The 68,720-nt window shown below is 48.2% G+C and overlaps 1 protein-coding gene across 7 annotated transcripts; it reads right to left on the minus strand.

Moving 5' to 3' along the window:
- Positions 1-19,300: 19,300 nt before the first annotated feature.
- Positions 19,301-59,558, minus strand: ANKRD46 (ankyrin repeat domain 46). 7 transcript variants are annotated; one of them, XM_029062999.2, is made up of 6 exons: positions 59,478-59,541; positions 54,040-54,135; positions 38,128-38,225; positions 34,462-34,804; positions 31,001-31,159; positions 19,301-21,286 (listed from the first exon to the last, which is right to left on the minus strand). In XM_029062999.2, exons 4-6 carry the CDS (start codon positions 34,770-34,772, stop codon positions 21,070-21,072), a joined length of 687 nt encoding a protein of 228 aa, XP_028918832.1. In that variant the 5' UTR covers positions 34,773-34,804; positions 38,128-38,225; positions 54,040-54,135; positions 59,478-59,541; the 3' UTR covers positions 19,301-21,069. The 7 variants fall into 7 exon arrangements, with proteins under 7 accessions (XP_028918832.1, XP_028918831.1, XP_028918835.1 ...); XM_029062998.1 differs by lacking the exon at positions 54,040-54,135 and having other exon boundaries at positions 59,478-59,558; XM_029063002.2 differs by lacking the exons at positions 54,040-54,135; positions 59,478-59,541 and adding an exon at positions 53,626-53,648.
- Between the last annotated feature and the right edge of the window lie 9,162 nt (positions 59,559-68,720).

Raw genomic sequence — 68,720 nt, forward strand, 5'->3', positions numbered from 1 at the left:
GCTTAGAACGGTGCTCTGCACACAGTAAGCGCTTAACAAATACCAACATTATTATTAATCCTACTCTCTCTTCTATTTAGATTGTCAGCCTCGTGTGGTCAGGGAACATGTGTCCAACCGAATTATCTTGTATCCCCCTCAGGTGCTTAGTACAGTGCTTGGCACATAGTAAGTACTTAATAAATACCCTAATAGTAATGCTATTATTATCATTAATATGCTCTTGGTGGGCAGAGGTCCTGTCTACCAACTCTACTGTACTCTTCCAAGCACTTAGTAGCGTTCTGCACACAGTAAGTGCTCAGTAAATACCCCTGAGAAACAGCATGGTGTAGTGGATAGAATACGGACCTGCGAGTCAGAGGCCGTGGGTTCTATTCGCAGCTCTGCAACCTGACTGCTGTGTGACCCAGGACAAGTCACTTCACTTCTCTGTGCCTTAGTTACCTCATCTGCAAAATAGGGATTGAGACTGTGAGCCCTACAGAGGACAAGGGACCGTGTCCAACCCGATTTGCTTGTATCCACCCCGGTGCTTAATACAGTGCCTGGCACGTAGTAAGCACTTAACAAATACTATTATTATTATTATTTTACTGATTGATCGATTGATATAGAGGGTAAAATCCTCCAACATCCCTTGGCATTAGGGGCTCAGGAGCAGAGGAAGAGTATAATAATCTTGATCTATGGCTGAAGGCTGGCAGATTGGATAATAATAATAATAATAATGTATTTGTTAAGCGCTTACTATGTGCAAAGCACCGTTCTAAGCGTTAGGGGCGATACAAGGTGATCAGCTTGTCCCGCGCGGGGCTCACGGTCTTCATCCCCATTTTACAGATGAGGTAACTGAGGCCCAGAGAAGTGAAGTGACTTGCCCAAAGTCAAACAGCTGACAAGCGGCGGAGCGGGGACTAGAACCCATGACCTCTGACTCCCAAGCCCGGGCTCTTTCCGCTGAGCCACGAGATTGGATAAGAGAGAGCGTTTGAAAGAAGCAAGAAGGCTCAGAACTCGCAAGAAGGCAGAGACCTGCAAGGAGTAATGGCTTTTAATTGCAGCCCTAGGTGGAACGGACGGTTCCAAGCTCTTGGGAAAGTACAACCCGAGCAGGTGATATGTCTTGAGAAGCAGTGCAGCTTAGCGGAAAGAGCATGGGCTTGGAGTCAGAGGTCACAGGTTCTAATCCTGGCTCGCCACTTGTCAGCTATGTGACTCTGGGCAAGTCATTTAACTTCTCTGTGCTTCAGTTCCCTCATCTGTTAAATGGGGATTAAGACGGTGAGCCCCACGTGGGACCACCTGATGACCTTGTATCTTCCCCACCATTTAGAACAATCCTTGGCACAGAGTAAGCGCTTAACAAATACCATCATTATTATATGTCCTGCCCACAAGGAATTTACATTCTAATAAGTAGGGATGAGAGAAAGAGAGAGAGAGAGAGAGAGAGAGAGAGAACCTGCTGCCTGGAAGTTTCCATTTAGGGAAAATCCGATTAAATACATCTGGGAGATTTTCCTCTTGCCATTTTTTCTTTTTTTTGGTATATTGTAAAGAGCTTAGTATGTGTCAGGCACTGTACTAAGCGCTGGGGTAGATAGAAGCTAATCAGGTTGAATACACTCCACATCCCACATGGGGTTCACAGTCTTAATTCCCATTTCACAGTTGAGGTAACTGAGGCCCAGAAAAGTCAAGTGACTTGCCCAAGGTCACAGAGCAGAGCCGGGATTAGAACTCAGATCCTGCTGACTCCCAGGCCTGTGCTTTTTCTACTAGGCCACGCTGCTTCTCATTTCCCTGATTCTCACTTTGTCATCATCATCATCAATGGTATTTACTGAGCCTACACTTTGTGCAGAGCACTGTACGAAGTGCCTGAGAGAGTAGAATGAGATGAATCCTATGTAATGGTAATGTAAGAGAAGCCAACGTGGCTCAGTGGAAAGAGCCCGGGCTTGGGAGTCAGAGGTCATGGGTTCGAATCCCCGCTCTGCCACTTGCAGTTGTGTGACTGTGGGCAAGTCACTTCACTTCTCTGGGCCTCAGTTACCTCATCTGTAAAATGGGGATTAACTGTGAGCCTCACGTGGGACAACCTGATTACCCTGTATCTCCCCCGGCGCTTAGAACAGTTCTCTGCACATAGTAAGCGCTTAACAAATACCAACGTTATTATTATTATTATTATTATTATTAAGGGGCTAACGTGGGTTGAAATCCTCAACCAGGATAGGGTAGGTCAACTTGGAAAGGCAGCTCTGCCTCTCAGCTCGGCCCCACCAGTGAATGTAGATGCCAGACTAAAGTCACAGTGGAATTGAGCTCCTTCCCCTAGCTTCGGGACCTAAAACATAATGAACTTTAACAAAGAAACGATTTTTAAAAAGGATTGCAACTAAGGCCCACATCTCTCAAACTGGGTTTCTCCAGGCTTCTGGGACTCACTGCTCTCAGATTCTCAATGCTGACAAATTTGGGAAAGACTAATCAAGGAGTGAGGGCAAGCAGGCTTTTTGGCTGTCTTCATCAATCAATCGATCAATCAGTGGTATTTATTGAGTGTTTACTATGTGCAGAGCACTGTACTAAACGCTTGGGAGAGAACAATACGATAGTGTTAGCAGACATGTTCCCTGACTATGATGAGTTTATCAATCAATCCATCAATGATATTTATTGAGCTCGTACTGCATGGAGAACACTGGACTAAGAACGGGAGAGAAGACAATACAGTAGAATTGGAAGACCTGAGCCCTGCCCAAAAGGAGCTTATAATAATCATAATAATATTGGCATTTGTTAAGCGCTTACTATGTGGCAAGCACCGTTTTAAGCAATGGGGTCGATACAAGGTAATCAGGTTGTCCCCGTGGGGCTCACGGTCTTAATCCCCATTTTACAGATGAGGTAACTGAGGCACAGAGAAGTGAAGTGACTTGCCCACAGTCACACAGGTGATAAGTGGCAGAGCCTGGACTTGAACCCATGACCACTGACCCCGGGCTCTTGCCCTTAAGCCACACTGCTTATCATCTACAGAGGGTGACAGATGTCATAATAAATTGATAATGGAAATGGTACAGTATAGTCTTATACTGTGACATTTCACGTTCTAGATTTTAAGCTCATTGTAGGCAGAAAATGGGTCTACCGATTCTGTTGTATTGTACTTTGCCAAGTATTTAGCCCAGTGCTCTGCACTCAGTAAGCGCTCAGTAAATACCATTGATTGGCTGGTTGATTGAAGCTGCCCTGCAGAGAGTCTCCAAACCTGCCCTCACCCTTGACCAACCTTTTCCAAACTTCTCAGCAGTGAGAATCCGGGAGCAGTGATCCCCAGAAGCCTGAAGAAACCAAAAGTTAAGGGTCGTATTTTCAATCCTTTAAAAAGATCCTATTTTAGTGCAAATTCAATAACTTTAAGGTCCTGAAGCTAGAGGAGGAGCTAAATCAAAGACTAAATGAATACAGATCCTCAAAACATTCCGCAGGTGAGAAAGAAGGTTTTCTTGGCGGGAAGAAAGTCATTTTTAATACTTGCCAAAGAGATGTGTCCAGGTGTTAGGCAGAGCTCGCCTCTCCCCTGAATCCAGATATCCGGCCGTCCCGGGGAAGTGTGCAAAGAAGCTCGGTCTGTCTGCCGAGACTTCCCGCGATATCCTCTCGGTGTCTGACCTCCAAAATCCGATGACAGCCACGAGAAAATGGCTATTAGATTACAGCTCGCCTGCTACAGGAAGGGACAAAGAAGATAAAGAAGAAATTTGCAAACTTCTCTGGATGACACTGTGTCTCCAAGGGACACCCGGTATCTGTCTGAGAGGCCAAATGGTCAATCAAGAAAAAGGTTCAGGCAGGGTCCCAGAGGCCCCTTCCCAAATGATCCCCAAAGGATACACATTCTTGTTTGTTTATGCTATTTGTTAAGCGCTTACTAGGTGCCAGGCACTGTACTAAGTCCTGGGGTAGATACAAACAAGTCGGGTTGGTCACAGTCCATGTCCCACATGGGGCTCACAATTTTAACCCCCATTTTACAGATGAGGTAACTGAGGCGTTCCTAGGCTCCTCCTTTAGTAGAATATAACAGGGTCGGTAGACATGTTCCCAATATAGTGAATTAGGTCTGAAATAGGGAGGAATGTTAAAATGGAAGGTGGAAGTTCGATGAGAATTGATTTCATTTTGAAATAATAATAATAAATGTGGTATTTGTTAAGTCAACCACAGTACTAAGGCCTGGGGTAGATACAAGATAATCAGGTCCCACATGGGGCTCTCAATCTAAGTAGGAGGGAGAAGAGGTATTAAATTTCCATTTTTTGGACGAGGGAACTGAGGCACAGAGAGGTTAATTGGCATAATGATAATAATGGTATTTGTTAAGTTCTTACTATGTGGCAGGCACTGTACTAAGCACAGGGATGGATACAAGCAAATCAGGCTGGACGCAACCCGTGTCCTATGTGGGGGCTCACAGTGTCGATCCCCATTTTACGAATGAGGGAACTGAGGCCCAGAGAAGTGAAGTGACTTGGCCAAGGTCACACAGCAGACACGTGGCGGAATCGAAATTAGAACCCATGACCTTCTGACTCCCAGGCCCCTGCTCTATCCACCACGCCACGCTGCTTCTCGTCTAGAAGGCGAGACGTATTAAATTATGGATAGAGGAAATAGAAGAGTGAAAGAATTCACACATAAACGCCGTGAGGCTGGAGTGATGATCGTCGTGCTTTGCACCCCTTGCAGATTCTGATGCAGAGAGAACTGTGGGTAGAGGAAATGAGTGCTTGGCCTGGGAAGGCCTCTTGGAGGAGACGTGATTTTAGGAGGGTTTTGATGGCGAGGGGAGCGGTGGGCTGTCCAATATGTGGGCTGTTTCTCAAGAACCTCCAGCGGTTGCCCATCCATCTCCACATCAGACAAAAACTCCTCACCGTTGGCTTTAAAGCACTCTATCACCTTGCCCCCTATTATCTCATCTCGCTCCCTCCTACCTCTCCTCGCTACTTTAATAATAATATTGGCATTTGTTAAGCGCTTACTATGTGCAAAGCACTGTTCTAAGCGCTGGGGAGGATACAAGGTGGTCAGGTTGTCCCATGTGGGGCCCGCACACTTCGCTCTTCTAATGCTGAACTTCTCACCGTCCCTCTATCTCGTCTATCACGTCACCAACCTCTCGGGCACGTCCTGCCTCCGGCCTGGAACGCCCTCCCTCTTCAAATCCGACACATTTGCTCTCCACTCCTTCAAAGCCTTATGGAAGGCACAATTCCTTCCCGAGGCCTTCCTTGACTAAGTTCTCCTTTCCTCTTCTCCCACTCCCTTCTGCATAGCCCTGATTTGGTCCCTTTATTCATTCCCCCTTCCGGCCCCATGACATTTATTTCTAGATCTGTAATTTATATTAATGTCTCTCTCCCCGTCTAGATCGTAAGCTCGCTGGGGGCAGGGAACGTGTCTATCGCCGTATTGTATCCTCCCAAGCACTTAGTACTGTGCTCCGCACACAGTAAGCTCTCAATAAATACGATTGAATGAATGATTAGATATAAAGGGGGAGTTCCAGATGAGAAGAAGGACACGGGCAAGGCCTCTAAGCCGGGAGAGAGATGAGACGGAGGAACAGAGTAGGTTGGTGTTAGATCAGATAAGGATTCTCAGAGAGAAGGACAAGCTTGACAAGAAGCTGACGAGGAACGTGACAAAATTCGAAGACAGACAGGGTTGCGACCGAGACTTGGCTGGGGCCGTGAAGGGGAAGGAACGGAAGTGGTGGAAGGGACTGGGAAACGTTCGTGCGAAGGGAAAATATTTTTCTAAAGCTCTCTGCAAGGCTGAATACGTGTAAGAGAAACAGAGAGAGGGAGGTAAGACAGGGAGCGTCTGCCACAGAACCCCGTCGGAGCGGGGAGGAAAAGAGAACGGCCAGTTACTAACCAGATGGAACTGGAGGGTGGAAAGTTGAATCACTCAGAGGGCTTCTGGGTGACACTTGTGGCTAAACACGGACCCTCGCGGGGATCTGAAACCATCCAGGCCGGAGACTTTAAACAAAAGACCTTCGCTTTTTAGAGCGGCAAACAAACGTGCTTCTCGGCTCCGGGGAAGCATCCGCCGGGAGATTTTTCAAAGTCTGTCTCCCTTCCAGCAGGACGCCGAGGTCAGAAAAGGACAGGCGGGAGAGGCTGGCGAGGGACTGTACAACACAAGAGTTGGGCGAGTTGCTTCAAATCTTTTGGAGGTAATGGGGCTTCCTCGAGCCCGGGGCAGGAGAGGAGAGCAGAAGAAAGCATTGCTAAAAGTCAGAGGGAGAGGTGGAGGAGGAGGGGAAAAGAGAGAGAGGGAGAGGTAGATCTTAAGAGTCAAGCAAGTAGGAATAAACACCCGCATCCAGCCTTTTTTGAGAGAAAAGCCTGGAGCCTAATGCGAGAGATGAAGTATCTTACATGAAAAGCTCACGTCCCAGAAAATGCGTCAGTTACATAGACCCATGTTGTTGGCCTCAAAAACCTTAATCATGAGAGCGCTGGCTCAGGACTGAATTTTTTTTTTTATACGAATGATTCTCTGAGTTATTTATGACAGTAAAACAGCTTTTTTTTGCCTTTGTTAATCCATTAGCAGGCTAATGGCTTGGAAAGAGAGGAAGAGGGGGAAATCTATCTAAAAGCAAGTAGAGAGCTCAGTTTAATGTGTAATTTTCCCCACTAGCGCCAGATCTTTTAATTTAAAAATTCAAAAAAAATGCAGTCATCTCAATGCCAAAGGGAGAAGTCAACCTAGAACATAATCCTGACCACATCAATCAGAAGCAGTGTGGCCTAGTGGATAGAACCTGGGCCTGGGAGTCAGAAGGACCTGAGTTCTAATCCCGCCTCCACCACTTGTCTGCTGTGTGACCTTGGGCTAGTCACTTCTCTGTGCCTTGGTTATCTCATCTGTAAAATGGGAATCGACAGTGAGCCCCATGTGGGACATGGAGTCTGTCCAAACTGATTATCTTATATCTACCCCAGTGCTTAGTACAGTGCCTGGCACATAGTAAGTGCTTAACAAATACCACTAAAAAAAAATCAGTGGTATTTATTAAACACTTCCTGTGAGTAGAACATTATACTAAGGGCATGGGAGAGTACAGCATGGTATAATGGGTAGAGCACGGGCCTGGGAGTCAGAAGGTCATGGGTTCTAATCCCCGTTCTGCCACATCTCTGTTGTGTATGACCTTGGGCGAGTCACTTCATTTCTCTGGCCCTCAGTTACCTCATCTGTAAAAGGGGGCTTAAGACTGTGAGCCCCATGAGGGACAGGAACTGTGTCCAACCCGATGGGCGTGTTATCTGCCCAAGTGCTTAATACAGTGCCTGGCATTTGGTAAATGCTTAAAAAATACCATAATTATTATGATTATTACAGTACAGCATTCATTCATTCATTCGGTCTTATTTAGTGAGCCCTTACTGTGTGCAGAGCACTGTTTTAAGGGGTTGGGAGAGTACAATACAGCAATACACAGTCACATTCGCTGCACGCAACAGGCTTAAAGTCTAGAGTGGGAGAGGCAGACATCAATAGAAATAAATAAAATGACAGATATGTACATAAGTGCTGTGAGGCTGGGAGGGAGGAAGAGCAAAGGGACCAAGTCAGGGTGATGTGGAATGGAGAGGGAATTGAGGAAAAGTGGGGCTTACAACAGAGTGGGTAGATACATTCCCTGCACATGAGGACCTTACATAAAACTACTATACTAACGTGTCTCCCCTGCTAAGAATAATGTTGGTATGTGTTAAGCGCTTACTATGTGCAGAGCACTGTTCTAAGCATGGGGGAAGAGACAGGGTAATCAGGGTGTCCCACGTGAGGCTCACAGTCTTCATCCCCATTTTACAGATGAGGTAACTGAGGCACAGAGAAGTGAAGCGACTTGCCCACAGTCACACAGCTGACAAGTGGCGGAGCCGGGATTCGAACCCATGACCTCTGACTCCCAAGCCCGGGCTCTTTCCACTGAGTCACTCTGCTTCTCTACACAGTAAGCTCTTCAAAGGCAGAGATTGTGCCTACCAACTAATAATAATAATACCAATTATTATTATTAGGGTACTTGTTAAGCACTGTTCTAAACTTTGGGGTAGATACAAGTTAATCAGATGGGAATCAGTCCCTATCCCACCTGGAGCTCACACTCTTAATCCCCATTTTACAGATGAGGTAACTAAGGCCCAGTGAAGTAAAGTGACTTACCCAAGGTCACACAGCAGACGTGTGCTGGGACGGGATTAGAACCCAGATCCTTCTGACTCCCAGGCCCGTGCTCTAAGCCACAATGCTTCCTTATTCTCCCGAACACTTATCGTAGTGCTCTGCAGAAAGTGCTCAATAGATATTATCGATTGATTTGAAAAATAAGAAGAAACTATATTTAGCCTGGTGAAGCACTTATTAAATGGGTGGGTGGTGATTTTCCAAGCCCTTGAGGGCCACTATCGCAGAAGGAGGAGGAACTGGATAGGGTGATCCCAGAAAGAAGGGGTTCAGGCACTGTTTAGGCTCGATGCTGGAAAACCCAACGAACTTCAAGACGGCAAAGCATTTTGGACTCTTGGACTCTGGAACTTGAGGGCAGAGAGAAATCGTTCCAGTCTGCAGATCACTTAAAAATCGAAATATGTTCTCCCACCGAGTGGGAAAGGGAGATCATGGGGGTGGGGAAACTTTGTAACTGTCCGTTTTTGAGAGCGCCTTTCTTTAAGCAAAAATACAGCTGCTTGCCCTAAAGATTCGCCTTCGTCAGTTGCAGATAGCTATTTACGACTTCTTGGAATTTTCCGAATGAAATAACTTTTTTTTTTCGAACCCCTTGCTTCACATCTGAAATCCAATATCCATGGTGCGTGGAAACAAACAAAACAGCATTACATCATCCGCCCAGGGATTTGTCATTTCAGACAGTGATGTCTGCCGTTCGTTTGATCAGCCCGACGGGAATCCCATCCTGCACCGGTTAAAAACAGAAGAGTATAACGATCTAACGGGGGATATTTTCTTTTTTTCCCATTTTTAACAACTCTGATAGGAGAGGATGGGAGGAGTCCGCTAAGGACTCCCAGACAATCTGATGGAACCACGGGGAGAGGGAGTGGAAGGGCCAGAACCCCAGGCCTGACAACTCCAACCCAGCGGTCCGAGGACAAGCAGCCAATATTCCTGAGGACAAATTGGGTGAAAGAGGAGCACATCAGGGGTGGAGAAGACGACGGATTAGGTGATCAGAGCAATGCGGATGCAATTCGGGAGCCCGGGTTTGGGAGTCAGAGAATGTGGGTTCTAATCCCGGCTCTGCCACTTTGTCTGCTGTGTGACCGCGGGCCAGTCACTTCACTTCTCTGGGCTTCAGTTACCTCATCTGTAAAAGGGGATTAAGACTTTGAGCCCCGTGCGGGACAACCTGATTACCTTGTATCTACCCCAGCCCTTAGAACAGTGGGCGGCACATAGCAAGCACTTAACAAATTCCATAATAATAACTATTATTATTCCAATCGCCAGCTGGGTTGTTATCTCTGTGCCCCATATCAGTTACGGGAATAGGGTCCTTGGGTTCATGTGGGTGCATCTGTCTCCCACATGTAAATCTCTCCAACTTTCACGGTGGTAATCCGTCGCTCGATCAGTGGTATTTATTATGCGCTTACTGCGTGCAGAGCTGAACTGAATGCTTGGGAGAGTACAATACTGTTGACAATAATAATAATAGTGAGGGTACATGTCAAGCGCTTACTATCTGTCAAGCACTGTTTTAAGCGCTGGGGTAGATACAAGCTAATCAGATTGGACACAGTCCCTGTCCCACATAGGGCTCACAGTCTTCAACCCCATTTAACAGATGAGGGAAAATAGGCACTTAAAAGTTAAGTGACTTGCCCAAGGTCACACAGCAGACAAGTGGTAGAGTCCAGATTAGAAGAATCCAGGTCCTTCTTATTCCCAGGCCTATGTTCTATCCACTAGGCCATACTGCTTCCCTTAACAATAATAATAATAATAATAATAATAATAATGATTTGGAATTTGTTACATGCTTCCTATGTGCCAAGTACTGTTGTAAGCACTGGAGTAGATACAAGTTAATCAGGTTGGACAGAGTCCCTGTCCCACATCGGGCTCACGGTCTACGTAGGAGGGAGTAGGATTAATCCCCTTTTTACAGATGAGGAAACTGAGGCACAGAGAAGTGAAGGGATTTGCCTAAGGTCACATAATAATAATAATGTTGGTATTTGTTAAGCGCTTACTATGTGCAGAGCACTGTACTAAGCGCTGGAGTAGATACAGGGTAATCAGGTTGTCCCACATGAGGCTCACAGTCTTAATCCCCATTTTACAGATGAGGGAACTGAGGCACAAAGAAGTCGAGTGACTTGCTCAGAGTCACACAGCTGACAAGTGGCAGCGTGAAGCAGCTGGAGAAGCAGCGTGGCTCAGTGGAAAGAGCACGGGCTTTGGAGTCAGGGCTCATGAGTTCGAATCCCAGCTCTGCCACTTGGCTGTGTGACTGTGGGCAAATCACTTAACTTCTCTGTGCCTCAGTTCCCTCATCTGTAAAATGGGGATTAAGACTGTGAGCCCCATGTGGGACAACCTGATTCCCCTATTCTACCCCAGCGCTTAGAACAGTGCTCGGCACATAGTAAGCGCTTAACAAATACCAACATTATTAAGTGGCAGAGCAGGGACTCGAACCTATGACCACACAGGCACGGAACAGAGCTGGAACTAGAAACCGTGCTCTCTGACTCCCTGGCCTGTGATCTTGCCACTTATAATCTTACAATCCCTGCCCTCCAGTTGTTTACAGTCCAATGAGGATGACAAACATTAAATTACAGGTAGGGGAAGCAAAAAAATATAAGGATAAGTTCACAAAGGCCATGAGCATGGGAGACAGAGTGAGGACTTAATTCCTCAGGGAGTAAAAATTCAGATGTGCAGATGAGGCAGTAGGGAGGAAAAATAGAATGGGGAGATGGGAGATTAGGCTAGGAAGGCTTCCTGGAGGAGAGATGATTTTAGCAAGACTTTGAAGATGCAAGGAAGGGTAGTGTGTCAGTTATGAAGGTGGAGGCTTTGCAGGCAGGAAGGAGGGTGTGAGCAAGAGAGATGAATGTGAGGCACAGTGAGCTGGTTGGCGTTAGAGCAGTTGGGTTGTAGAGGGAGAAGAGGGAAGATAGGTAGGGGAGATAAGAGCTGATTAATTGCCCTAAAGCCAAGGTTAAGGAGATTCCGCTTGATGTGACGGGAGGAATGGAAAGGAGTTTCCCTCTGCCACGGTGAGGAATGGGCAACCACTGAAGTGTTAGGTAGTGGTAACAGCAGGATAGCATTGGGCATCAGAAACCCGAAAGACGCTGGGTTCATTCAAACAATCAATCAAGCAATCAATCAATCGTATTTACCGAGTGCTTATTGTGTGCGGATCACCCTACTAAGCTCTAGGGAGAGAGCAGTTCAACAGAATTGGTAGACATATTCCCTGCCCACAAGGAGCTGACGGTCTACAGCGGGGAGACAGACATTAACAGAAATAAATTACGGGTGTGGATATAAGTGCCGTGGGGCTGAAGATGGGGTGAATAAAGGGAACAAATGCGAGGGCAAGGGCGACACAGAAGGGAGGAATAAGGGAAATGAAGGCTTAGTTGGGGAATTTAGCTCAAGCATCCCCCCCCACAGTCAAAAGGCAGAGGTTGTGAATGTCGATAAATTTCAACATTCACATAAATTAGTATTCATTAAGGGCTCTCCATTAACAAAGGGCCATTCAGAAATCAAACTGATGAAATCCCAGGGGGGTAAAAAAAATCACCTGGGAAGACAAACACACCAAAAGCCTTTTCACCCATCCAGATAGCTCACTGCTAGAAATAAACAGAAATAGGGAGCGGAGTCATCCATCTTGCCCCTAGTCTGTTGCTGACCTGCGATGCGTAGAAACAAAACCCTAAGGCAGGGTAGGATAGGAGAATATCGACATTTACTTCAGCAGAGACGAACCACTTCATTTTAATTACAAGGAAGAGATGGTAAGCTTCACGCTACATGCTGAATTTTTTTTTTTTTACATTGTACAATGTCCTTTGCACCGAACTAGCTTATTAGCCTAAGGGGCCTGTCAAAAGGCAGAGGGCAGAAGAAAGGAGTGACTAGAGGGGTTAAGCAGTGGAAGGAGGGGAAGAGTGACTGGGAGAACTAGTATAAGTGACCTATGGGGAGGGATTGAGGAAAGGCAGGAACTCCAGGAAGAGGAGCAGGGCAGTTAAAGGGAGAGCCGGCCATCGGGAGCCGACAGGAGGACGACGGTATTTACTCTGAATCCGAAAGCCATCCCTTATCCGCGTCAGTGGACGAGTGAATGAACGAATGTGGCCTGAAGTGTGGTTTGAATGAACGAATGTGGTTTGAAATGAATGAATGTGGTTCGAGAAGCAGCGTGGCCTAGAAGATAGAGCATGGGCCTGGGAGTTGGCAGGACCCGGGTTCTACTCCTGGCTCCGCCACTTGTCTGCTCTGTGACTCTGTGCGAGATCGGATTTATTGAGCGCTTACTATGTGCAGAGCAAAAAATCACTTCACTTCTCTGGGAATCAGTTACCTCATCTGTAAAATGGGGATTAAAAGTGGGACAGGGACTATGTCCAACCTGATTAGCTTATATCTACCCCATCGCTCAGTATGGGGGTTAGCACATAGTAAGCACTTAACAGATATCATCAATTAAAATAATGGAAAACAGTTGATGATAATAATGATAGAAATAATGATGATAGGTGTAGATATCTATGCAGTGCCAAGCTCCTCACCACTGAGGCTCCGATCCAGTATCATAGTCAAGGCATTTCCCCCTTCCTTTCCCTTCCCATCTGCCATTGCCTAAGAAGAGCCTAGACTAGAGGAGAAGCAGCGTGACTTAGTGGAAAGAGCACGGGCTTGGGAGGACCTGGGTTCTAATCCTGGATCTGCCATATGTCTTCTGTGTGTCCTTGAGCAAATCACTACTTTGGGCCTCAGTTCCCTCATCTGCCAAATGGGGATTAAGAGTGGGAGCCCCAGATGTGACAGGGACTGTGTCCAACCCTATTTGCCTATTTACCTCTACCTCAGAGCTTAACAGAGTGTCTGGCGCATAGTAAGTGCTTTACAGATAGCACAACTACAGACAGGACAGGCAGGAACTGGCCACAGCTCTGTGTTCCCTTAAGCTCTCCGTCGTTGGGGCTCTGGAGTCCTTACCTTGATGCCTCCCTCTTCCTTTCCTGCCTGTCAGTGCTGGGGAGAAGCCCTGTCCCGGGGGGAAGGAGGCAGGCAGAAGCATGCCTTCACAACCCGTTAAAACACTGGGAAGGAGCCGACTGTTTACATCAGAGGGAGCATTGACTAGCTAAGGGTAATAATTACGGTATTTGTTAAGTGCTTATTATGTGCCAAGCACCGTTCTAAGCACTGGGGTAGATACACGTTAGGTCAGACATAGTCCCTGTCCTACGTGGGGCTCACATTTTTAATCCCCATTTTACCGATGAGGTAAGTGAGGCCCAGAGAAGTGACGTGACTTGCCCAAGGTCACACAGCAGAAATGTGGCGGAGCCGGGATTTGAACCCATGACCTTCGGACTCCCGGGGCCGGGCTCTCTCCGCTAGGCCACGCTGCGTCTCCCTCTCTGCGGTTATTTTACTGCCTTATTACCTTCTTGTTCCTCTTACCGCACCATTGGTTCTTACGCACTTTCCCCAGTTGTTAATTTCCTCTAGACTGTAAGTTCCATAATAATAATAAAGTATTTGTTAGGCATTTACTCTGTGTGAAGCACTGTTCTAAGCACTGGGGTAGATGCAAGGTTATCAGGTTAGACGCAGGACCAACATGGGGCTCACGGTCTTAATCCCCATTTTACAGAAGAGGTGACTGAGGCCCAGAGAGGTGAAGTGATTTGTCTGAGGTCACCCAGCAGGCAAGTGGAGGAGCCGGGGTTAGAACTCAGGTCCTTTGACTCCCAGGGCCATGCTTTTCCCACTAGGCCACATTGCTTCACAGTCACAATTTTTGTGGGCAAGGAAAGTGTTTACCAACTCTATTGTATTATACTCTCCTAAGTGCTTCCTATCAGTACAATAAATAATAAATGTACCAAATAATCAGAAATTTCTGATTAAAACATTGAAACATTTTCAATGAGTAGACCGCTAAACTGGGCCGCCTTTTAGCACTGGCTTTGGGGCAGCGAGGAGGAAGGAGACACACTGGACCGAGGATAGGCTGATCATGGAAAGAGTGGAACTACTCTGTCACATAATGGGTGGTGAGCAGGTGGAACTTGTTACCATAGGCCCGTGTGCAAAAGGAAAAAAAAATACCAGGAGGCTCAAGAAGGGTTTGGAGAAACAAATGGAGAAGAGTCATCAGAGGGACAATAGGGACGTTAGTTGCTCATCACGGGTAGGGAACACGTCTACCAACTCTTAAATTGTGCTCTCCGGGACTGATTTTTACACCATTCATCCGAACGTATTTATTGAGCCCTTCCTGTGTGCAGAGCGCTGTACTACGCGCTTGGGAGAGTACGATACAAAAGAGTGGATAGACATGTTCCCTGCCCACAAGGAACTTGTGGGCTAGAGGGTTGGATATTGTGGTTGCTTTGGTATTTTAAGAGGCCACTGGTGAAAGTATTTGTATCTGTTGAAATATAGAGCTGAAAAGTTACGTGTACTGCAATTCTGAACACTTGTAAGCTTCTTGAGGGCAGGGATCGGGACTATCAACTCTACTGTACTCTGCCAAGTGGATAGTACAGTGCTTTGCATACAGCAAATGCTCAATAAATACCACCGATTATCGTTGTATTGTACTCTCCCAAGTACTTAATACAGTGCTCTGCACAGAGTAAGCGATCAGTGGATACAACTGAATGAATGACTTGATATCCTGTCCTTTATGAGCTGAGAAGCAAGAATGTCAGCTGATGACAGTTCTACTGTGAAGAGAGGGACATTCGTTGACAGTGAAAATACAGCGGGAGACCTTCACTCATTCAATCAATCAAGGGTACTTTTTGAGCACTTACTGTGTGCACAGCACTGGAATAAGCACTCGGGAGAGTACGCTAGAACAAAAAGCAGACGCAGTCCCGGCCCCCAACGAGCTTACGGTCTAGACCAAATAACCTGGGATACTTCAACTATCATCTCTATGCAAATGACACCCAAATCTACATCTCCTCCCGTTCCCTCCCTCTCCCTTCAGGCTCGTATCTCCTCCTGCCTCCGGGACGTCTCCACCTGGATGTCTGCCCGCCACCTAAAACTCAACAGGGCCAAAACTGAGCTCCTCACCTTCCCTCCCAAGCCCTGTCCTCTTCCCGACTTCCCTGTCACTGTGGAAGGTACGACCATCCTTCCTGTCTCCCAAGCCCACAACCTTGGTGTCATCCTTGACTCAGCTCCCTCATTCACCCCACACATCCAATCCGTCACCAAGGCCTGCCGGTCTCACCTTTATAATATCTCCAAGATCCGCCCTTTCCTCTCCACCTGAATGGCTATTTTACCGGCACAGGCTCTAGTAATACCCCAGCTGGATTATTGTGTCAGCCCTCTCTCTGATCTCCCTTCCTCCTGTCTCTCCCCGCTCCGGTCCATTCTTCATTCCGCTGCCTGGATCATCTTCCTGCAGAAACACTCTGGGCGCGTCACTCCCCTCCTTAAAAACCTCCAGTGGTTGCCTGTCAACCTCCGCACGAAATAAAAACTTCTCACTCTAGGCTTCAAGGCTGTCCATCACCTTGCCCACTCTTACCTCTCCTCCCTTCTCTCTTTCTACCGCCCACCCCGTAGGCTCCGCTCCTCTGCCGCCCACCTCCTCACAGTCCCCCGTTCTCGCCTATCCCGCCGTCGACCCCTGGCCCACGTCCTCCCGCTGTCCTGGAACGCCCTCCCTCCTCACCTCCACCAAACTAACTCTCTTCCCCTCTTCAAAACCCTACTGAGAGCTCACCTCCTCCGAGAGGCCTTCCCAGACTGAGCCTCCCCTTTTCCCTCTGCTGCCTCTCTGCCCCCCCCTTCACCTCCCCTCAGCTAAACCCCCTTTCCCTCTGCTCCTCCCCCTCTCTTTTACCCTCCCCTCAGCACTGTGCTCATTTGTATAGATTATTACCCTATTTTGTTAACGAGGTGTACATCCCCTTGATTCTATTTATTGCTATTAAGTTGTCTTGTTTTCGTCCGTCTGTCTCCCCCGATTAGACTGTAAGCCCGTCAATGGGCAGGGATTGTCTCTGTTGCCGAATTGTCCATTCTAAGTGCTTAGTACAGTGCTCTGCACATAGTAAGCGCTCAATAAACACTACTGAATGAATGAATGAACCTACATAAGAATGCCATGGGAATCATGAATGCGATTGGTTTTCTACTATTGAGAAATTGCCAAAGAGGTTGAATTTACATCAGTCAATGGTATTTACCGAGCTTATGGAGCACTGTAGTAAGAGCTTGACCCAGTACAAAAGATTAAGTTCATATGATTCCTCTGGCTTTCTTATTAGCCCATCTTTCTGCAAAATGCAATTCTACATTATTTAGTAGGACAATGTCACAAAGGAGCACAAGAGACCAGTTGAGAGGACTCAAATATTTCACAGATGGTAACATCATGTTTCTGGCTTTCTCAAAATGGAATCAAATCCTAAAATCTTCCAGACTTATCCTTTTGTAATTCCGGTGTGATTATAGGAAAAACACTCTTAAAAGCCTCTAACAATACTTGAAAAAAGCACCATTACCTTTGGCTGATTGCAGCTAAGGAATGGCTTAGCTCTTTTCGTCCCAGCAAGAAATTTTCTTTTTCTTCTCCTTTCCCTCCACCTACACGATTCTCCCCTTCCATCAAGATGAGATTTTTTCCCCCCCCATCTGAGATTACCGTTGGAGTGATTCTCAACTACCCCAAACATAAAGCCAAAGGCTCAGATCTACTGTGTGCATGGCGAATGCTTTTCTAATAAAAATTCAAACATGACATCCCTAGTAGAGTCCCTATCCCTGTGCAATAATGTGCACCATTTTATGATGGCAGTGATGTGAAGTGCAATCATTACCCATTTATAAATGATCTTTCTTGAGAGGTAGCCAACAGCTCTGCACAAAATATAGGAAAACAGATTTCAACCTTCAATAGAAATGTTTGAGAAAGGCTTGAGGTTACAGATGTAAACACAGACAATGAATGGGGTTTTTGAAGTCTTGGCCATTTTGTCGCCTTAGGGTTTGAACTGCGAGTATCAATAATATCTTAGCTTCAATAGAAAAGTAGGCACCTGAACCAAAGACAAAAGCCTTGAAGAAACTGAAGCTGGAAGCTGACTCGATTACGGAAAGGTGAAAAACTAGTATAACATCATGTCAGATAGTTAACCCTGAGAAGCAGCGTGGCCCAGGGGTTAGAGCCTGGGCCTGGGAGTCAGAAGGAGCTGGGTTCTAATCCCGGTTCTGCCACTTATCTGCTGTGTGACCTTAGTTAAGTCACTTCACTTCTCTGGGCCTCAATTATCTCATCTGTAAAATGGGGAAAGAGCGTGGGCTTGGGAGTCAGAGGTCATGAGTTCAAATCCCAGCTCTGCCACTCGTCAGCTGTGTGACTGCGGGCAAGTCACTTAACTTCTCTGTGCCTCAGTTACTTCATCTGTAAAATGGGCATTAACTGTGAGCCTCACGTGGGACAACCTGATTACCCTGTATCTACCCCAGCGCTTAGAACAGTGCTCGGCACATAGTAAGCGCTTAACAGATACCACCGTTATTATTATTATTATTATGTGGGAGAGGGACTGTGTCCAACCTGATTGGTTTATATAGACCCCAGCGTTTAGTACAGGGCCTGCCACATAGTAAGCACTTAAATACCACAATTACTATTAACCCTGTAGTTTGCTGATCTGTAAAGTGTTTTCTCCAAGCATTTTGAACTGGGATTTGTACCCTTTATTCACCCCACTCTCAGCCCCTCACCAGTTACGTTCATATCCATAATTTATTTTAATGTCTGTCTCCCCTTCTAGACCTTAAGCTCACTGTGGGCAGGGTACAGGTCTACCGACTCTGTTACACTGTACCCTTTCAAGTGCTTACCACAGTGCTCCGCACACCGTAAGCGCTCGACAGATACAGCCGATGGCCTGACGGAGGCCGACCCATAGCTGCCACAGGAGAGGAAGCGCGCCTGCTTGGAAATGCTTTATAGGACGTGAAAAGGCTTGGCACTTGAAAATATGGCTGAAGAGGTAACGGGGTCTCTATCGACTCCCCAGTTGCTAAAGAAATGGATTGACCTACAGAGACCAGAGTATTTTAGGATTATGCCAGGGAAAGAAAGTCGGCTCTAACATCAGCTTTTGTTTATCTTGAGGGTCACCAAAGACAGAGTTAAGAAGGTCTTTCTTCTTAAAGGTCTTTCTTCCTGAAACAGGACATACCTGCTCAGGGATCTCATTAATCTAAATATTTGCACACTGCACAAGAGGCAGGCCAAGGAAAGCTGGTTATATTCTCATGGCCCTACTGAAATGCCTTCAAATGCCAGACTGGGCCAATCTCCCTCCCTCCCCATGCCCTCTGCCAAAAAAAAAAAAAGAAAAAAGATTTCCATTGATTAGGAAATACATGATTGCTAGACAAATCAAACGTTTCAAAGTTTCCAGAATGTTTTCACATAAAAGGGGAAGCACAAAGTTTTCGTTTGAAAAGAGCCACTTAACCTCTGATTACCAAATGCCTGTGCTCTCTGTCACTGATGTTGGTTTTCCCAGCAACCAAAGGCTTTGTAACGTGCTCTTAAATTGTTGGAGTCGTGTGAAAAATAGAATAAAGTGCAGAAGGGTTGACCCAGGAGACTTTCAAGGAAATATACACAGGACTAAAGAACAAATGCCCATTTGCTTTGCAGAGAGAATAATAATGTCAACTTGTATGTAAAATTTTCAAATGCTTGGAAGCACTTAGAAAATACAGAGAGTACAGGAAATCAAATAACAAGTATCTCTGATATAGTCCGTCCAAGGAGATACAAAAAGATGTTCACTCTATGCTCTTCGGTCCTATAAATTTTAAGCGACGAAGAAATGCATTCTAAAGGCAAAATGAACAAAGGTAGGTTTTGGCGCAGAAAGAAAAAGGACTAAAGTGAAATACTATCTTTGGAAAATATACATAAGAGAAAACAACACCCCAATCTTGGAAAACACAGGCTCATTTATTGGAAGTAGTAATGTATGCTTAGAATGGGATTACAGAAAGGGTATAATTGTTAAGGAAACATTAATTTAATATACTTGACAATCTATACTTTTTTAAAAGTGCAACATATCTGCATTTAGAAATGAATATGATCTGCCAATTTTACTTGCTATTTTCTGACTCTCCTCAGATTGACGTACAACACGTTTCAGGGGTCTTATTCGGATACGCAAACCGGGGGCTTAGAAGAAGGCTTCCAGTCTGTTATTTCTATCACTGTATCGTTTATGCCAAATGGAAGTTTTGCTTTCATTTACAGCTAATACAGAAACAAGAATATATGTACAAGCTTACTATGGAGAAGCCATCTTTACTGAAAAATTCAGTAGGGATCTTCTAGAGAGGATAAAGCCATGTAAAAGAAGCAGACTCAACAACATTTAGAAATACAAAACAGGAAAACCTATCAAAACACGAAAAGACTATTAGAGAAACGTGCAATTTTGACCGACGACGATAATTTCTAGACCTAGAAACGTGATAGATTAGCTGTCTGTTAAGGAAATAAAACTATTAATTTTTCAGTACAGTTTTCTAGCTTCACTCAGGGAGCGATGGTTAAGAAGATTTCACACCATTCTTTGTTAATAATGTGATACTTTGATTCATTCATCCCGTGGTTATCACCAAAATGGTTCTCTGATCGAGTGGAAAGTGGCAGGGGCAGGGAGAGTCTGGGAGCCGGATTTCAGTTTATATAACGTCGCCATTCAGAAAAGCCTCACGATCCCCTCAACTGCTCAACAGCGTTACCTCAGAAATATCCCTCCAGTCGATGCTTTCTGAGAAACCCTGACACTGATTTGAAAAGCAGGAGAATAACTCCAACAAGACTGCACATTTACCTCTGAACAACACGGTCCCCCTGTGCCGCAGAACAAAATAATTTCCCCAAAGACTTCTATACACAACCAAATACTCAGGTCCGTTTTTCTCCCATCATTAAAAAGAAAACGGGCTAAGCTGTATTATTATGGATGGATCCAACAGTTTGGAGAGCAAATAGTAAAAGAAGAAATTAAAAAACGAGGAAAAATATGTTTTTAAATGGCTATTACTCAAGCAAGTTGACAGCAAAAAACCACTACATTATCACAAAAAAAATTAAATAACTACGGTTTGACGATCAACTCTAAAGGAAATCAAAAAGGAAGGGCTGAGGAATGAAGTTTTCTCCCAAAGGTTTGCTTTGTTTGTGACTCAAAGGGAAACACTTGAGTGTGCCTGAGTGCTTTGCAACATTACTGTGGTGTTACATAAAAATGCTTCCAGTTTAAGCTAAAAAAACCTCCCAAAAACCTTCTAGGGCCTCCTCTCCCGCCCCTTGCCAGAAGGCAAGAAAAGTGCTTCTGAAGAGGAATCTCTCTCCAAATAACCGAGCCACTCCTCTCTCTGTGGAAGCTAAGCTTATTTAGCCCTCTACCGGGATACGGTTTCTGGGTCAAGGGTTCGTGACTCTTCTCTTTCGTTCAAACGCCGCATTTTCATCGGCAGAGGCTGTTACGCTCAGACGTTACGAAGAAACTGGACATGTCAGAGGTGGCCTTAGATGCCAGTGGATTGTGAGTTAAAGGGAACGCAATTCTCTCCAGAAAGGGGTACTAGGTAATAAAAGGCAAACCGTACCTACGGCTGCCGCTGACGTGCGCTAGGGATTCTGAGAAGCTTCAAACCGACCTTAGGACTGGGCGAAGGTCATGTGCCTTAATGGACCAGTTCAGGCTGGTTTTCTACAAAGGGGAGGACGCCGCTGACATAGTAGGCGATTCCAAGAGACAGCAGAGCAATGACGATGATGAGGAGCAACACCCTCCAGAAGCCCAGATCCTCCACGAATTCTTGCCACGTGGTGCGGAAGCTTGAAAACACTCCTTCCCCTTGCTGCAGATTTGGATTCAGCAGGGAATGGCTTTCCATAGCACTGCAAAAAGGAGCGGGAGAGAGTTATCGGTCGAGAAAACACAGGCATTCTTCAGGGATTCCTAGAAACCGTTCACTCAATCAATCCATCAGTCAATGAGTACTTATTGTGCGCACACCTCTGTACTGAGCGCTTGGGAGAGTACAATATAACAGAGACGGTAGAAACATTGAGAAGCAGTGTGGCTCAGTGGAAAGAGCCCGGGCTTGGAAGTCAGAGGTCATGGCTTCGAATCCCGGCCCTGCCACTTGGCAGCTGTGTGACTGTGGGCAGGTCACTTCACTTCTCTGTGCCTCAGTTACCTCATCTGTGAAATGGGGATTAACTGTGAGCCTCATGTGGGACAACCTAATTACCCTGTATCTACCGCTGCGCTTAGAACAGTGCTCTGCACATAGTAAGCACTTAACAGATACCAACATTCCCTTCCCACCGTGAGCGTACGGTCTCGTATCTTCTGAGTGCTATGTGCAGAGCACTGGACTACATGCTTGGGAGTGCAGTACAACTGCGTTGGCAGACACGTTCCGGGCCCAAATTCAAGATCATTTTGTTCTTGTATTCTAAAAAAATAAATACCCATCCAAATCCACACACCTTAGAAAAAGAAAGCAAAATCAGAGACGTCCACCCCCCGGATTCAGTTGGCACTCCTAGGCCCTTGATCCCTCGGCAGTTTGGAAGGCACCGCTACCGAGCCACCAAGTATTCAAAACGTCACTCCTCCTGACTAGTTCTCCAAATGAAGATCCTGAAAAAGGGTGAATTACTTTTTCTACTAACAACAACAACAATAATGACTGTGGTAACTTGTTAAGTGCCAGGCACTGTCCTAAGCGCTGGGGTAGATTCAAGATTGTCAGGTGGGACACAGTCCCTGTCCCACATGCGGCTCATGGTCTTAATTCCCATCTTACGGATGACGTAACTGAGGGCCAGAGAAGTTAAGTGACTTGCCCAAGGTCACCCAGCAGACAAGTGGCGGAGCCGGGATTAGAACCCAGACCCGTGCTCTATCCAAGCCATGCAGCACTCCCAGATGTGAAGGCCAAATATGCGGTAAAATCAAGCGCTTTCCCCCATCTGGAATCCTATTTAATGATTACATAAAGGAAGAGGATAAAGTCCGCATCATCTGGCTGCCCGTACAGACATAGTTGCATTACTTTCTCTCTAGTCGGTCAGTCAATCGTATTTACTGAGCGCTTACTGTGTGAAGAGCAACTGTATTAAGCGCTCGGGAGAGTGCAGAGAAGCAGCGTGGCTCAGTGGAACGAGCCCGGGCTTGGGAGTCAGAGTTCATGAGTTCAAATCTCGGCTCTGCCACTTGTCAGCCGTGTGACTGTGGGCAAGTCACTTCACTTCTCTGGGCCTCAGTTACCTCATCTGGAAAATGGGGATTAACTGTGAGCCTCACGTGGGACAACCTGATTACCCTGTATCTACGCCAGTGCTTAGAACAGTGCTCGGCACATAGTAAGCGCTTAACAAACACCAACGTTATTATTATAATACAACAATATAATAGACATTTCCTGCCCACAGCGAGCTCACGGTCTGTAGGGGGAGACGGAAAACATCTAGAACAAACTGGGTTGCGGAAAAATCAGAACAAGGGAACAAAATATTTTGTGGTTTGCTTCTACCCCACGTAGAGAAGTTAGTCTTAAGATCCTTGGGAAACGCCATTTCTCTATAATGAAAATCCCCCAGGAAATGGAAAATATCTGAAACTAAGTTTAGAATAGGGTCTCGCCAGTTCATTTATTCATTCAGTTGCATTTATTAAGTGTTTACTGTGTGCAGAGCACTGTATTAAGCGTTTGGGAAAGTGCAATACAACAATAAACAGTGACATTCCTTGTCCACAGTGAGTTTACAGTACTGGGGGGGTGGGCGGGGGGAGGCAGACATCAACCCAAATAAATAAAATTAGAGATATATACAAAAGTGCTGTGGGGCTACAATAATGTTGGTATTCGTTAAGCGCTTACTATGTGCCGAGCAGGGTAATTAGGTTGTCCCACGTGGGGCTCACAGTCTTCATCCCCATCTTCCAGATGAGGTAACTGAGGCACAGAGAAGTGAAGTGACTTGCCCATAGTCACACGCCTGCCAAGTGGCAGAGCCGGGATTCGAACTCATCGAAATCATCGAACTGATTAGACTGTAAGCCCGTCAAACGGCAGGGACTGTCTCTGTTGCCGACTTGTTCATTCCAAGCGCTCAGTTCAGTGCTCTGCACATAGTAAGCGCTCAATAACTACTACTGAATGAATGAATGAACTCATGACCTCTGACTCCCAAGCCCTTGCTCTTTCCACTGAGCCACGCTGCTTGGGGAAGGGGGCGGGAGAGCAAAGGGACCAAGTCAGGGTGACGCGGAAGGGAGTGGGAGATGAGGAAAAGTGGGGCTCAGTCTGGGAAAGCTTCCTGGAGGAGATGCGTCCGTTCTAAGAAGTCAGTCAGCTTTCTCGTAATAATAGATGCACTTTTCTTCTTCAGTATCGAAACTACCTGATTAATCGCCTATGCTTTCAGACCTCACGAACTGAATCTTTGTGTTGCTAAAATGGTCTGCTAGAAATCTTTATTTGGCTGGGTAGAAGGGGCTCTGCAGAGAGCAGGTGCTGGCTGGGAAGGGGACGCTACACGCATGAGGGCGAGGCAGCATACATGGATAGGACCACAAAATTATATTTGTCCTTCCACCAGCTGGGTACCACCACAGTAATATCCAGTCAACCGAAGCGTGGGGGAAGCAAGGGCGGAGGAGCGGTGTGGCCCAACGGACAGAGAGAGGGCCTGGCCGTCGGAACGACCCGGCTCCGCCACTTGTCTGCCGTGTGACCTCGGGCAGGTCATTTCACGACTCTGTGCCTCAGTTCCCCCATCTGTAAAATGGGGATTACGACTGTGAGCCCCACGAGGGACAGGGACTGTGTCCAACCTGATTACCTTGTATCTACCCCGGCGCTTAGAACGGTGCCTGGCACATAGTAAGCGCTTAATGAATACCACACAAAAAAAAAAAAAAAAAAAGAAGGGACAGATGAAAGATAAACAGGAAGGAGCAGTACGGTGACACGCCCTCGGCAGAGCAGACACTATCCCCGGACCCCGGTGGGCAAACGTTCAGGACACCCGGCCCTGGGGTGGGGTTTCAGATAACCACATTTACACTAGAAAAACGTCAGTTTCCAGAAACCTTGAACAAACTAACGACAGAGACGGCTTGACGACCGCCCTCCTTAATAATGTTGGTATTTGTTACGCGCTTACTACGTGCAGAGCACTGTTCTAAGCGCTGGGGTAGATACAGGGGAATCAGGGTGTCCCACGTGAGGCTCACAGTTAATCCCCATTTTACAGATGAGGTAACTGAGGCCCAGAGAAGTGAAGTGACTCGCCCACAGTCACACGGCTGACAAGTGGCAGAGCCGGGAGTCGAACCCATGACCCCTGACTCCGAAGCCCGGGCGCTTTCCACTCTTTCCACGCTCCTTAACGTCTATCCTCCGGCTTAGGGATATTCATTTACTCAGCTGCATTTATTGAGCGCTCACTGTATGCAGAGCACCGTACTGAGCGCTTGGGAGGGTACGACGTAACAACAAACGGACCCATTCCCCGCCCGAAATGAGCTCACGGTCTAGAGGGAGAAGATCTGTCCCTGCATCCTCCTTCTAACGATCCTAACTTTTAGCTGTACAAGTTCCTGGTCCGTCTCCTCCTCCCCGTGACCCTGTCCTGTCCTACGGCAGAACCTCTGGGGTGGGGTCACCCCGATGGGGGTCAGAGCTCCGCCGAGGAATCCAGCCAAGCTGGAGAAACGGAGAGGGCCCTGGGGCAAGGAGCGGGCATTTTAAAAGGCCTCCGTCCACATCCATGAGCCCGAAAAGACGAACCTGTCTCTGGAAAGACCTCCTCCTGGGGACGAAATGCACTTGATAGTCACCCCGCCCTCTCCCCTCCAGCATTTACGTACGCGGCCGCATTTTCCTTATGCTATTCGGTAACGCTTGCTGTGTGTCAAGGACTGTTCCAAGTGCTGTCCGAGGAGATTAGATCGGAGGGAATCCCCGCCGCCTTCACTAGGTAGGAGGGAGAACAAAGGAGAACGCTTGGGAAGCAGCCTGGCGTGGCGGATAGAGCCCGGGCCTGGGAGGCAGAAGGTCACGGGTTCTAATCCTGCCTCCGCGACTTGTCTGTTGTGGGGCCTTGGGCAAGTCACTTCACCTCTCTGGACCTCAGTCACCTCCTCTGGAAAATGGGCATTGAGACTGTGAACCCCACCCAATTTACCTGCATCCAACCCAGTGCTTATTAGAGTGCTCGATACTTAGTGAGCGCTTAACAGATGCCACAATTATTATTAAGTGGGATATTTGTTAATAACTGTTAGGAATGGAGATAATAATTATTATTTGTTAATAATATATATTAATAATAATAATGGCAAGCACTGAGTTCTCATTTTACGGTTGAGGAAACTGAGACACAGAGAACTTCCCCAAAGTCACAGAGCAAGTAGCAGAGCTGGAATTGGAACCCCGGTCCTATGACTTCCAGGTCCGCGCTATTTCCCCGAGGCCACGCTGCTTCGTATTTATTTTCAGGTCTGTCTCCCCACCACGACTGTAAGCTTCTGGCTCAGTGGAAAGAGCCCGGGCTTGGGAGTCAGAGGTCATGGGTTCGAATCCGGACTCTGCCACTTGTCACCTGGGTGACTGTGGGCAAGTCACTTCACTTCTCTGGGCCTCAGTTCCCTCATCTGTAAAATGGGGATGAAGACTGGGAGCCTCACGTGGGACAACCTGATGACCCTGTATCTATCCCAGCGCTTAGAACAGTGCTCTGCACATAGTAAGCGCTTAACAAATACCAACATTAGAACCCATGACCTCTGACTCCCAAGCCCGGGCTCATAGTAAGCGCTTAACAAATACCAACATTATTATTATTCTTATGGCCAGGGAACAAGTCTACCAACTCTGTTGCATTATACTCTCCCAAGCGCTTAGTACGGGGCTCTGCGGACAGTAAGCTCTTAATATATACCGATGATCGACCGATCGCACACGTGAAGACCTCTCAAATCTCCGAGCCGATCAACCTGACATGAGCCCTGTTGGGAAATCCAAGGCTGGCCTTCAGGAACCTATTCTGAAGTCTGAGCACAAGGACATCAGCCTCAACTAATGTGGATCGGGAATGAATATTTCTACCAGGTTGAATTAAAAAAAAGCAAACCCAGGTACTTCCAGTTAGTAAAAAAATTGGTATTGGATTTATAAAGCACCCCTGAGAACCCCAATCTTAACGTTAATGCCGTTGCCATGACTAAGTTTAAAGTAGCAACAATTGCCTGGCAGGGAAATTCTCTTTTAATCACCCCTTGGAAAGTTTATTATTCATGTTTTATTTTTCCTGTCAAGTACCACACCGCACTGAGATTAAGCCTCCCTAGTAGGCTGGAGCGTTAATGAGGCACTTGGCCATAACGAGGGGGAAGAAAGGAAAAGTCAAATAACGGCATTAAAGCCGCGACATTTTTCTATTTTAAAATCTACTCCTGCATCTGAATGGATGTTTTTATAAGCCAAAAAAAAAGTGTAGGGACTAATCACGCTGAAACACGCTGAAGGTTTCATTTAACGAGTACTTTAAAGGAATAGAGAAAATATTTCAAATTGAGCTGCTCAAAGCCTCCTGGTTAATGGGTAATTCATTCTTGAGGTAATTTTTTCAGACAAAGATATCCTATAGATTCCCAGTGCATAAAGCCAAACGCGAGCAGTGATTTCAAGATATTTATTATTAAATATTTGAGATATCTAAGGCTAGATGAGAGCAGTGAGAGCAGTAGATATTTGAACCTATTGGTCTGCCTTGGTCTATCAGCTTCATGGATTTACCCCTCACGATTTTGCATGGCAAAGAAATCTAAAATGACATCCTGAAAGATGGAAAAGTTTATGAAAATTCTCTCAGAGGAACATGTATCACAAATCCCTGAGGACCCTAATTCTTCTAGCAGAAACTAGGCACAGCATAATATTATTTTAACTACTTTTATGCCATTCTAATTGCAGATCTGCTATGAAGTGAGAGCTGTATTCTCACAGAACCCTGTCAGGGAAAACTTCTGATGTAACTGTGGTATGTAAGTGCTAACTCTCTGCCAGGCACCGTACTAAGCGCTGGGGTGGACACAAGCTAACCGGGTTGGACGTGGCCCCTGTCTCACGTGGGGCTCCCAGTCTTAATCCCCATTTTACAGATGAGGTAACCGAGGTCTAGAGAAGTGAAGTGACTTGTCCAAGGCCCACAGCAGACAAATGGAGGAGCCGGAATTAAAACCTATGACCCTCTGACTCCCAGGCCCGTGCTCTATCCGCTCGCCAAGCTGTATCCCACGTAGCACTTATCCCACGTCTGACTCCGTACGCATACCTTTAGACTGTAAATTCCTTACGGGGAGAGATCGTGTCTACCAGCTCTGTTTTACTGTGCTTCCCCCAGCGTTTAGTACAGTGCTCTGCACACAGTAAGTACCCAACAGATGCCACATGCCGACTGATGGATAAGCCCAGCCATTTCTTCTGATATTGTTCCTCACTGTACCCAGGTAGATGTGTGTGTGCTGGCAGAAAACCGTTCCCAGACTCTGCCCTCCCTTTCTGACTAAAATGCTGGAAAATCAGTCGTTCATTCGTTTATTCCTTCAATCATATTGATTGAGAAATGAATATTATTTATTGGTCACATTATTATTATCAATATTACTGATAAATACTACAATACACATATTAAACTAAATAAGGGCTTAGCTCATGAGCTGGTCGTCAGGAAAAGAAGGCTCGGAAATGTTTCCTAAGAGAGAAGCAGCTTGGTTCGATGGAAAGAGCCCGGGCTTGGGAGTCAGAGGTCATGGGTTCAAATTCCGATCTGCCACTTGTCAGCTGTGTGACTGTGGGCAAGTCACTTTACTTCTCGATGTCTCAGTTTCCTCATCTGTGAGCCTCACTTGGGACAACCTGGTTACCCTGTATCTACCCCAGCACTTAGAACAGTGCTCTGCACATAGTAAGAGCTTAACAAATACCAACATTATTATTATTATTATTAATAAGCACGTACCCAAGAAGAAATGTTTCCTGAGAAGCAGTGTGGTCTACTGGCTAGAGCACGGGCCTGGGGGTCAGAAGGACCGGGGTTCTAACTCCAGCCCTGCCACTTGTCTGCTGTGTGACCTTGGGCAAGTCACTTCACTTCCTCTCAGTTCCCTCATCTGTAAAAATGAGGATTAAGACCGGGAGCTCCCCGGTGGATGGGGATTGCGTCCAACCTCATTAGCTTGTATCTATCTACCCCAGTGCTTAGTTTAGTGCCTGGCACCCAACAGGTGCTTAACAGATACTATTAAAAAGAAAAAGAAAAGGAGGGTTGAAAGAAAATTTAATATCTTTTTTTTAAAAAAAAAAAGCTACTGAAGACGAGTGAACTCATTGCCCAGGGATGTCTGGGCCAGATGGCACAGGGTGGAAAAAAAGGGGGTGCCCACCTGTTTTGCAAATGTATTGCCAGGCACCTTTCCTTTCCAGCCACCTGGCTCTCTCTGATCTCTCCTGAACGGGAGGGATGGATGGAGCAGAATTCTGCAGCAGGGCTCGGAAGGGGGCACTTCCTTCCTCAGACACTGCCAGTGGCCTTCTGTCACTCTTCCATCAGGAGGGAGTGTGTGGTAGCCCTTTTTTGTTTTTCCAATGTGGGGGCGGTCAAAGATAGGTTGGCCTGGAAAGGAAAACCTGCTTCCCTTCGGGAACACACAGAAGGAAGACCCTCTTATTTGTGGGTGGTCGTTTTTTAACCATCCTTTCTGAGGTGGTGATCTTTAATATCCGGAGGACACTACTGCAGTCTTGGAGTAATGAACGTGGGGAACGTGTTCCAAACGGATGTATGCTGGGGAGTGGTGGTAACGGTCTCTAGAGGAAATAATCTTCACCAGCTTGGGGAGAAGGAATCTAGGAAATGAGGGTGGGAAGGAAAGGCTTAAAGGAATGGACAGATGAAGGGAGAGATGCGGACCTTTAAGAACAACAACAACATTGAAGGAATCCCAAACTGGCCTATAAAAGACTGGAAAAACCCGCACACGGTACTAAAAACACTAACACCGCTTCTCCTTCCAGACATCGTCAACATATGATCAGTGGTATTTAATACTAATTAATAATAACGATGATGGTATTGTTAAGCGCTTCCTATGCGCCAGGCACCGTAATAAGTGATGCAAGCAAATCGGGTTGGACCCAGGCCCTGTCTCCCGTGGGGCTCACGGCCTCCAACCCCATTTTAAAGATGAGGCAACTGAGGCCCAGAGAAATGAAGTGACCTGCCCTAAGTCACACAGCAGACAAGTGGCTGAGCCGGGATGAGAACCCATGATCCCAGACCCGTGCTCTACCCATTCCGCCAGCGCTTACTCTGTGCAGAGCACCGACCAGACGCTTGGGAGAGTATAACAGAGCGGGTAGATGCATTCCGGGCCCACAACGAGTTTACAGTCGAGAGGGCTCAAAGTCTAGACATCACAGCTCGTCTCATCCGACGGGACAGGGTTGCGTTCCGTCTGCAACCTGGCTCGCCAAGTGGCTGGGAGATACTCATGCGATTAAGTCTGTACTTCCCTAAGAAAACTCCACCTTCCCGGGAAAAATATCAGGAAGAAATGACAAAGGGTAGGCGCAGCTGCCTCACCAACTCACGCCAGGGATTGAACCTTCCTTTGTTAAGTTGTTCCATCTGGGCATGGACCGTCTCTATCCCGCTTCCTCCCAAAGCGGCCGGGGAAGGTGGAGGGAAAAAAGGAGGGGAAGAGTGACCCTCCCTCCTGCACTCTAATCCCACCCCAACACCGGGCGATGGACATGAAAACGCCATCAGCCTTTACACCGTGACTACTGCTTCACAGAAGGCTGGGGATGAACTTCTATTCCACCTCCTTAGTGGAGAATATTCCACTACCTTAGTGAAAAGCGTTGTGCTGTGTGTTGGGATAGATACACGCTAACCAATGAAAAAAAGGTTCTATTTAAACTTGCTTTGTAGAGCACCAGTCCAAAACCCCGGGCAGCATATTATTAATAATAATAATAATAATAATAATAATAACCATGGTATGTGTTAAGCGCTTACTATGTGCCAGGCACTGTACTCAGCGCTGGGGTGGATACAAGCAAATCGGGTTGGACACGGTCCCTGCACCACATGGGGCTCATGGTCTCAAATCCCCATTTTACAGATGAGGGACCTGAGGCACAGAGAAGTTAAGCGACTTGCCCGAGGTCACACAGCGGACGAGTGGCAGAGCCAGGGTCAGAACCCATGACCTTCTGACTCCCAGGCCTGTGCTCTATCAACCAAACCGTGCTGCTTCTCAAGCTTGGCATTTCAGTAGCTTTCGATGATGAAAAGACAATTCATTCGATCGTATTTACTGATTCATTCAATCGTATTCAGTGAGCACTTACTGCGTGCAGAGCACTGTACTACGCGTTTGGGAGAGTACGATACAACAACAAACAGACACATTCCCAAAGCTAACGAGGTAAGAGAGAGGGTAAAGGCGAGTGTACGCTGCCAACGACTCCAATGCCCCTGGTCATTTCTCATTTTGTACAAGTTAATCTTAACTATTTCAGGTACCTTTCACTTTCAGCCGTCTGCATGGTCTCCAGCTTAGAGTGAGCTCCTCTGTTAAATCCTTTCACCTCCTGCTCCTCCAAAGACTCCAGCAATCGGATGACATCTTTATTCACTCCCCTGCGCTTGGCCAGAACCAGGGGTGTGGCGCCTTGGTGGTTGCTAAAAAGACACCAGAAAATAAACGCTTCAGGATGGGAACAGTGCTGTTCACTTTGCACTAGATTGATTTCCTCTGTATCAACTTTACTGCTGAATTGTACTTTCCAAGTACTTCGTACAGGGTTCTGCATACAATAAGCGCTCGATAAATATGACCGAATGAACATCAACACAACATTTACTTTCTGTTGCCAGGACGCCTTCGATGAGAGTTGGAGTTCGGTGACCATTTCGGTTTAGTCAAAATAAGCAGCTCCTCCTAATTGAATAGTCGTTCTTTAACCCGAGAGCTGAACTGTTTAATTAAGTTCAAGATACTTTAAATAAAAAAAACCCCAAGAAATATGAGGAAACGAGTAAATTCCCATCAGCCAACAGCTTATCGGGGGAGAGGGTAATGCTTGCTATATTTTGAAAGTCACCAAACTCACTTCTGGCTGCCATTTTCATTCTAATGGGGTGGGAGCAGGGTGGGGAGGGAGAGAGAGAGAGAGAGAGGAGAATGGTCTAAGAATAAAATAGCCCTCGCTAAGTGCTTTCGCCAAAGAGCCGCTTGGCCGAGGATTGCCTTTTTGAGAGAGAAAACACTAAACGTTCAGAAACAGATTCAAAAAAAATCCCACCAAAGAACTGGGTCAGAGGGAAGACCAAAAGGCCACCTCGGCAGAGGGTAGGAGCGGTGGGAACCCCCAAAACCCAGCATTTCTGGCCCTCTCCTTTCAGCCGAAGCGGGAGCAAATCAAGGATGTGACCTGGGTGACGGGCCTGGAACCATTTAGTAGGGAGGGATCCTTACTGAACCCCTCCACCGGCTGCCGGGCCAAACCGGTAAAGAGGTCTCCCGTGCTTCACGCTGGGGCTACGCTACGAGAAGGGGCGATTCACGGCAAACCCAGAGAAGCGGCGTGGCCTAGTGGAAAGAGCACAGGCCCGGGAGTCAGAAGGGCTTGGATTCTAATCCCGGCTCTGCCGCTTGACTGCTGTGTGGCCTTGGGCAAGTCACTTCACTTCTCTGGGCTCAGTCACCTCATCTAGAAAATGGGGATGAAGACTGTGAGCCCTAGGCGGGACGGGGACTGAATCCGGCCCGATTAGCTTGTATCGATCCCAGCGCTTAGTACGGTCCTCGGCACACCGTAAGCGCTTACCAAATAGCACAATCAGGGGAAGCACTTTGGCCTAATGGATACAGCACGGGCCTGGGAGACACAAAGACCAGGTTTCTCACGCCGGCTCCGCCATTCGTCCGCCGCGTGCCCTTGAGCAAGTCACTTCACTTCTCTGGGCCTCAGTCACCTCATCTGCACGCGTCCAACCTGATTTACTTTACCTACCCCAGCACTTAGTACAAGTGTCTGGGACGTAGTAAGCGCTTAACGAATACCATTAAAAAAAAAATAGTGACAAAGGGAGTTAGAGGCCAAATCGCTTAGAGCCAGACCAACTGAGCAAGACTGGATGCCAGGCTCACGGTGCTGGTTTTAATAATAATAATAATAATAATAATAATGTTGGTATTTGTTAAGCGCTTACGATGTGCCGAGCACTGTTCTAAGCGCTGGGGTAGACATAGGGGAATCAGGTTGTCCCACGTGGGGCTCCCAGTCTTAATCCCCATTTTACAGATGAGGGAACTGAGGCACAGACAAGTTAAGTGACTCGCCCACAGTCACACAGCCGACAAGTGGCAGAGCTGGGATTCGAACTCATGAGCCCTGACTCCAAAGCCCGTGCTCTTTCCACTGAGCCACGCTGCAAGGTTGGACACGGTTCGACATGGGGCTCACACTCTTAATCCCCGTTTTCCGGATGAGGAAACTGAGGCCCAGAGAGGTGAAGTGATTTGTCCAAGGTCACGCAGCAGAAAAGCGGCGGAGCCGGGAGCCGGCAAAAAAACCCCGCGCCGTAGCGCTCTTTACAGAAAGGTGAGGGAACCACTTCTAGCCGCCGCCAAGAGTGAGGTATCCATACGAGGCGGCTCGGCCCGGCCAATTCCCCCACCGCCCCCACCTTTTTTGCCTCTTGTGGTCTCTGCAGAAACAAAACTACCGCTGTTTTGTTCCGATTCCACGGCTCCACAGCCAAACGACAACAAGGAAAATCGGATCTCGACCCAGCTGCGGCTTGCATAGCCGGTCTCGGTCTTAATGTAGCCTGACATCTCTCACACCCCAGGGTCTGCCCGACGGTAATTAAGCAGCCACTTCCCTGGATCATTAACATCTCTTGTTATTTTCACAAAAAACAAACTCACCCTGCTTTAGGATATGCATTTAGAGAGCTGCTCCCTGCCTCCCAAAGATCCATTCATTCGTCCAATCGCATTTACTCAGTGCTTACTGTGTGCAAAGCACTGTGCTAAGCGCTTGGGAGAGTACGCTATACCAATGAACAGACACAGTCCCTGCCCACAATGAGCTTACAGCCTGGAGATCTCGAAAGAGGATCACCCTGTCCTTTATGCCGTCCTGAATCTGGCAAAAGAGTCGTTCGATTGGGCAATGGAAGTGGTTCGACTGGACAACGAAAACAATTCATTCGATCGTAATTACTGAGCGCTTACTGTGTGTGCAGAGCACCTTACTAAGCGCCCAGGAAGCAGCATGGCACAGTGGATAGAGCACGGGCCTGGGAATCCGAAGGTCACGGATCCTAATGCCGGCTCCATCTCTTGTCTGCTGTGTGACCTTGGGCAAGTCACTCCACTTCTCTGGGCCTCAGTTCCCTCATCTGTAAAATGGGGACCGAGTCTGTGAGCCCACAGAGGGCAGGGACTGTGTCTAACCCGATTCGTCTGTATCCACCCCTGCACTTAGTCCAGTGCTTTGGCATATAGTAAGCGCTTAACAAACGTCATAACTGCGATTATTACAATACAATAAACAGACACGTTCCCTGCCCACGATGACATTTACTGAGCGCTCACCGTGGGCAGACCACTGTACTAAGCGTCCGACCAACACTCCTCAAAATGCGGTTACTGGGAAGGACGGGAGGAAATTTGCTTTCAGAAGGGGTTGGGGTGAAGAAGAATAATAACAATAATTACGGCATTTGTTAAGTGCTTACTATGTGCCAGGCACTGTACCAAGCGCTGGAGTGAAGAGAAAGCCTATCGGGTTGGACGCAGTCCCTGTCCCACCTGGGGCTCACAGTCTCAAGCCCCATTTTCCAGATGAGGTAACTGAGGACCGGAGAGGTGAAGTGACTTGCCCCAGGTCACACAGCAGACGGGTGGCGGAGCTGAGATTAGAACCCATGACCTTCCGACTCCCAGGGCCATGCTCCCGTCACGAGCTCACCAAATATCAATTTTGAGTCCGTTGGAAACGAGGAACTGGATGGTGTCCACGTGGCCGCAGAGGTGAAGGGCGGTGTTGCCCTGGTAGTCGGTGGCCAGGAGGTCGGCCCCAAATTTGTGCAACAGCTGGCAGATGTCTACGTTCCCACGGGCGGCGGCGAGGTGGAGGCCCGTCCGGCCCCGGCTGTCCCGGATGTTGGGGTCAAAGCCGCTCTCCAGTAGCCGCTTCGAGTAGTTCAAATCCCCGTCGATGCAGGCCTGGAGCAGGGGCACGTTGGTTTGGGACGAGTCGTTGACGAAGACGTAGGACATTGCTTGGCTCCCGGGAGCGAGGCCCGGCGCGCCTGCAGTGATAAAAAATAATAATAATAAAGATGGTGGTAATGGTTAAGCGCCTGCGACGTCCTGAGCACCGTACTAAGCGTGAACAACCGCAAGAGCCGTGAGATTCCCTGCCTCTGTCCCGGAACGCCCTCCCTCCTCACGTCAGACAGAGAAGTTGCTCTCCCCACCCTCAAAGCCTTACTGAAGGCACATCTCCTCCAAGAAGCCTTCCCTGACTAACCCCTCCTCTCCCCTTCTCCCGCTCCCTTCATTCATCCTCCTTCCCAGCCCCACAGCACTATTGTATATCTCTGAAATTCATTTATTTATTTACGTAAATTGTCTGTCTCCGCCTCTAGACTGTGAGCTCGCTGTGGGCGGGGAACGTGTCTGTTGTTGTACCGTACTCTCCCAAGCACTTAGTACAGTGCTTTGCACACAGTAAGCATTCCATAAACATGACTGAATGAATTCCCTGACTCTCGCAACAGGTCATAGGTATGGGCGCAAATTCTTTCACTCCTTCCCTCCAACCCCCTCGGATGAAATCAAAGTCCAGAAAATATGATAATTTTTAAGTTTCATGATAATAACAACGCTTTCTTTTCCTCTCTGCTGGAGCAAGAACCCACGATGAAGTTACTCCAAAGGTCTCTTTCCCAGCCATTCATTCCTTTGTATTTACCGAGCGCGTACTGTGTGCAGAGCACTGTACTGAGCGTCTGAGAGAGTACAACAATAAACAGACCCATTCCCTGCCCACAACGAGCTTCGATGTCCTCCCTGACTGCTGGTCATCGTTTCCGTGGAAGGGGTCGGTCTGTGGGGCTTCACAATCCGAAGGCAAAACAGGCAAACTACGGTGACGGACTTTTGGAACCCGTGTTTACCCCAGTGAGAAGCGGTGTGGCATACTGGAGAGATCACGGGCCTGGGAGCCAGAAGGTCACGGGTTCTAATCCCGGCTCCGCCACTTGTCTGCTGTACGATCTTGGGCAAGTCACTTCACTTCTCTGGCCTCAGCTCCCTCATCTGTAAAATGGGGGCGAGGACCGTGAGCCCTATGTGGGGCGGGGACCGTGTCCGACCCGATTCGCGTGTACCTACCCCACTGCTTAGTTCAGTGCCTGGCACATAGTGAGCGCTTAACAGAATACCACAGTTCTTATCGCCTTAAGGGAGCGGTCACCTTTAGAAACTCAAAATAGGAAAGCCTGAGCTACCCATCTGGCCGGCTTCATTATCGTACTAGAAATAGTACCGCTTAATCTAATAGGATTTCCTCTCATTTATCCGTTCCTTATTTACCTCTCAACTTCCTCAGCATACGGCAAAGGCAACCACCAAGCTACTCTGGATATAATAGCAGGAGAACAACAGGTAAACCCTTTGGGAAGTTATTCTCCCTTTAGGGGAGACCATGCTAGAATCCTAAATCCCGTGTGGGCTCCAGAGTTTCTGAGGTGTGGAAACACTGAGGAGAGTCTCAGAAGTCAGTCAGTCGTATTTACCGAGTCCTTACTGTGTGCAGAGCACTGTACTAAGCACTTGGGAGAGGACACCGTAACGATAAACGGACACATACCCTGCCCATAACGAGCTTTCGGTCTCCAGCTCTCAAAAGCTGGAGAGCACAGAGGAGTTAAAGCTCGAAAACGACGATAGCAGTCGCCGGCAGGAGAAGAGACTCCGGAGCCGCATCAAAACCGGCTCAAAGTAGTAAATGAGGTTTTGGAAAAAGGTAATCACGTAAAGAGAGTGCGGGAGGAAATGGACCGAAATTGGGGGGAAGAGTTCAAGCTAGGTAATAAAAAGATCTTTCTGGTGAAGAGACGGGAGTAGATTACCTACGCCACTGGAAATCTTAAAAGAAAAGAACCATCTGTCGGGGATCGTTTAGATACAATCATGTTTGAAATAATGGCCTCGGGGGCATTTCCAGGTTTATAATTCTTGGTAATAAATTAATCTTTTATGGCATTTAGTGCTCTCCTGTGCTAAATGCCATTTTTCTCAACTGCGTCTACCCTGCCCGATGAGGTGATTTTTAAAACCTTGTCCCACCTAAGGAGAGAAAACTGTTTAAGAAGGCATCTGTAACAACATTTCCTGTGAGCTGATTTCATGGCTGGTACTTCACTCCACCTCACATTGGACCACGTCCCACTGTAAGGGAACAATCAATCACTATTTATTGAGGGCTTACTATGTGCAGAGCACTGTATTAAGCACGTGAGAGAATACAATATAGCAGAATTTGCAGACTCGCTCCCTGCCCATAACGGACTTCCAGTCACCATAGCTTGTAACATTATTTTACAACACGGCTCATCACCAGACCTCTGGAGAGCTGGAAGGCTGTGTCGCACCAAAAGATGGGGACGACAGTGATGGAGAAATAATAACAATATTAATAATTATTATGGTATTTGTTAAGCACTTACTATGTGCCGGGCGCTGTTCTAAGTACTGGGGTGGAGACAAGGAACATGGCGTAGTGGATGGGGCACGGGCCTGGGAGTCAGAAGGTCGTGGGTTCTAATCCCGGCTCCGCCACTTGTCTGCTGTGTGACCTTGGGCAAGTCATTTCGCTTTTCTAGGCCTCAGTCATCTCATCTGTAAAATGGGGATCGAGACTGTGTCCACCTCGATTTGCTTGTATGCACCCCAGCGCTTAGGACAGTTCCTGGCACATAGTATGTGCTGAACAAACACCATCACTATTAAGAAACTCCTCTGAAAGCTGGACTAAAGGAAGTATACTAAAATGCTTTCAGCACTTAGAACAGTGCTTGGCACACAGTAAATGCTTAACAGATACCATTATTATTATTATTATACAAGCAAATCGGGTTGGACACAGTCCCTGTCCCACGTGGGGCTCACAGTCTCGATCCCCATTTAACAGATGAGGGAACTGAGGCCCAGAGAAGTGAAGTGACTTGCCCCAGGTCACCCAGCAGCCAACTGGCGGGGCCGGGATTAGGACCTATGACCTCCCGACGCCCAGGGTCTATCCACTACGCCATGCTGCTTCTTCAATCTAGTTGGTGCTTCCTGTTGCAAAACAGGAAGAATTGTTGTGACCAGCAAGCTGGGATTCCTCTGAATACTGGAATCCAAGAAAGAAAAGCCGTTCTTGTCTGTTCCCTAGCCAGAATTAGGGTGGTATAAATACATCTTGCATGTTCCCCTGTGTCCTTGACAAACTCAGCTAGAATGGGTCCAAAGATACATAATGTTTTCACCGGGGTCAGAGCACTGAATCTGCCCTAAAGCAGGGTCATAACTCACTCTGAGGTCTCAAGAACCGTGCGGAAGCCGACGGAATAAAAATGCTCACTTGTTGTAGGAAAAGTAGATCTTTCTTTCGGTGGTCACTCGCCTGTCTGGATCTTCAAGACTGATTAACAAAATGTCCTGTAGTGCGCTAGCTTGGACCTACAATAAAAAGATAATTTGGTTGAAAGAAAGGTACAGCCTGAAAAAGAACCCGATTTATTATTATTGGTATGGTATTCGCTACAGCGGTCTTTGTCAAGCACTGTTCTCAGCGCTGGGGCAGATACAAGAAGAAGCAGCGTGGCTCAGTGGAAAGAGCACGGGCTTTGGAGTCAGGGGTCATGAGTTCGAAACCCAGCTCTGCCACTTGTCAGCTGTGTGACTGTGGGCAAGTCACTTCACTTCTCTCTGCCTCAGTTACCTCTTCTGTAAAATGGGATTAAGACTGTGAGCCCCACGTGGGACAACCTGATTCGCTTGTGTCTACCCCAGCGCTTAGAAAAGTGCTCTGCACATAGTAAGCGCTTAACAAATACCAACATTATTCTTATTATTACAAATTAATCGAGTTGCATGCAGTCCCAGTCTAAGTAAGAGGGAGAATAGGTACTTAATCCCCATTTGAGAACTGAGGAAACTGAGGCATAAAGAACTTTTAAGTGACTTCTCCAAGGTCACGCAGCCACCAATTGGCAGAGTTGGGAATAGAACCTAGGACTTCTGCTCCTTCCGCTGGGCCGCCCTGCTTCTCAACTCCTCTAAAGACATTTAAAATCTACTTTTTGGTTTAACATAGGTGTTTCTATATCCGGTGGGACACAGAGGAGTTTGGAAGGGAACCAAGAAAGAGAGGCCAGGGAGGCAGGAGGAGAACCAGGAGAGGAGAGTGTCGGAGACAGACCAATCTCATAAGCGACTCTGCTGGATTTTGCATGGAGACGATCTCTGGTGACGATTTATTCAGACGGAAATAGGAGGAGGATGATGACGGGTTGTGAGCTGGATGGTGCAGGGGCCGCTGAGAGAGGGTTGTTCAGGAAAGGAAATACCGCTGTATGTTGGCATGCTCGAAAACAGAGGGGAAGGAGGCGTATGAGAGTAAGCAGCTGAAGGTGGCCATTAGGAAGAGAAGAAAGGCGGGTGCAGGTGATTTGGGGGTGTTTCTCGTGGTATCTAAGCACTGACTATGTGACAAACACTGTTCTAAGCGACGGGGTGGGTACGGGTGAATTAGGTCGGACACGGTTCTCGAGCCACGTGGGGCTCGCGGTCTAAGTAGGAGGGGAAACAGGCAATGACTCCCCATTTTACAGTGGAGAGAACTGAGGCACGGAGAAATTAAGGGACTCTCCCATGGTCACACAGCAAGCAACTGGCGGGGCGGCATTAGAACCCAGGTCCTCTGACTCCTAGGCCCGTGCTCTTTCCATTAGGCCACGCTGCTTCTCTAAGGTGCGTACTAAGGGTCAGAGGGGTGTAGATTTCAAAATCTGAACCTTTCGAGCACCTGATTTGGCTTTCTTCTACCCCTAGGTAAGCTTCACTTCTCCGTGCCTCAGTCGCATCGTCGTTCAATTCTCCTCCCTCCACTGTAGGCTGGGAGCCCCGTGTGGGACAGGGACTGTGTCCAACCTGATTATCTTGCGTCTACTCCACTGCTTAGTTCAGTGCTGGCCACACAGTAAGCGCTTAACGAGTATAAACAGAGGCACCATAAAAATGGCGATACTCTCAGACAGAAAACAGCCCAGAGGATTTAAATTCACTACAGCTCACTGGTTCACCTTGGTCCACGAGAGTGAAATCGGGATATCAGGTAACCTCCAAAAAAACACCAAGAAATGAGCCCTTCTGATAATAATAAACACTATAGACTCTTCAAGCCCAAGAAAGAACCATAAGGTACTAATTTTTCAATATCATCTTAGCTCAGATCCACAAGCCAAAGAATGGAAGAACGGAAGAAATTGGGTTGGGCCTAAAACAAATCTAGCTGGGGCCAAAAAAGAAAAAAGAAAAGCATCTTGACATAAAAATTAGAGAACTGGTATTGTCTTTCTCCAGACCACAGTCACTCGCTGCCAGCAAATGTTCATCACTGTGCCATTAATAAGCAGAAGAGCTGGTGAAAGTATTAGGAGCTGGTAACTACATTTTGCCCATTTTTTTGGAACCTCTCTGCAAGGCTGCTGAATCTTAATATAGCAAGGAGGCCGAAAGATGGAATCCAGGAAAAGATGAGACCACTTTATGGTGCAGTGACAGATGAGTCGCAGAAAAAATACGATACGACGATGCCCACAGTTAGCTGGCAGTTAAGCATACAGTGATTTCCCCACTCCCGAGAGATCCCGCTAAGCTTATTTTGATACTGTGCGTCCAGAGAATCACAAGGTTATATTTATCCTGTCCTTTCGTAATTACTTTAATTGGTAAGGGGAGGGGCGGTGACTGCGATATTATCTGTACTAATTACGGCAACTGGAGACGTTCAAATTTTTATACGACCGCCGTGATTTATTTGTCTGAATCTCCCCGAGCTAGGATTCGCCTGTTTGAAAACAGAGTAACCTAGCTTTCTTCTGCCAAAATTCCACAGCAATCGTATTTATTGTGGCTTCGCACTACAGTAGCCTGAGTCTACATGAATATAATCAACTCAGTTCCCCTGTAAGGCAAGGACTGCATTCCTGCAGAACTCCACGTTCAGGGAAACCTGCGTTGCAGTACTCTGTGTCCGATGCTGTACCCGTGCTCACGAGAGATTTTTTTCTCCCCCCAAAACCGCCGTCATGTTCTATCTGGAGAGATGTGGGTTGGCAGAAGAATGTTCTGGCACATTCTAGCCAAAATGCATTCTGACAGAACTGAATTCATCTCTCTGGCTCTAAAGCTACCAGAGTTCTGACCCAGAAGGGGACTTAAATTTCATTAGCTATCACGAGACATCTGTCCCGGTACCCTTTTGGGGGGGATGGAGGGAGAAATCAATCTTCAGCGGGCATGCGGTGAGCAGAATTCAATTTTTTAACCAGTTGTACGATGAAGTCACCCTATTGAAAAGTCAACAGAAGTCATCGCAAGTCTGAAGTCACCATAAAAGGAAGCAGTCCGGCGTAGTGGATAGAGCACTGGGCTGGGAGTCAGAAGGTCAGGGGTTCTAACCCCCGCTCCATCACTCGTCTGCTTTATGACCTGGGGCAAGTCACTTCACTTCTCTGGGCCTCAGCTCCCTCATCTGTAAAGTGGGGATCGAGACCGTGAGCCCCGGGTGGGACCGGGACTGTGTCCACCACCATTTGCTTGTATCCCTCCCCAGTGCTTAGTATAGTGTCTGGCACATAGTAAGTGCTTAACAAATACCATAATCATTATATATTGAATTACAACTTTATTCCTTTACAAACACTTTATTGGGAACTCGAGAAAATCCTCCTTTGCTATATAAGCTGGACTGTCCAAGGGAAAATGCGAAATGAATTCAATTCATAATAAAACTAAATGAGGAAACTATTTTCTTCGGGTTACTAGTAGGCCCATCAAACAGTAGAAGTCAAAGAGTCAAAGTCACTACTCTTTCATCTACAGGATCGACGCGATATACAGAGATCAGTCGATGCTATTTATTGAGCACTTCCTATGTGCAGAGCACTGCTGAGATGCCTAAATGGAAAACGAAGCTTATAGTCGATTATGTCAACCAATGGTCATTCAGTGGTATTTGGGAACTTACCATGTGCAGAGTACTGTACTGAGCGCTTGGATGAGGACAATACAACGTTCGCTGCCCGCAAGGAGCTTCACAGTCTAGAGGGTGAGATGGGAGGCACAAATCAACCCGGGATGGGGATCAATCAGTTGTATTTATTGAGTGCTTACTGTGTGTAGCGCACTGTACTAAGCGCTTGGGAGAGTACAATCCAACAGAGTTGGCAGACACAGTCCTCTAACCGTGAGCTCACTGAGGGAAGGAAATATACCTGTTGGTTGTTGTACTGTACTCTCCTAAGTGCTTAGTAATAATAATAATGTTGGTATTTGTTAAGCACTTACTATGTATGTGCAGAGCACCGCTCTAAGCGCTGGGGTACAAACAGGGTCATCAGGTTGTCCCACGTGAAGCTCACAGTTAATCCCCATTTTACAGATGAGGTAACTGAGGCACAGAGAAGTGAAGTGACTCGCCCACAGTCACACAGCTGACAAGTGCCAGAACCGGGAGTCGAACCCATTCATTCATTCATTCATTCAATAGTATTTATTGAGCGCTTACTATGTGCAGAGCACTGTACTAAGCGCTTGGGATGAACAAGTCGGCAACAGATAGAGACAGTCCCTGCCGTTTGACGGGCTTACAGTCTAATCGGGGGAGACGGACAGACAAGAACAATGGCACTAAACAGCGTCAAGGGGAAGAACATCTCGTAAAAACAATGGCAACTAAATAGAATCAAGGCGATGTACAATTCATTAACAAAATAAATAGGGTAACGAAAATATATACAGTTGAGCGGACGGGTACAGTGCTGTGGGGATGGGAAGGGAGAGGTGGAGGAGCAGAGGGAAAAGGGGAAATGAGGCTTTAGCTGCGGAGAGGTAAAGGGGGGATGGCAGAGGGAGTAGAGGGGGAAGAGGAGCTCAGTCTGGGAAGGCCTCTTGGAGGAGGTGATTTTTAAGTAAGGTTTTGAAGAGGGAAAGAGAATCAGTTTGGCGGAGGTGAGGAGGGAGGGCGTTCCAGGACCGCGGGAGGACGTGACCCAGGGGTCGACGGCGGGATAGGCGAGACCGAGGGACGGCGAGGAGGTGGGCGGCAGAGGAGCGGAGCGTGCGGGGTGGGCGGTAGAAAGAGAGAAGGGAGGAGAGGTAGGAAGGGGCAAGGTGATGGAGAGCCTCGAAGCCTAGAGTGAGGAGTTTTTGTTTGGAGCGGAGGTCGATAGGCAACCACTGGAGTTGTTTAAGAAGGGGAGTGACATGCCCAGATCGTTTCTGCAGGAAGATGAGCCGGGCAGCGGAGTGAAGAATAGACCGGAGCGGGGCGAGAGAGGAGGAAGGGAGGTCAGAGAGAAGGCTGACACAGTAGTCTAGCCGGGATATAACAAGAGCCCGTAATAGTAAGGTAGCCGTTTGGGTGGAGAGGAAAGGGCGGATCTTGGCGATATTGTAGAGGTGAAACCGGCAGGTCTTGGTAACGGATAGGATGTGTGGGGTGAACGAGAGGGACGAGTCAAGGATGACACCGAGATCGCGGGCCTGCGGGACGGGAAGGATGGTCGTGCCATCCACGGTGATGGAGAAGTCTGGGAGCGGACCGGGCTTGGGAGGGAAGATGAGGAGCTCAGTCTTGCTCATGTTGAGTTTTAGGTGGCGGGCAGACATCCAGGTGGAGACGTCCCGGAGGCAGGAGGAGATGCGAGCCCGAAGGGAGGGGGAGAGGACAGGGGCGGAGATGTAGATCTGCGTGTCATCTGCGTAGAGATGGTAGTCAAAGCCGTGAGAGCGAATGAGTTCACCGAGGGAGTGAGTGTAAATGGAGAACAGAAGAGGGCCAAGAACTGACCCTTGAGGAACTCCAACAGTTAAAGGATGGGAGGGGGAGGAGGCTCCGGCGTAGGAGACCGAGAATGATCGGCCAGAGAGGTAAGAGGAGAACCAGGAGAGGACAGAGTCCGTGAAGCCAAGGTGAGATAAGGTACGGAGGAGGAGGGGATGGTCGACAGTGTCAAAGGCAGCAGAGAGGTCAAGGAGGATCAGAATGGAGTAGGAGCCATTGGATTTGGCAAGAAGGAGGTCATGGGTGACCTTAGAGAGAGCAGTCTCGGTAGAGTGGAGGGGATGGAAGCCAGATTGGAGGGGGTCTAGGAGAGAATGGGAGTTAAGGAATTCTAGGCATCGATTGTAGACGACTCGTTCTAAGATTTTGGAAAGGAAGGGTAGTAGGGAGATAGGACGATAACTGGAGGGGGAAGTGGGGTCAAGAGCGGGTTTTTTTAGGATGGGGGAGACGTGGGCGTGTTTGAAGGCAGAGGGGAAGGAGCCCTTGGAGATTGAGTGGTTAAAAATAGAAGTTAAGGAAGGGAGGAGGGCAGGGGCGATGGTTTTAAGAAGGTGAGAGGGAATGGGGTCCGAGGCGCAGGTGGAGGGGGTGGCACTTGCGAGGAGGGAGGAGATCTCCTCTGAGGATACTGCAGGGAAGGATGGGAAAGTAGGGGAGGGGGTTGTTGGGGGGGGAGGGGAGAGGCGGAGGGGTGACTTTGGGGAGCTCAGACCTGATCGTGTTGATTTTCGTGAGGAAATAGGTGGCCAGATCATTAGGGGTGAGAGATGGGGGAGGGGGAGGAACAGGGGGCCTAAGGAGAGAGTTAAAGGTCCGGAACAATCGGCGGGGGTGACGGGCATGGGTGTCGATGAGGGAGGAGAAGAAGCTTTGCCTGGCGGAGGAGAGGGCAGAGTTAAGGCAGGAAAGGATAAATTTGAAGTGTGTGAGGTCGGCTTGGTGCTTGGACTTTCGCCAGCGGCGCTCGGCAGCTCGAGCATAGGAGCGTAGGAGGCGGACGGAGGAGGTGATCCAGGGCTGTGGGTTAGTGGCGCGAGAGCGGCGGAGGGAAAGGGGGGCGAGAGAGTCGAGATGAGTAGTGAGGGTGGAGTTGAGAGCGGAGACCTGATCGTCGAGAGTGGGAAGAGAGGACAGGGCGGCAAGGTGAGGCGAGATGCTATAGAGAACCCATGACCTCTGACTCCGAAGCCCGGGCTCTTTCCACTGAGCCACGCTGCTTCCCAGTGTTTTGCACACAGTAAGCCCTCAGTAAATAATAATTACGGTATTGGTTACACACTTACTATGTGTCAGGCACTGTACTGAGCATTGGGGGGGGATACAAGCAAATTAGGTCGGGCACAGTCCCTGTCCCATGTGGGGCTCACAGTCTTATTTCCCATTTTAGAGATGAGGGAACTGAGACCCACAGAAATGACTTGCCCAATCAATATGAATGAATGAACGAACACATTCCCTGCCCACAAGGAGCTTCCAGCCTAGAGGAGCAGCAGAGCCGTCGGCCGCCGGGGCGAGTCGGCACGGCTCAGGAGGGAGACGAGACCAAGCCAGACCACATTCTTACCGGCCCCTTTCGCTCGATCAGTCAGCCGGTCGTGTCTATGGAACGCTTACTGTGTGCAGAGCACTGTACTGAGCGCTCGGGAGGGAATATGCGTCAGTGGGGTCAGTGGGGTCAGTGTCTCATTGAGGAACTGGAGTCTCGCTGCGGCAGCGTGAGATAACTCGCTTCTTCCCCCCACTCCCTCGCCTGCGACGTCCGGTCTTCGCGGGGCCCCCAGGCGCCTTTAAACGCCTCGGCTCCCTCCTTCTCCCCCTTAGTTCCGCTACCAGTAAACCTGTACTTTCAGCCCCGCGGGTCACCCGCTTACGATTTTACCGAGACGAACCTATCCGACGCCGCGCGGCTTTAATTCCCGGCGAACTGCATCCGCTTTTTTAAATGAAAAACTATTCAGTCCGGTTTCCGATCTGGCAGGAAGTGACCGAAATCCTGTCCTCGCTCTTTCTGATCGGACCTCGCCGGCTGGACTCTTTGCCTTCATCTCCCTCTCGGCCTCAGGAAATCCAGAGGCGCTAAATCAGGAGTTCCAGGACTCGGTCGGAGGAGCCGTCAAAGACGACCGAAGCGCTCCTCTCCTCGGGTTACTGGAAATCATCTCGAGGTTTCCGCACCCCGAGCCCTCGACTGTTTGGGAAGCTTCTTTCGGGAGGTGGGAGCGCAGTCGCCGGGCACCTGATGGAAAGCGATCGGTCCTCTGACAGACCAGCTCTTCTTTCATTTTAGAAAACGTAAGCCATCCGTGAGTTGGAGGCGCCACCCTCTGGCTCCGTAGGATCCCTGTTCAGCCGTGAATCTGGAACGGCCCTTGGCTTTTTCTGCCTCCCCCTCCCGCCTCACTGACCCTTTCCCCAAATGGGATCCCGAACAGACGGTGGGCACCGGTCAGATCGAAGCCAAACTTCCCCGGCGCGTTAGCAAAATATCTTTCTCTTCGTTAAATGGTCCGCTTTACGGAAATCCCCTCCGTGTCTCTAGAATGGAAGCTCGCTGTGGGCAGGGAATGGGTCGACCTACTCTGTTGTAGAGTACTCTCCCAGGCGCGTAAGTACAGTGCTCTGCACATAGTAAGTGCTCAATCAATACCATTGATATTTATGTGTGTGTATATATATATATATTCTGTACTATTTGACTACGTACAGACACACACACACAAATATATACAAGGCAGATATAGTTTCAGGATGTGAACGCACTTTCTCTTTGTGGGCAGGGAACGTGTCTACAAACTGCTATACCGTACTCTCCCGACCACTTAGTACGGTGCTCTGCATACAGTAAGAGCTCAATAAACACCACGAATGACGGATTCATTTTTAACAGCATGGAAATTCTAGGCATAAATAATAATAATAATAATGTTGGTATTTGTTAAGCACTTACTATGTGCTAAGCTCTGGGGGAGATACAGGGTAATCAGGTTGTCCCACGTGAGGCTCACAGTTAATCCCCATTTTACAGATGAGGAAACTGAGGCACTGAGAAGTGAAGTGACTTGCCCACAGTCACACAGCTGACAAGTGGCAGAGCTGGGATTCGAACCCATGACCTCTGACTCCCAAGCCTGGGCTCTTTCCACTGAGCCACGCTGCTTCTCTGATCCTACTTGACCCTCGTGCACTTTTCACGGGTTCTTTCTTCACAGGTTAGGGTACTCAGGGGCCGCCTTTGTAGACCAAAGGGGTGCACGGACCGGGATGGCTCGCGGGGGCACAGTTCGACCTCGATCGGGGCGGTCTCAGCTCAGGCTTCTGACGTCTCAGGGGCACCATGAAGGTAGTTTGCTCGCCCTCTTCGAGGTGACATCGCCAGGAGGTCAAACCAAACAGACCATCCCATGCCAAGGTCTCCCAACCTACCAGAAGACGAGTGTTCCCAAATCGAGACTGGAGTGCACGTGCCCAGCTGTCTGACCCTGGCCTGGCCGGAATCTGACCTAGCCTGACCTCATTCATTCAATCATTCGTAGTTACTGAGCACTCAAGGTGTGCAGAGCACTGTACTAAGCGCTTGGGAGGGTACAATTCAACCGTTTGAATAACTGTGGTATTAGTTAAATGTTTACCTATTTGCCAGACACGTTCCCTGCCACAGCGAGCTTACAGTCTAAATGGGAAAACGGACATTAATACATATAAATAAATTGCGGATATGTACTTCAGTGTTGTGGGGCCGGGAGGGGGGACGAATAAAGGAGCAAGTCAGGAAGACGCAGAGGGGAGTGGGACCGTGACCGCGCCGTTGGGCAGGGACTGTCTCCATCTGTTACCGAAGTGCACTTTCCAAGCGCTCAGTACAGTGCTCTGCACAGGGTAAGTGCTCAATAAATACGATTGAATAAATAAGAAGAGGAAAGTGGGGGGCTTAGTCAGGGAAGGCTTCTTGGAAGTGATGTGCCTTTAATAAGGATTTGAAGCGGGGGAGAGCAATTGTCAGACTTAAGGAGGGAGGGCGTTCCAGGCCAGGAGGAGGATGTGGGCGAGCGGTCGGCGGCGAGACGGACGAGATCGAGGTACAGTGAGAAGGTTGGCATTCGAGGAGTGAAGTGTGTGGGCTGGGTTGAAGTAGGAGAACAGCCACGTGAGGTAGGAGGGGGCGAAGTGACGGAGGGCTCTAAAGCCAATGGTGAGGAGTCTCTGTTTGATGCGGAGGTGGATGGGCAACCCAGAGTTTCTTGAGGGGAGGGGAAACGTGGCCTCACAATCGGGGCTGGGGTTGAGACCTAACACAAGGTTCAACATTCATATTCGCCGGACCGTTCCACAAGGAATCTCAGTACCAGTTCCAGACAGGGACTTCCTCACAGGACGGTCTAGGGGAAAGAGAGCGGGCCCGGGAATCAGGGGAATCTATATTCCAATCCCAGCTCCGCCACTTGTCAGAGGTACGGCCTTGGGCAAGTCGCTTCACTTCTCTGTGGCTCAATTACCTCATCTGGGACATGGTCGAAATCCAACCAGATTAGCTTGGATCTACTTCAGCGCTTAGTACAGCGGCCTGGCATACAGTAAGCATTTAACGAATATCATAAAAAAACTAAAATAAAAATCATACACGAGTGGACACAGAGGAACAGAGAGACACAAGAACATGCACATGTTGGAAGATCCAGAGACACGTTTGAATGCCCATAACACAAACCTCAAATATAGCGGGGAAGTTGGGAGGTTCAGAGGGACACAAGGAAGAGAGAAAGGAAAGAGAGTAAAACTGGGGCAGTGAGAAGACTGAAAAGGAGACACGTGAAGACACTGGAGAGAAGGAAAATTCTGTGACTAATCCCTAGGTCGTCATCCACGGGGAAATAACTAGACGCCCAATTCCTGATATTAGGGCACAAAAGGCTTGCTGGCCAACGGATTTACAGGATCAAATTTCGGACCCTCACACAAGAGCATCAAAAGAAACCACTCTGGGAAAGACCTACTTGGCCATTTTATTCCCTCTTGTCAGTGTGGGATGCTTTTAGTCCTCTCCAGAATAAAATGACCACGGCAAAAGACTTCATCATAGTTTACTTAACCGGGCCTGGAAAAACCCCAAACCCCACTCGACGAGCAACTAAAAATTTAGGCCTGGAGCTGGAAAACAACTAAGGCGGAGTTAAAAGCGGGAGAGTTGGGTCAGTGACCAGCAGGGAGCAAAGGACAGAGGAGAAAGGAAGCAGGTGGGAGGGAGGGGAGGCAGGTTAACAGAGTAAAAGACAGCAGGAAAAAAAAAAAAGAGGGATAGTCAATGCCAGGGAGAGGCTTGAGAACAAAGGTGAAGGAATGGGGAAGGAAAGAGCAGCAGGATTGAGAGGCAAAAGAAACTGGGACGAAAGAGTCACGGAAGCTGAGACCGCCCCAAACTTCGTTACGCTCGAGGGCGTGGAGGGAGGCTTTGGAAGAGGGGATTCCGTCAGTCAGTCAATGGTATTTATTGAGCGCTTACTGCGTGCGGAGCACTGGGAGAGTACAATATAACAGACACGCTCCCTGCCCACAGCGTGCTTACAATCTAGTCTTCCTTCCCCTCAGCCCCTTCGCTCAGGCCGAGGACTTTCCACGGGGCCTTTGGTGACATCTGTAAGGTGGTACAGTCGATTAGACCGTAAGCCCGTCAATGGGCAGGGACTGTCTCTATCTGTTGCCGATTTGTCCATTCCAAGCGCTTGGTACAGTGCTCTGCACATACTAAGCGCTCAATAAATACTACTGAATGAATGAATGGTGCTGGAACCAGAAGGGGCTGGGAAGTCTCCATCCCATCCAAGGAGGTGGGCAAGGTGACAGTATTCTCGGGTGAAAGTAACTGCAGCAGGGTGAATCACAATAATAACATAATAATAATTGTGGTATTTATTAAGCGCTTATTAGGTGGCAGGCAGTGTACTAAGCGTTGGGGTGGATATAAGTCCCTGCCTGTCCCACACGGGGCTCACAGTCGTAATCCCCATTTTACAAATGAGATAACTGAGGCCCAGAGAATTCATTCATTCATTCAATAGTATTTATTGAGCGCTTACTATGTGCAGAGCACTGTACTAAGCGCTTGGAATGAACAAGTCGGCAACAGATAGAGACGGTCCCTGCCGTTTGACGGGCTTACGGTCTAATCGGGGGAGACGGACGGACGAGAACGATGGCGATAAACAGAGTCGAGGGGAAGAACATCTCGTAAAAACAATGGCAACTGAACAGAATCGAGGCGATGTACATTTCATTAACAAAATAAATAGGGTAATGAAAATATATACAGTCGAGCGGACGAGTAGAGTGCCGAGGGGATGGGAAGGGGGGGGGGGGAGGAGCAGAGGGAGATGGGGGGAAAAGAGGGTTAAGCTGCGGAGAGGTGAAGGGGGTTGGTAGAGGGAGTAGAGGGAGAAGAGGAGCTCAGTCTGGGAAGGCCTCTCGGAGGAGGTGAGTTTTAAGTGGGGTTTTGAAGAGGGGAAGAGAATCAGTTTGGCGGAGGTGAGGAGGGAGGGCGACTGCCCAAGGTCGCACAGCAGACAAGTGGTGGAGCTGGGATTAGAACCCAGGTCCTTTGACTCTATCCACCGGGCCATGCTGCTTCCGAGAGAAGCCTGGCTGCCCTCCATGACTTTCGCCTACTTTTCCAATGCTGTAATGAACGGCATTTAAAGATTACAGCATTAGTGCTGTAATGAATGCAACGTTTAGCGTTCTCCTAAAGGATTAACAGCTCTGGGAATCTCCTTCTCGAACATTTACACTGTCGCCTAGCCTATTTTATTTTAAATGTTAAGAGACTGAATCTCATTTTATCTCCCGCCCTTATCCGCAACCTCTTTAAGACACTCTGCCTTTCTTTATCGTTTGCACCGGGCTTGGGGGATAGAGTCCGGGCCTGAGAGTCAGAAGGGTATGGGTTCTAATTCCGCCTCATTCACTAGTATTTATTGAGCGCTTACTATGTGCAGAGCACTGTACTAAGCGCTTGGAATGTACAAATCGGTAACAGATAGAGACGGTCCCTGCCCTCTGACGGGCTTACGGTCTAATCGGGGGAGACGACAGACGAGAACAATGGCGATAAACAGAATCAAGGGGATGAACATCTCATTAAAACAAAAGCAAATAAATAGAATCAAGCCTCCTCCACATGCCTGCCGTGTTCATTCAATAGTATTTATTGAGCGCTTACTATGTGCAGAGCACTGTACTAAGCGCTTGGAATGAACAAGTCGGCAACAGATAGAGACGGTCCCTGCCGTTTGACGGGCTTACAGTCACTTACCGTCTCTGGGCCTCAGTCGCGTCATCTGCAAAATGGGAATTAAAAGGGTGTGAGCCCCAGGTGGGACAGGGACTGTGTCCAACCTGATTAACTTGTATCTACCTCAGCAAAAAGAGTGCTCGGCTCACAGTAAGCGCTTAACAAGTACCATACTTATTAATTATTACCAGTTGTGAGAACATTTAATTTTGATCAGTGGCAAGTACACCAAAGTCTGGGGACTAGAAAAATAGTCTGCAGTTTGTAATATCAGACATACAGTTGTGGACATTGTGCTGTTGAACTGCAGAAAAAGTAAATGAATTGCAATTGCGACCTTGTGTGTTTGTTCTCAAGAGACTCATTGTTAAAGGCAAGCGACGATAGAACTACGGCTCTCTGTTCCGTGACCACAGACGAAGGACACTTGGTAAAATTCAGAAAACGGGGACTGAAGCCGGCACCCAGAGAGTCAAGTAACTTCTGCTGAGGCGAAAATGCCCAATAATTTGAAATATTTAATCATTTCAGAGTGTCTGTAGTCATTTGAGCCCGTTGAGGGTGGGGATTGTCTCTATTTGTTGCCGAATTGCACTTCCCAAGGGCTAACCACAGTGCTCTGCACACAGGAAGTGCTCAATAAATATGACTGAAGGAAGGAATGAACGACAACATAGGGGTGATTAAAATGTCATCTTCCGAGCTCTCGCGAGAACTGGAAATTTACCACAGAAAGTTTAACACGCTCCTCTCCCAGAGACACTAACTGAGAAGGCTATGGATGTGTGCCCCTTTTCCCGCCGGCTGAACGCTTCACTCAAAATCACTCAATCCACCAGTGGTATTTATTGAGAGCTTACTGTGTGCAGCGCACTGGACTAAGCGCCTGGGCGAGTACGACACAAAAATATAATGGAGACGCTTCCCATAGCATCTAGCTTTAGCTCTTCAGAAAAGCAGCATGGCGTAGTGGATAGGGCACGGGCCTGGGAGTCAGAGGGTCATGGATTCTAATCTCAGCTCTGCCACTTGTCTGCTGTGTGACCTTGGGCAAGTCACTTCACTTCTCGGGGCCTCGGTTACCTCATCTGTATAATGGGGATTGAAAATCTGAGCTACCCGTGGGACAGGGACTGCGTCCATCCTGATTTGCTTGTATCCACCCCAGAGCTTAGTACAGTGCCTGGCACATAGTAAGTGCTTAACAAATACCATGATTATTATTATTACTATTCACTTCCCTCCAACTATGCCCACCTGCTCTTGGATTCCATCATCTCGTCTCTGGAGCCCCGGATACTTCTGTGGATTGGCCCAGCTCCGCTCTTTGGCTGAATGAGGAGCATGAACTTCCCTGTGCCTCAGTTACCTCATCTGCACAGTGGGGATTAAGACTGGGGGCCCCAGGTGGGACACGAACTATATCCAACCTGATTAGCTTGTATCTATCCCAGCGCTCAGAACGGTGCCTGGCAGCGTGGCCTAATGGACAGGGCCCGAGAGTCAGAAGGACCTGAGTTCTAATCCTGGCTCCCCCCCATGACGGCTGGGTGTCCTTGGGCAAGTCACTTCACTTCTCTGGGCCTCAGTTACCTCATCTCTAAATTGGGGATTAAGAGCATCAGTCCCTTGTGGAACAGGGGACTGAGTCCAACCTGATTACCTGTATCTATCCCAGGGCTTAGAACAGGGCTTGGCTCATAGTAAGAGCTTCACAAGGACCCTAATGATTATTACTGCCTTTATAGCGAGCGCTTAACAAATACCATTAAATAAAAAAGGGCTGAAATTTGTTGACATTATGGTGGCCGGAATGTGGGCGTGGAATGTAGTGGAAGTCCTTAAATTCCTCCTCTTGGGTTGAGAAAGTAAGGAAGAAAGAAAGTAGACTGACTTGCCTCTGCATCTCCTGAAGGGAAAAGAAGAACTGAACGTAACAAAAAGTCTAGCACAGTAGATACAAAACAATCCCAAGATTCCTCCTAGACCATAACTTCGATGAGGGAAGGGAAAGTACTCTGCTATATTGTACTCTGCCAAGCACTTAGTACAGCGCTCTGAACGCGGTAAGCACTCAGGAAATACAACTGATTGATTGAGATGGGTAAAGAATTCATCTGCTCCCTTTTACCAGACGCTGGCGATGACGCAGAAGTGATTTTTAGACAGACCCCGGGAGAAGGGAGACACGCGGAGATGTAGCACCAGAGAGCAGAGATTGGGGGTTTTCATTCAATCACACTTTGTGCAGAGCACTGGACTAAGCGCTTGGGAGAGTACGATATAACAGTAGACAGGGAGCCTCAAATCCTAGTGGCTTAGGGGATAGAGCACGAGTCTGGGAGTCAGAAGGACCTGCATTCTAATCCCAGATCTGACATTTGTTGTGTGACCTTGGGCAAGTCCCTTAACTTCTCTCTGTCTCAGTTCCCTCACCTGGAAAATGGGATTTAAGACTGTGAGCCCTGTGTGGGACAGGGACTGTGTCCAACCCGATTACCTTGTACCTATCCCAGAGCTTAGTATAGTGCCTGGCACATAGTAGATGCTTAACAAATACCACTTATCATTATTATTATTAATAATAATACATCCTGCCTGTCTTGGGAACTAGAGGGTTTTAGTCCCCCGGAGGCTAAGATGGGCTGGAACACTCCTCAAATGACCCTGAGAGCCATTTTTACCAGGATTTAGGGCTGAGAAGCCCCAGAAACTTCACAGACCTGTTGTTGGAGAAGCAGCGTGGCTCAGTGGAAAGAGCCCGGGCTTGGGAGTCAGAGGTCATGGGTTCTAATCCCAGCTCCGCCGCTTGCCAGCCGTGTGACTTTGGGCAAGTCACTTCACTTCTCTGGACTTCAGTTCCCTCATCTGTAAAATGGGGATTAAAACTGTGAGCCCCACGTGGGACAACCTGATCACTTTGTATCCCCCCAGCGCTTAGAACATGCTTTGCACATAGTAAGCACTTCAATACCGCCATTATTATTACAATAATTCTGCAAAAATGCGGTTTTGCGATCTGAACACGAGCGGGTCTGAACAAAGCTACGCTTGACGCGACAGAGGATAGGAAACCCTCATTCGGTATATAAACTTGTAAAGCCAAGGAAACCATGGCCCAGGGGTGTCTACATCACCCAGATCAGAAGCTGCTCTTGGAGGGTCGGACTTTTCCTTGGCTCGTTGTGGGCAGAGATCGTGGCCGCTAATTCCGTTGTACTCTCCCAAACGCTCTGCAAATAGTAAGCGCACAATAAATACCACTGATTGATGGAGTCTTCCTTGACTCCTGCCTCCTCCCTCCAACAAACCCAGCTCCAGGAACAGCCCTGGAGAACACAGAACACCTTTTGCCGGGCTCTCCATCCTCAACCTATTTTATTTTAGTGTCTTCACCTAGCCGATAATCTTATTTCAAGACGTCTAAAACTCCCCAGTCTTTCAAAATATATCAGCAGTAAAAATATTACCGTATACAAAAGAAAAACCAGCATGTGATTACCTTCTATCTACCCCAGAACTTAGAACAGTGCTTGGCATAAAGTGAGCGCTTAACAAGTACCATAATTATTATTATCTATGCAATCCAGACATAGAGAAGCAGTGTGGTCTAGTGGACAGAGCACGGGCCCGAGAGTCAGGCGGACCTGAGTTCTAATTCAGACTCGGCCGCTTGTCTGCTGTGGGCCCCTGGGCATGTCACTTCACTTCTCTGGGCCTCAGTTATCTCATCTTTAAATGAGGATTAAGATCGAGAGCCCCCCGTGGGACGTGGACTGTGTCCAACCTGATTGGCTTGTATCTATAATACAATATGATTACAATATAATCCAACCCTCGCACTGTATGAAAACTGGGTGTACTTTAGAGGTGTTTTTTTCTGAGATTTTTTTAAATGGTATTATTTAAGTGCTTACTAAGTATAATATTAATACGGTGCCTGGCACGGAGTAAGCGCTTAATAAATATCATAAAAAAGTATGAAAGTACAAGGGACATTTCTCAATCAATAGTATTTACTGAGCACCTACTGTGTGCAGAATGTTGGTTTAAGTGTTTTGGAGGTAACGGTAATGCTAGTTATTATCAGTATAGTGTTTGGCACATAAGTAAGTGCTTAATAATAATAATGATGCTATATGTTAAACACTTACTACGTGTCAAGCACTGTGGTAGATCAGTCCCCGTCCCACACGGGGCTCATAATCTTATTCCCCATTTTACAGATGAGGGAGTTGAAGCCAAGAGAAGTGACGTGACTTGCCCAAAGTCAAACAGCGGACAAGTGGCGGAGCTGGGATTCGAACCCAAGTCTTCTGACTCCCAAGGCTGGGGTCCTGCCACTAGGCCATCCTGTTTCTCTATGAAGCGAAGGGACCTGCCCCCAGGGTCACGCAGCAGACACGTGGCGGAGCTGGGATTAGAACCCATGATCTCCTGACTCCAGTCCCGTGCTCCGTCCTCTACGCCACGCAAGAAACACCCCAATTATCATTATTATTATGAGAAGAAAGAGGAGGGAAAAGAGCTGACCGAGTGCCTTAGAGCCAGCGGTCAGGAGTTTACGCCCGTTCCGAGGAAGAGAGGGCAATCACTGGAGGTACCGGGGAACGGGAAGGTTACGTAGCGGAGAGGATTTGGGAGGGAAGCGGCCATCGGTCACGTCCTCCTTTTCTTTCTTCTTCTGTCCATCCCTGGTTAACACGGTTTCCCTTCCGTGGCGGAGGGGGTGGGGGAGACTGGAGAAGGACCTCGGAGCCCACCGACAGTGAGACAGCGAGGGTCAGACGGTGCGTCCCTGGGCCCAGCCGGACAGGACACCTTGGTGACCCAAGCCTTCCTCGCTGCGGGCGGTCCCACAGTGCTGCGCCCAAAGGGGAGGGGCAGCTCAGGCGGTTTGGCTGGGAATTTGGGGGTGCCCAGCTGGCCAGGCTTGGGGAAGAGAAGCAGCACGGCCCAGTGAGAGGACGGAGCACGGGCCTGAGGGTCAGAAGATCACGGGTTCTAATCCTCACTCTGCCACTGTCTGTTCTGCAAGCTTCACTTCTCTGGGCCTCGGTCATCTCATCTGTAAAATGGGGATCTGATTTGTTCGAACCCACCCCAGACGTTGGTACAGTGCCCGGCACGTAGTAAGTGTTTAACAAACACCACGGTTATTATTATTATTAGAGGGTCCATGCTTTACAGTCGAGGAGGATACAGATATTAATATAAATGAGTTACAGATATCAATAATAATAATAATGTTGGCATTTGTTAAGCGCTTACTGTGTGCAAAGCACTGTTCTAAGCACTGGGGGGATACAAGGTGATCAGGTTGTCCCACGTGGGGCTCACAGTCTTCACCCCCATTTTACAGATGAGGGAACTGAGGCACAGAGAAGTGAAGTGACTTGCCCAAAGTCACACAGCTGACAAGCGGCGGAGCCGGGATTTGAACCCATGACCTCTGACTCCCCAGCCCGTGCTCTTCCCACCGATCGATCAATCAACCAGGGGTATTTATTGAGCCCTTACTCTGTACAGAGCACTGTATTAAGCGCTTGGGAGAGTATAACATAGGAGTTGGTAGACACGTTCCCTGACTATAATGAGCTTATATTCTACCCCAGCGCTTAGCAGATACCACAATTATTAACAACACACTCAAAACCCTCCTAAAAATCTTCCCGGATTCATTTCCGACACCCTGAGTTGAATCAACCCAACGGCTCCTCAGGCACTTGTATTCTCATCCTCACCTCTGCACCTATGTTCTTCTGTTCAATCAGGCATTTTTATCTTTTTGAAAATATTTTTTATGTCTGCTTCCCCCCATTACAGTATTGCATATTTCTATTACATGTTCTGCCCTGAGTGCTGCTTGAAAATTAGGGCACTGAAGTCTGACAATGCAAACATTTTTGGATACGCTTGCATTGGGGTTGAGAAAAATAGATTATGTGCATGGATGGGGCCAGACCAATAAAAGTACGACGGTTTTCCTCAATGAGGAGATTTACAAATATCCAACCCTCGCATCGCATGAAAACTGGGTGTACTTTAGTTAGAGGTGCTTTTTTCCTGGGTGTTTTTTTTAATGGTATTATTTGAGTGCTTACTATGTACGAGACACTGCACTGAGTGCTGAGGTAGGCACAAAGTAATCAGGTTTGATACAGTCCCCGTCCCACATGGGGCTCACACGTCTTAATCCCCATTTTACAGATAACTGAGGCCCAGAGAAGTGAAACGACCCGCCAAGGCCACACAGCCGACAAGTGGCGGGGCTGGGATTAGAACCCAGGACCTCCCGACTCCCGGGCCAATCCTCCCTCTATGTTCTCCAGTCTGCCTGGAAGTATAAGCGGGTGACTGACAGCCTTACACCTATATTTCAAACGAAAATGTTCTGCTCTCACGAGGGCTTGTGTGCCAACCCAGGTGAGTACCAATGAAGAAAAATCATCTTTAAGCCTTTGAGCGGATTCACAGCAGCAAGACCAAAACCTGACATTGTCATTACGGGAAATACTGATGGTGAAACATGGAAAAATTAAGTTATCGAACCTCAAGAAATAGGAAAGCTTAATAGAAGTCTGTTCAATTAATGAATCAGTGGTATTTACTGATGATGACGGTATCTGTTACGTGCTTACTATGTGCTGGGCACTGTTCTAAGCACTGGGTAGATACCAACGAATCGAGGTGGCCTCAGTCCCCGTCCCACGTGGGGTTCACGGTCTCGATCCCCATTTTATAGATAGGGTAACTGAGGCCCAGGGGAAGTGAAACCACTTGCCCAAGGTCACAGAGCAGACAAGTGGCGGAGCCGGGATTAGAACCCATGACCTGACTCCCAGCCCCGGGCCCTGCCACTGGGCCTTGCTGCTTATGTGAGCAGTGAGTGTGCAGAGTGCTGTACTCAGTGTTTAGGAAAATGTATCATAACAGAGCAGGGGGGGCCAGCAGCCTGTCCCGGACCACCTCCCTGGGTGGGAGGCTGCGGAGGGGAGGGCCCAGGACCAAAAGGGAGGAGGAGGGAACGCGGGGATGGAGAGGACCGGGGGCAGCAAGGGAAAGGAGGGGTGGAGAGAGGAGGGGAGGATCGGGAAGAGGAGAAGGGAGGGATAAGGAGAGGAGGAGAAGGGAGGAATGGGGAGAGGAGGAAAAGGAAGGAGGGCTGGGGCAGCAGGGGAAGGAAGGGATGGAGAGAGGAGGGGAGGGAAGGGAGGAAAAGGAAGGGATAGCTGGGGCAGCAGGGGAAGGGAGGGATGGGGAGAAAAAGGGAAGGGAAGAATGGAGAGAGAAGAGGACTGTGAGCCGTTGTTGGGTGGGGACTATCTGTTGCCGAATTGTACTTTCCAAGCATTCGGTACAGTGTCCTGCACACAGTGAGTGCTCAATAAATATGACAATGAAAAGGGAAAGGAGAGCTGGGGGAGAGGAGAAGAAAGGAGGGAGAGATGGGGAGAGGAGGAGAAGGGAGGGCCGGGGCAGGAGAAGGAAGGGATGGGGAGAGAAAGGGAAGGGAGGGATGGGGCAAGAGGAGCAGAAGGTGAGGGTTGGGGCAGAAGGAGGGAGGGAAGAGGGAAGGAGGGCAGGGGGAGAGGAGGAGGAGGAGGGAGGTGAGGGCTGGGGAGTGAAGAAGGGAGGAATGGGGAGAGAAGGGGCAGGGAGGCAGGGCTGGGGAAGAAGGAGGGAGGGTGGGGAGAGAAGGGGAAAGGAGGGCTAGAGGAGAGGAGAAGGGAGGGAGGGATGGGGAGAAAAGAGGCAGGGAGGGCTGGGGAGAAAAGGGACAGGGAGGAAGGGGGAGAGAAGGGGAGAGGGAGGATTGGGGCAGGAGGAGAAGGAAGGAATGGAGAGAGAAGGAGAAAGGGCGGCGGGGGGAAAGGGGGAGAAGGGAGGGATGGGGAAAGGAGGGGCAGGGAGAGCTGGGGAGAGAAGGGGGGAGGAGGGCATGGGGGAGAGGAGGAGAAGGGAGGGCTGGGGGAGAGCAGGAGAAAGGGAAAAGAGGGATGGGGAGAGGAGGAGAAAGGAGGGAGGGCTGGGGCAGGAGGAGAAGGAAGGGATGGAGACAGAAGGAGAAAGGAGGGCTGGGGGAGAAGAGGAGAAGGGAGGGATGGGGAGAGAAAGGGAAAGGGGGCAGGGGAGAGAAGGGAGGGATGGGGGAGAGGAGGAGAAGGGAGGGATGGGGAAAGGAAGAGAGGGAGGGATGGGGAAAAGAAGAGAAAGGAGGCATGGGGAAAGGAAGAGAAGGGAGGCATGGGGAAAGGAAGGGAAAGGAGGGATGGGGGAAAGGAGGAGAAGGGAGGGATGGGGGAGAGGAGGAGAAGGGAGGGATGGGGAAAGGAGAAGGGAGGAATGGGGAAAGGAGAAGGGAGGAATGGGGAAAGGAGGAGTAGGGAGGGATGGGGTGAGAAGGGAAAGGAGGGAGGGCTGGAACAGGAGGAGGAGGAGGGAGGGCTGGAGCAGGAGGGGAGGGCCCGGGGGCCGGAGCGCTTAGAAGAGCGGTTGGCAGCTAGGAAGCAGCTGGGCAATGCCCTGGTTCCCGAGGATTGTGAGGGCCGCCGAGCCGACCCCGCCCCGGTACCTGACAACGCCACCGACACCGCCGGCCTGGAGCAGGAGCAGGAGCAGGAGCAGGAGCAGGAGCTGGAGCTGGAGCTGGAGCAGGAGGCCGAGGAGGCCGAGGAGGAGGAGGCGAGGGACCGGAAGGAGGGAAGGAGCCGCCCAGAGCGGGACGGAAGACGAGGCGGAGGCTCAGCGCCCGCGCCGCCGCCCCCTGCCGGCCGGAGGCCGACCGACACCCGACAAGAAGAAGAATATAGTCACAATAATGTTGGTATTGGTTAAGCGCTTACTATGTACAGAGCACTGTTCTAAGCGCTGGGGGGGGGGGGGGGAGGGGGGGGAGATACAGGAGAATCAGGTCGTCCCCCGGGAGGCTCCCAGTCTTCATCCCCATTTCCCAGATGAGGGAACTGAGGCACAGAGAAGTGAAGTGACTTGCCCACCGTCACACAGCTGACGAGTAGCAGAGCCGGGATAAGTTAATCAATAGTAATAATTATAATGTTGGGATCTGTTAAGCTCTTCCTATGTGCAGAGCGCTGTTCTAAGCGCTGGCGGAGATACAGGGTCATCAGGTTGTCCCACGTGAGGCTCCCAGTCTTCATCCCCATTTTACAGATGAGGGAACTGAGGCCCCCGAGAAGTGAAGTGACTTGCCCACAGTCACCCAGCTGACAAGTGGCAGAGCTGGGATTAGAACCCACGACTTCTGACATCCAAGCCAGGGCCTTTGCTACTAGGCCATGCAGTAAGCACTCAATAAATGCGATCGAATGAATGAATAAGCTCTTGGGAAAGTACAATACAGCAATAAAGAGGGACAATCCCTGCCCACCACAAGCTCACAGACTGGAGGGGGAAATACAGACATAAATACAACTAAACGGGCACTGAGACATCAATACAAGTAAACAGGCATCAATATAAATCAATAAAATGACAGATATATATACATATATATATATGTGTGTGCTGTGATGGGGGGAAGAGCAAAGGGAACAAGTCAGGATGATGCAGAAGGGAGAGGGAGATGAGGTAAAGTGGGGCTTGGTCTGGGAAGGCCTCTTTGTTAAACACTTCTTACTATGTGCCAGGGTGGATACCAGCAAATCAAGTTGGACACAGTCCCGGTCCCATGTGAGGCTCACAATCTCAATCCCCATTTTACAGTTGAGGGAGCTGAGGTACAGAGAAGTGAAGTGACTAACCCAAGGTCACACAGCAGACAAGCGGTGGAGCAGGGATTCGAATCCATGACCTTCTGCCTCTCAGACTGGGCTCTAGCCACTGTGCCAGTCTCAGTGATTGGGATCTGAAAGTGAGTTGTGGAATGCAGTGTTTAGGAAAATTATAAAAACTTACATTCCTGGCTTTTTTTTTTTTGGCTTGTGTTATTTTTTGTTGCTCTACAGTGACTTTGTTTAAGAGGGTGGTCTCGGTAGGCTCTCAGAAGTAATCAATCGTATTTATTGAGGTCTTACTGGGTGCAGAGCACTGTACTAAACACTTTAGAGGGTGCACTATAACAGAGTTGGTAGACACGTTCCCTGCTCACAAGGAACTTACAGTCTAGAGGGGGAAACAGACACCTATCCCATACTCAGAACACTGCTTGGCATATAGTAAGCACTTAACAAGTATCATCATCATGTTTATTACTGTTTTTATTATTATTACTATTATTAAATGGTCACAAGCAGAATGACAAGCAGTAACAATAAAAACATGGAAATGAGAGTAAAATCTCAGAATTTAGAGGTCGACTGAGAGGGGGGAGAATGTGAGTGTGGGGTAAGGGTCCATGTGGGAGGGGCAGATGGGGCATGAGGAAAGTCACACACCACGATGTCTTTAACCAATGATGCAGTTGGTGAGTTTGTCGTAAATTAAAGATGGGGGAAGTGGGAACAAAGAGGATTGATGGGGGAGGTGAAGGCTCAGGGTAGTTTGTGGGGGTTGAGCGAATAGGAATCTGTGAGGGGACTAATCACACTAGAAACAATCATAATAATAAAAATAAGAATGATAATGGTTTTTGTTAAGCACTTACTATTTGTCAATCACAGTTTCAAGCACAGGGGTGGATATAAGCAAATCAGATTGGACAGAGTCCCTGTCCCACGTGGGGCTCACAATCTTAATCTTCATTTTACAGATGAGGGAACTGAGGCACAGAGAAGTGAAGTGATTTGCCCAGGGTCATTCAACAGACAAGTGGTGGAGCTGGGATTAGAACTCTGATCCTTTGGGCTCCCCGGCTCACGGTCTATTCGTTAAGCCACGCTATTTCCATAGAGCTTGCTTGAAGAGTTCTAGGCTCTGGATTAATGATGATAATGATGATGATTATGGTATTTATTAATCGCTTAACTATGTGCCTGGCACTGTACTAAGCGCTGGGGTGGACACAAGCAGATCGGATTGGACAAAGCCCCTGCCCCACATGGGGCTCACCGTCTCAATCCCCATTTTACAGATGAGGTAACTGAGGCCCAAAGAAGTGAAGTGGCTTTCCCAAGGTCACACAGCAGACAAGTGGTGGAGCTGAGATGACAGTGATTATAATAATTATATTTGGTAAGCACTTCCTAAGTGCCAAGCACTGTAGTAAGCACTGGGGTAGATACATGTTAATCAGGTTGGATTCAGTACCTGTCCTACACGGGGCTCTTTGCATGGCGCAGTGGAAAGAGCACGGGCTTTGGAGTCAGGGCTCATGAGTTCGAATCCCAGCTCTGCCACTTGTCAGCTGTGTGACTGTGGGCAAGTCACTTCACTTCTCTGGGCCTCAGTTCCCTCGTCTGTAAAATGGGGATTAAGACTGTGAGCCCCACGTGGGACAACCTGATTCCCCTGTGTCTACCCCAGCGCTTAGAACAGTGCTCGGCACATAGTAAGCGCTTAACAGATACCAACATTATTATTAAACAAAGTAGGTGAGAGAACAAAGTATTCATTCCCCATTTTTACAGGTGAGGGAAATTAAGGCACAGAGAAGATAAGCCTCTTGCCCAACGTCACCCAGCAGGCAAGTGACAGAATTAGAACCCAGGTCCTCTGGCCTTTCCTCTAGACCAAGCTGCTTTTCCAGTTCTGTAAGTTTCCAAGTATATAAGGGTGACACTACGATGAACGCAGGATGCTATCTGAAGTACTTCTAATTCCTTGTCCGTCCCTAGTGCTGTCTGGGAGCCAAAGGAAGTCTTTGCAACGTGATCCATGTTTGGACAAGGGGTAGGATGCGGTAGAAAGAAAGTCCTAGATCCTACAGAGAGCACCTCCAGATTGCCCGGTATCAAGTTTACTCTTCCAAACGCTTCGTACAGTGCTCTGCACACAGTAAGCGCTCAATAAATACGACTGACTGACTGACAGAAGGAGTACTACTACGGGAAAAGCCATCTAGCTTTTTGTTTCGGATCAGTCTTTTTCTAAATTTACCCTAAGATGCTTAAGACTCTCCCTCGGCCTCACACCTGGAAATTACATTATTACTTGCCTCACTTGATACTTGAATGAACCTGTTCATTCTTACCTTCAGTCCAATCAGTCACAGCTAATGTGATGTCGAAACCCCCGTAATATTCAGGGTCAACGGGTTGGTTGAGAAGTTCCAGATCCAGAAATCTGGAAGGGGGAAGTGGATAAAATCCGACGGATTTTAGGTGTCTCTGGAATGACCACTGGAGGGAAGCATATTCCTAAAGACCCAACAGTGCAGAATCTATAAACTAAGCCTTAAAAGAGAATTGAAATAATAATGGTGGTCATTCTTAAGCGTTTACTATGTATCAAGTACCCATCTAAGTTCTGGGGAAGATAGAAGATAATCAGGTCAGACACAGTCCCCGTCCCACACAGGCCTCACAATCTAAGATGGAAGGAGAATAGGTATCGAATCTTCATTTTCCAGATGAAGTAACTGAGGCCCAGAGAAGTTGTGACTAGCCCAAGGACGCACAGCAGGCATGTGGTCGTGGAGGGATTAGAACCCAGGTCCTCTGTCTCGCAGGCCAGTGCTCTTTCCCTTAGGCAACACTGCTCTTCTAGAAAGGAAGAGTAGATCATTTTCTGTGTCCCAAGGAGTTTACTATCAAAAATGTCTACCAACTTCGTTGCAGTGTACTTTTCCGACCTCTTAGTATGGTGTTCTGCACACAATAACTGCTCATAAACTATTTCTTGTCTTAGTAAGAGGGTGGCTGGCTATTACCGATCAATCAACGTAGATAGAGCCCAAGCCTGGAGTCAGAAGGTTCTGGGTTCTAATTCCAGCTCAGCCATTTGTCTGCTGTGTGACTTTGGGCAAATGACTCAACTTCTCTGGGCCCCATTTATCTCATCTGAAAAATGGGGATCAAAACTGCGAGCCCACTGTGGGAGGGACACGGCTGTGTCCAACCTGATTAGCTTGTGTCTACCCAAGCGCTTAATACAATGCCTGGTGCATAGTAAGTGCTTAACAAATACCATAAAAAGGAAAATCAATATTTGTCAAATTGCTTTATCGTCCGGTCCAAGTAGCAAACAGGCCGGAGCTATCTTTGGAGACTTTCACAGTGCAATGCATGGCTGCGTAAAAAATTCTTCTAGAGCAATTTCTATTCAGAATATTAACCCGCACTTGGGAGCTTACAGATTTGACTCGAATCCAGTTGCCTCAGCTTAAATTTAGTGTTAAAAGCTGTGAGATGCGTTCCCTCAATAAGAGGCTTTAAAAATGAAGATGCCGTAATCTTTCCAGTTTCTGTATTTAAAGCAGAGCTGTGCAACAGGTAGAGAGCAGAGTAATTGCTCTCTCTTCCTACCTAAGGAAGCAAAATTGTCCAAGTATGTTCTCTCCAGAAGGCGATGCTCCACTGGTTATTGCTTGACAGTATTTGTGAAACAATTCCATATTTAATTGCTTTTTTTAATAGCGTGTATCCCCAAGTGGTCAGCTTTTGGAACAGACAGAAGATGCTTAATAACTGCAATTTCTTCCACTCCAGTCATTGATTTTGTTCGGCCGAAGATACAGCGATGAAAACCCTTGTGCGGTCCTCAAGCGGAAGGCACCTACACCTTTCTCTCTGAGTGTTGGGAACATTTCAGCTCTTGAATTTAACCGTTTACCGTGTCTCTTTCCTCCAGGATCACTTCCCCAGGAAGGAAACGTCTCTAGGGTCAAAATGAGCTAAATGCACGTCTTCTCTTCCCTGCTTTGTTTGGCCTTGTTTCTACTCTGTGCATTCCCGACTGTAAATAAACTACTTCAACCCAGAACCAGTTATTGTCCGTGGTTACGGTGACAGATGGAAAATCCATTACTGCAGGCCAGGAGCAGCCAATTCTAGACTCCCGATATATACAATACACCCTACAAACCAGGAGAGAGTACAAGCCTCTGTGAGTCAATTGTTTGCAGCTTGTTGTGGATAGGGAATGTGTCTGTTATATTATTATACATAAAATTATATTGTTATATTGCAAGCACTTACTATATGGGAAGCAGCATGGCCTAGTGGCTAGAGCACCGACGTGGGAATCAGAAGGTCATGGGTTCTAATTCCGTCTCTGCCACTTGTCTGCTGTGTGACCTTGGCCAGGTCTCTTCACTTCTCTGGGCTTCAGTTACCTCATCTGTAAAACGGGAATTAAGACTGTGAGCCCCATATGGGAAAGGGACTGTGTCCAACCTGATTAGCTTGTATTCACCCCAGTGCTTAGTACAGTGCTGTGCACATAGTAAGCGCTTAACAAATTTTATTATTATTACAGTGCCCTGCGCACAGTAAGAGCTCGATAAATACGATCGATTGATTTAAAGGTCCAATCTTCTTCAATCGATCGGTCATATTTATCGAGCACTGACTGTGTGCAGAACACTGTACTAAGCGGTTGGGATGTGGACTTGTGGACTGGGATGTTGCCAGTGGACTTGGCAGATATGATTCACTCATTCGATCGTGTTTATGAAGCGCTTACTGTGTGCAGATCACTGTACTAAGCGCTTGGGAATGTACAATACAACAATAAACAGAGACCTTCCCTGCCCACAACGAACTTGCAGTCTAGAGGTGGGGGAGACAGACATCATTCATTCATTCATTCAATAGTATTTATTGAGCGCTTACTATGTGCAGAGCACTGTACTAAGCGCTTGGGATGAACAAGTCGGCAACAGATAGAGACAGTCCCTGCCGTTTGACGGGCTTACAGTCTAATCGGGGGAGACGGACAGACAAGAACAATGGCACTAAACAGCGTCAAGGGGAAGAACATCTCGTAAAAACAATGGCAAATAAATACATCAATACAAATGAATAAAATTACAGATTATACATAAGTGCTGAGGGGCTGGGAGGAGGGTGAAAGCAAAGGGAGGAAGTCAGGGTGATGCAGAAGGGAGTGGGAGATGAAATCCCTGCCCACAAGGAGCTTGCAGTCTACAGGGGGAGACAGACAATAAAATATTTTATGTACTTAAGTGCGGAGATGCTAGGTTGAGTGTCAGAGGGCTTGAGAGATACTTAACGGAGTGCACCGAGGGAAGGGCAAGTGAACCCGTTGTGGGCAGGCAAGGTGTCAGTTTGTTGTTATATTGTCCTCTCCCAAGCGCTTAGTACAGTTCTTTGCATACAGTAAGTGCTCAATAAATAACGATTGAATGAATAGAGGAAAAGAGGACTTAGTAAAGGAAGGCCTCTGAGGGCAAATGGGATTTTAGAAAGTTTTGGAGGTGGGAAGAGTAGCGGTCTGTCGGATGCGAAGGAATTCCAAGCCAGAAGGAGAATGTGGACAAGGGGTCGGTGGCGGGGCAGACGAAATCGATGTAGAGAGAGTAGGTTGGTGGTAGAGGAGGAAGTGTGCGGATTGGGTTGTAGCAGATCAGCAAGGCAAGGTAGGACGGGGAGAGCTGATTGAGTGCTTTAAAGCCGCCGGTAAGGAGTTTCTGTTTGATGAGGAGTTGGGTGGGCAATCACAGGAGGTTTTTTAGGTGTGCGGAGATATGGACTGAGCAGGTTTTCAGAAAAACGATCTGGGTATCCGACTGAATTATGGACCAGAAAGGAGTGAGACGGTAGGCAGAGAGATCAGCAGTGGTCAAGATGCCTTTAGTACAGTGCTTGGCACATAGTAAGCACTTAACAAACACCATCATCGTTATTATTATTATACGTATTTGGATCCACGTGGAAGCAGTTTGGAGGGAGAAATAGGGCGGACTCTACCGATTCTGTGAAAGTAGAACCAACAGCATTTGATATACATTGAATGTTTGGGTCGAATCAATCAATCAAATTTATTGAGGGCTTACTGCAAGCAGAGAACTGTATTAAGCATTTGGGAGAGTGCAACCGAGTTGGTAGACATGTACCTTGCCCACAGTTCAGAGGGGGCGACAGACATTGATATAAATACATTACGGCTATGTACAAAAGTGCTGTGGGTCTGAGGGAGGAGTGAATAATGGGAGCAAATCCAAGCACAAGAGTGATGCAGAAGAGAGTGGGAGAAGAGGAAATTAGGGCTTAGTCAAGGAAAGCCTCTTGGAGATGTTCCTTCAGTTTTGAAGGTGGGGAGAGCGATTGGCGGATACGAAGAGGGAAGGCGTACCAGGCCAGAGGCAGGACACGGGCAGGGGGTCGGCGGTGGGATAGACAAGATTGAGGTACAATGAGTAAGTTGGCTTGAGAGGAGCAAAGTGTGCAGTCTGGGCTGTAGTAAGAGGGCAGCGAGGTAAGGTTCTCACTCTAGGCTTCAAGGCTGTCCATCACCTTGCCCCCTCCTACCTCTCTTCCCTTATCTCTTTCCAATGCCCACCCCGCACGCTCTGCTCCTCTTGCCGCCCACCTCCTCACCGTCCCCCGTTCTCGCCTAACCCGCCGTCGACCCCCGGGCCACGTCCTCCCGCGGTCCCGGAACGCCCTCCCTCCTCACCTCCGCCAAACTGATTCTCTTCCCCTCTTCAAAACCCTACTTAAAACTCACCTCCTCCGAGAGGCCTTCCCAGACTGAGCTCCTCTTCTCCCTCTACTCCCTCTACCGCCCCCCTTCACCTCTCCGCAGCTAAACCCTCTTTTCCCCCTTTCCCTCTGCTCCTCCCCCTCTCCCTTCCCATCCCCTCAGCACTGTACTCGTCCGCTCAACTGTATATATTTTCATTACCCTATTTATTTTGTTAATGAGATGTACATCGCCTTGATTCTATTTAGTTGCCATTGTTTTCATGAGATGTTCATCCCCTTGATCCTATTTATTGCTATCGTTCTTGTCTGTCCATCTCCCCCGATTAGACTGTAAGCCCGTCAAAGACGGTCTCTATCTGTTACCGACTTGTACATTCCAAAGGCTTAGTACAGTGCTCTGCACATAGTAAGCGCTCAATAAATACTATTGAATGAATGAATGAATGAAAGTCTCTAGACTGTGTACTCGTTGTGGGCAGGGAATATATCTGTTAATTGTTATATTGTGCTCTCCCAAGCATTTAGTACGTGCTTTTCACACAGTAATACCTCATTAAGTTCGATGGAATGAAGGAATGAGGGGGCATGATGATTGTGTGCTTTAAAGCCAATGGTAAGGAGTCTGAATGAAGGTTGAATGAAAGAGATGAGTTGAGGATGCCTAGGTTATAGGCTTGTGAGACAGGGAGGTTATTGGCTTGTGAGACAGGGAGGATAGTAGTGTTTTCCACAGCGATCAGAAACACACTGGGAGGACAGGGTTTAGGTGGGAAGATGAGGAGTTCTGTTTTGGACATGTTAAGTTTGAGTTGTCAGCAGGACATCCAAGTAGGGATGTCCTGAAGGCAGGAGGAAATGTGAGACGGCAGAGAAAGAGAGAGGACAGGGCTGGCCAGGTAGATTTGGGAATCATCCTCGTAGAGATGGTAGTTGAAGCCATGGGAGTGAATGAGTTCTCCAAGGGAGTGGGTGCAGATGGAGAATAGAAAATGACCCAGAACTGAACCTGGAGGGTTAGAGTTAGTGGGTAGCTGGGGAGAGGAAGAGCCAACCAAAGAAATTGAGAAGAAGCAGATTTCTTCTTCAGAATGAGAAATCATACAGGAAATGCTAAGGTGATTAGGCTGAATTAGTTCTCTCCCCACTACTCATCACTTCCCTGCCCATTCCTCTCAAGCCAATCTCTCCTTCATTCTCGTCTCTCTTGCCATCAACCTTTTGTTCACACCCTCCTTTCTGCCTGGAACACCACCGCTCTGCCCATCTTCCAGCCTCCGTCCGAGAGCACATCTCCTCCAGGAAGCCTTCCA

The sequence above is a fragment of the Ornithorhynchus anatinus genome, chromosome 4 (assembly GCF_004115215.2).
Source record: "Ornithorhynchus anatinus isolate Pmale09 chromosome 4, mOrnAna1.pri.v4, whole genome shotgun sequence".
In the NCBI taxonomy this organism is placed as follows: domain Eukaryota; kingdom Metazoa; phylum Chordata; class Mammalia; order Monotremata; family Ornithorhynchidae; genus Ornithorhynchus; species Ornithorhynchus anatinus.

Coding starts and splice junctions, on each gene's coding strand:
- ANKRD46 (XM_029062998.1), bottom strand. CDS start 34,772: ATGTCCTACGTCTTCGTCAACGACTCGTCCCAAACCAACGTGCCCCTG. Junction 31,160..34,461: donor GGACTCAAAATTGATATTTG/GTGAGCTCGTGA, acceptor GTGTCTTTTTAG/CAACCACCAAGGCGCCACAC. Junction 21,287..31,000: donor CAGACGGCTGAAAGTGAAAG/GTACCTGAAATA, acceptor TCCTTTTTGCAG/TGCTATGGAAAGCCATTCCC.